The 66,139-nt window shown below is 42.4% G+C and overlaps 3 protein-coding genes across 5 annotated transcripts in view; 2 read left to right on the forward strand and 1 right to left on the reverse strand.

The window, feature by feature from the left end:
* Window positions 1-4,042, forward strand: part of ccn4a (cellular communication network factor 4a) — a 15,528-nt gene extending 11,486 nt beyond the window's left edge. Inside the window, exons 4-5 of the mRNA XM_023974697.2 lie at window positions 1,767-1,960; window positions 2,128-4,042. Coding sequence (XP_023830465.1) covers window positions 1,767-1,960; window positions 2,128-2,433 — 500 coding nt within the window. The 3' untranslated portion in view covers window positions 2,434-4,042. The remainder of the gene's footprint in view (window positions 1-1,766; window positions 1,961-2,127) is intronic.
* Window positions 4,043-5,702: 1,660 nt separating this feature from the next.
* On the reverse strand, window positions 5,703-25,787 carry ndrg1a (N-myc downstream regulated 1a). 2 transcript variants are annotated; one of them, XM_023974694.2, is made up of 16 exons: window positions 25,659-25,787; window positions 15,742-15,800; window positions 15,395-15,430; window positions 12,530-12,635; window positions 12,053-12,173; window positions 11,465-11,527; window positions 10,483-10,543; window positions 9,953-10,039; window positions 9,715-9,759; window positions 9,431-9,534; window positions 8,940-9,002; window positions 8,325-8,376; window positions 7,815-7,862; window positions 7,190-7,225; window positions 6,838-6,889; window positions 5,703-6,490 (listed from the first exon to the last, which is right to left on the reverse strand). In XM_023974694.2, the coding sequence occupies exons 2-16, from the start codon at window positions 15,796-15,798 to the stop codon at window positions 6,276-6,278; spliced, it is 1,146 nt and encodes a 381-aa protein (XP_023830462.1). In that variant the 5' UTR covers window positions 15,799-15,800; window positions 25,659-25,787; the 3' UTR covers window positions 5,703-6,275. The 2 variants fall into 2 exon arrangements, with proteins under 2 accessions (XP_023830462.1, XP_023830464.1); XM_023974696.2 differs by lacking the exons at window positions 15,395-15,430; window positions 15,742-15,800; window positions 25,659-25,787 and adding an exon at window positions 13,418-13,567.
* Window positions 25,788-52,605: 26,818 nt separating this feature from the next.
* LOC111955230 (protein tyrosine phosphatase type IVA 3) overlaps window positions 52,606-66,139 on the forward strand; it is a 60,408-nt gene continuing 46,874 nt past the window's right edge. Inside the window, exon 1 of one of the 2 annotated variants that reach the window (XM_070436077.1) lies at window positions 52,606-52,765. The gene's annotated coding sequence lies outside the window, so the exon portion shown is untranslated. The remainder of the gene's footprint in view (window positions 52,766-66,139) is intronic. The other variant, XM_023975387.3, reaches the window with a different exon arrangement.

The following is a 66,139-nucleotide window of genomic DNA, read 5'->3' on the forward strand; positions in this document are numbered from 1 at the left end:
AGAGGGAGAGATGAGAGAGAGAGAGAGAGAGAGAGAGAGAGAGAGAGAGAGAGAGAGAGAGAGAGACTTTGTTGATTTCAAAAAAAGCCTTCGACTCAATTTGGCATGAGGGTCCTGCTATACAAATGATGGAAAGTGGTGTTGGGGGTAAAACATACGACATTAATAAAATCCATGTACACAAACAACAAGTGTGCGGTTAAAATTGGCAAAAAACACACACATTTCTTCACACAGGTCGTGGGGTGAGACAGGATGCAGCTTAAGCCCCACCCTCTTCAACATATATATCAACGAATTGGCGCGGCACTAGAACAGTCTGCAGCACCCGGTCTCACCCTACTAGAATCCGAAGTCAAAATGTCTACTGGTTGCTGATGATCTTGGTGCTTCTGTCACCAACCAAGGAGGGCCTACAGCAGCACCTAGATCTTCTGCACAGATTCTGTCAGACCTGGCCCTGACAGTAAATCTCAGTAAGACCAAAATAATGGTGTTTCCAAAAAAGGTCCAGTCACCAGGACCACAAATTCCATCTAACACCGTTGCCTAGAGCACACAAAAAACTATACATACCTCGCGCCTAAACATCAGCACCACAGGTAACTTCCACAAAGCTGTGAACGATCTGAGAGACAAGGCAAGAAGGGGCATTCTATGCCATTCAAAAGGAACATAAATTTCAACATACCAATTAGGATCTGGCTAAAAATACTTGAATCAGTCATAGAGCCCATTGCCCTTTATGGTTGTGAGGTCTGGGTCCGCTCACCAACCAAGATTTCACAAAATGGGGCAAAACACCAAATTGAGACTCTGCATGCAGAATTCTGCAAAAATATCCTCCGTGTACAACGCAGAACACCAAATAATGCATGCAGAGCAGAATTAGGCCGATACCCACTAATTATCAAAATCCAGAAAAGAGCCGTTAAATTCTACAACCACCTAAAAGGAAGCGAACTTCAACACTATCCAATAACAAAGCCATCACCTACAGAGAGATGACCTGGAGAAAGTCCCCTAAGCAAGCGTGCCTAGGGCTCTGTTCACAAACACAAACACACCCCACAAAGCCCCAGGACAACAGCACAATTAGACCCAACCCAAATCATGAGAAAACAAAAAGATAATTACTTGACACATTGGAAAGAATTAACAAAAAAACAGAGCAAACTAGAATGCTATTTGGCCCTAAAAACAGAGGTACACAGTGGCAGAATACCTGACCACTGTAGACTGACCCAAACTTAAGGAAAGCTTTGACTATGTACAGACTCAGTGAGCATAGCCTTGCTATTGAGAAGAGCGCGCGCGTAGGCAAGACTGCGCTCTCCAAGAGAAGACAGGCTATGTGCACACTGCCCACAAAATGAGGTGGAAACCGAGCTGCACTTCTAAACCTCCTGCCCAATGTATGACCATATTAGGAATTAAACACATATTTCCCTCAGATCACACAGATTCCACAAAGAATTCGAAAACAAATCCAATTTTGATAAACTCCCATATCTACTGGTGTGAAATTCCACAATGTGCCATCACAGCAGCAAGATATTGTGACCTGTTGCCACAAGAAAAGGGCAACCAGTGAAAAACAAACACCATTGTTAAATACAACCCATATTTATGCTTACTTATTTTAACTTTGTTGCTTTAACCATTTGTACATTGTTACAAACACTGTATATATTTAATCTCTCTCTCTCTCACTTCCTCTCTGCCTGTCTCTCTCACTTCCTCTCTGCCTGTCTCTGTTGACATAGCTCTTCCTGTTGAGGCGAAGGGCCGGAGCAGGAACTGTGTGATCCAGACAACCTCCTGGAGTATCTGCTCTAAGACTTGTGGTCGAGGTCTGTCCCTGCGTGTCTCTAATGCCAACGACAGGTGTGAGATGGTAAAAGAGTCCCGCCTCTGCAACATACGGCCCTGTGAGGTGGACATCACCAAGCACATCAAGGTACATGTACAGAGTATGTGCATGCATACACACGTATACCCACATATATGGACACGGACACACATGCATACATACATGTACGCATTGCATAGAGGTCAAATGTTTGTTTGTTATGATATCTATATTGAAGAGTTCACATTGCAAAAAAGTCCTCTCTTATCTCTCAGCCAGGGAAGAATTGTATGAACATCTACAGAGAAGAGCAGCCAAAAAACTTTACCATCTCAGGCTGTGTCAGTAAGAAGTCTTACAGGCCTAAATACTGTGGGGTGTGCGTGGCCGCGGACCATCGCTGCTGCATTCCCTACAAGTCCAAGACCATCGATGTGGAGTTTATGTGTCCCAACGGGGCCGTGTTCACCTGGCAGGTCATGTGGATCAACGCCTGCTTCTGTAACCTCAGCTGCAAGAACCCCAACGACATCTTCGCCGAGCTGGAGAATTACTATGGCTACCCTGAGATCGTGAACTGAGACATTTCAATAATAAGTCATACTCTTATTATGGGCTCTATTCAATCAGATCTGCTTTGCCAACATCCGCATAGCGGTTGTTTTGATGGTGTTAGAGGTGGAACTTCTTTAGAGCTGTCAATCCACAAGTGGCTCCCGGCATTATACCTAAAGCGGACATTGCCATTGGCTGCACGGAGTCAGTGGAATGTGAGATGTAATCTACACCTCCATTATGATGATAGAAATGCATATTATTTAGTTTCATGATTTTAAATTTGAGCGTCATTATTTCCATATAGCCTACACTTTCTCCTTCTGAACTTCTAACAAGAGTGTGGCGGGTGTGGATTTGTGACAATGGTCGCATGTGTAGCTGCTCACTGATTTGCAGTTCGACCTCTGAAACATTCACTATGCAGGTGTCTGCTATCGCTGGTTAATGCCTGATCTAATTTAACCTAGGCCTAAGCCTCCATCTACCCCTATTTTCACCTACTTTTCCTTTTCTCAGTGTTTTTTGGTTTGTCAGACTTTCAGWAACTCTGTTATATGTGATTTTATACATAGAGGCCGGTATTCAATCTAAGGCACGTTTAGAACAGCGCTCCATACAACAGTCCGCCTTTTAAAGGCAATTTCCCCGGCATTCACAGAGATGGCATTCAGTCTCTAGATCGTCCATTGGATTGAAATCCAGACAAAGCATTTTTTCTTACAAGGGGATCCTTCTTTTGCTTTTTTTCCTATTGGAAAAATGTGTAAATCAATGTTTTTTGTTTTTTTAAGCTCGTCTTTATGGTCTGTATATGGTTGCTTTCGGAAATAGTTTATTGACTTGACAAGTAAACCAAGTGTGTGAAATATTTTAGTAATAATTTATTGAAGTACATTTTGAATACTAAATGATTGCACAAATTGTTTGTCATACAGGTATTTTTATATTCACAGGAACAAGTTTCATGAAATCTCGTTCATACTCATGTAAAGATTGATTTGATCGCGTGGCTCTGAATTGAATAATGAGTAAGAGATGAAGTGAGATGCTACTATAGAATGCATGTGCTATATACAGTGGGGAGAACAAGTATTTGATACACTGCCGATTTTGCAGGTTTTCCTACTTACAAAGCATGTAGAGGTCTGTAATTTCTATCATGGGTACACTTCAACTATGAGAGACGGAATCTAAAACAAAAATCCAGAAAATCACATTGTATGATTTTTAAGAAATTAATTTGCATTTTATTGCATGACATAAGTATTTGATACATCAGAAAAGCAGATCTTAATATTTGGTACAGAAACCTTTGTTTGCAATTACAGAGATCATACGTTTCCTGTAGTTCTTGACCAGGTTTGCACACACTGCAGCAGGGATTTTGGCCCACTCCTCCATACAGATCTTCTCCAGATCCTTCAGGTTTCGGGGCTGTCGCTGGGCAATACGGACTTTCAGCTCCCTCCAAAGATTTTTTATTGGGTTCAGGTCTGGAGACTGGCTAGGCCACTCCAGGACCTTGAGATGCTTCTTACGGCGCCACTCCTTAGTTGCCCTGGCTGTGTGTTTCAGGTCGTTGTCATGCTGGAAGACCCAGCCACGACCCATCTTCAATGCTCTTACTGAGGGAAGGAGGTTTGTTGGCCAAGATCTCGCGAATACAATGGCCCCATCCATCCTCCCTCAATACGGTGCAGTCATCCTGTACCCTTTGCAGAAAAGCATCCCCAAAGAATGATGTTTCCACCTCCATGCTTCACGGTTGGGATGGTGTTTCTTGGGGTTGTACTCATCCTTCTTCTTCCTCCAACACGGCGAGTGGAGTTTAGACCAAAAGCTCTATTTTTGTCTCATCAGACCACATGACCTGCTCCCATTCCTCCTCTGGATCATCCAGATGGTCATTGGCAAACTCAGACGGGCCTGGACATGCGCTGGCTTGAGCAGGGGGACCTTGCGTGCGCTGCAGGATTTTAATCCATGACGGTGTAGTGTGTTACTAATGGTTTTCTTTGAGACTGTGTCCCAGCTCTCTCCAGGTCATTGACCAGGTCCTGCTGTAGTTCTGGGCTGATACTCACCTTCCTCATGATCATTGATGCCCACGAGGTGAGATCTTGCATGGAGCCCCAGACGAGGGTGATTGACCGTCATCTTGAACTTCTTCCATTTTCTAATAATTGCGCCAACAGTTGTTGCCTTCTCACCAGCTGCTTGCCTATTGTCCTGTAGCCCATCCCAGCCTTGTGCAGGTCTACAATTTTATCCCTGATGTCCTTACACAGCTCTCTGGTCTTGGCCATTGTGGAGAGGTTGGGTCTGTTTGATTGAGTGTGTGGACAGGTGTCTTTTTATACAGGTAACGAGTTCAAACAGGTGCAGTTAATACAGGTAATGAGTGGAGAACAGGAGGGCTTCTTAAAGAAAAACAACAGGTCTGTGAGAGCCGAATTCTTACTGGTTGGTAGGTGATCAAAATACTTATGTCATGCAATAAAATGCAATTAATTACTTAAAAATCAATACAATGTGATTTTTCTGGATTTTTGTTTTAGATTCCGTTCTCTCACAGTTGAAGTGTACCTATGATAAAAATTACAGACCTCTACATGCTTTGTAAGTAGGAAAACCTGCAAAATCGGCAGTGTATCAAATACTTGTTCTCCCCACTGTATATGGTTAAAGATCCTGTGGAACTGTGGTATCATTTGATCTTACAATCATTAAAATTGATGACAACACCAGGACAAAAAGTTATAGGTTTTTAATAAATACATGCTATATTTAATGCTTCTCATCTACAGCATTAGGCAGTTATGCATCTTTATAAAGCGATGTAGTCCGGTGTTCTACGGCACCGGCAAGTGTTGCTGTAGTGCACGTAAGAGTGGGAGGGTTTTTGATAAGCTCTATGGCTAACTCGGATCTTTATATTACATCATGTGGATCGGCTTGACTTTCTCAAATCCATCACAACAAAGGAGCCTTAATAAGTTTCCATGGCACATTATCTTTGTTTGCCGTGATTTCATAGAAATAATCATTTACACAAGAAGAAATATCCAAAAGAACAATTGTGCCTGAAGCCATGATCTGTTAATAAAGCAACAGTATGCGTTTGTTTGATTAATGAAATGATAATCTCATGAAATGTTCTACAATACATCCAGAAGAATGTTAACTCCAGACGAAACAGACATCCTGAAAGAGGAATCATTACAGGAATGTGTTGTATGTACATGATACTTTTCAATTCCCTCCTTTCCAAAGTTTCAAAGATCAATAGCAATTTGAGAAGATAAAAAAGACGCCATATATATTTATTTTTTATCCACTTGCCTACCTATTCTTACGCCACTTCTATCCTGTATCCCACAGTACATTAATCATAACATTGAAAAGTTAACGATGAACAATTAGAAAGTCATTTATAGTCAGGTACACATTTGAGAAAGCTGTGTCATTTGTAATAAAGAACTATAGACAAAAAAGAAAAAAACTGTCATGATAGATTTAAACAAACTGCTGTACTAAGTACTGGTTCTGCAGCCACAGCTTTCTCCCACATTCTCCGTTGTGCTGTGTCACTCTGCTGCGTTGCCACTAACAACTAGATATTCCACCTGACTCGGCAGATGGGAAGGGATCTGTTTATTTCAAAATACGTTTTTCCCTCTAAGGAATTTCCTTCATAATGCAGTAGTATATACTTGCATAGCCTTACACACACAACCTCTTCGCATAACTCTTTGGCATAGAGACATTCTCTAGTTGAGTATGTGTGTTTGTAGGTGTGGTTAGTGGTAGCGCAGCAGGAACCAGGGGGCCAGAGGTTAAAGGTTGAGTGTCATGTAAGAGTCATCTAGCAGGACACTTCGGTGGACTTGAGCGCAGTGCTGCTGTTCGCTGTGCCTTCCATACTGTCCGTGTGGGAGCGGCCACGCTTCTCGTTGGTGTGTGACCGGCTCCTGTTTCCCTCGTTGGTGTGAGACCGGCTCCTGTTGCCATCCATGGAGTGGATGCTGGAGCCGGAGGCAGTGCGAGAGCGGACCAGTCTGGTCATGCTGGCGGCGGGCACTGAGGAAAGGAGGAGGAAGAGGAGACAAGGTTAAAGATCCATTCACACTGTGATCATGGTCAACTGAATTCTGATTGTGGGCACTATATTTCATATTTATATTTCATAATCATTATAGAACAGGTTAACTGGCATCCTGTTGTTATCTGAAGGTGCAGTTACTAATCTCACCCACCAGGTGGCAGGCAAACTCATTATTACAGGTTGACGTGAACACCCACGTTTCTTTTGCAAACAGTAATAGGGTATCCTATTACTTTCTACATAGTTAATTAAATACTTGTGTTAATATAATTACTGGTCAGCGTTGGTTACACAGAGAGTGTGTGTTGGAGGGTGTACTTACTGTAGCCCATTCCCTGAATGAAGTACTTGAAGGCCTCTGTCAGCTTTGCAGGCTGTTGGGTGAGCAAAGGAGAAAGTTAGCAACTTGTTTCCCTGGTATTATCAACATAATGACATAACAGACAGATTCATGTCCTATCCTACAAACTGTGATAATGAGAGGCATATGTATGACAGCTGTTGTAGCAGCAGGTGCTGAGCTGGGTATTAGCTCTCCAGACCCGACGTATGTGCCTCATTGCTACTGTCACTAATGCTCTTAAGTCAAGCTGCCGTTGTATTAACCCCCTATTGATTATCCCTTTACCACCCCACCTCACCTGCGTGAACATGTTAACAAGTTAGAAACGCACCTGGTCAACCATGGGCAGGCCTCCGCAATCCGCCATCTGGATAAAATAAAAAATAAAAAGGCCATGTGATTTTGGTCCGTTAACAGGTCATTCAAGAGGGCAGAGTTAAGGTATCAGGTCAGCCGCGGTACGACATTAGTCACCCCCCATTACACAAAACAACCTCCCATCTAACACTTCCTCAACGTGAAACAAGTGTTTTCCATCAGCCTCTGGACAGTTAACAGTTTAGCGTCTGTAAAACGTGCTCATTTCAGGACTTTACAGAACGCATTAGGTCACAGCCAGGGGCGTGCACGTCATAGGTAGGCCAGACAGGAAGGATTGTGACCTGAGTGATGTTTATCAGGGACCAAACAGAGGTAAACAAACTCAAACAGGGCTGGACTTGGTCCAATAAGACACTCAAATGTTCCATTGCAAAACGTTTTCCATTACGTGCCTAATGAACAGACCCTGGAGGCTGGGTATAGCAGCATAGCCTCAACCTGCGGTCTCAGGGGTCCAAGGCAAGGCTAGTAAATCAGTCACCAGGTAGTTGCTGAGCTCCTGGAAGCTCATCAGACTGCCTAGCCAATATTATGACCTATTATTAGCAGGAGGTAGATTGTAGGGGGCCACTCACCTTGAGCAGTGTGGTCTTTGTCGGGTCCAGCTTAGTATTGCACTCTACCTGTAAATGCAYAGTACAGAGTCTAATTGAGTGATTAAATATTTACCCTAGTAGAAAAATAAATAGGTAACTGGGGGAGTAATATTTTATTGCTAGAATAGCTTTTGTGGTGTTTGATTTCTTTCCCTTTTTTGTCCCATGTTTAAATCCTAAAAGTTTTAACCTTTGACAATATCTTGTTGGGTAGGTCAGGGCTCTCCAACCCTGTTCCAGGAGGGCTACCCTCCAGTAGGTTTTCACTCCAACCCCAGTTTTAACTAACCTGATTCAGGTTAGGTGCGCTAGATTAGGGTTGGAGCGGAAACCTACAGGACGGTAGCCCTCCTGGAACAGGGATGGAGAGCCCTGACTTAGATGAAAGGACAACACATGTTCTTAGGAACCTAGGGACTAAAGACCAGAGGTATTACTGTTAATGAATTGTTAATGGCCGTTAGGATTACAGTGTGTATTTAGACTTACCACAGCGTCAACAGCCGGAGAGCTGTCTCCTACCACCAACAGAGAAGGACACCTGAGAGCAAAAAAAATGTATTGCTATTTTGATACGCGAGGCTTATTTGATTTAATAGATGTTTGGTAATGCTTAGGTTGTGACGACTGTACTGATATGAGTGTGATGCATGTGACATCCCGGCAACTTTGAGAAAAAACACTTTATATYAGAGTTGTCCCTGTTGATGGTCTATGCATATTCATGAGGCTAGCATAGCATCTCACTCTCCATTGAATACAGGCGGTTGACGTCAACACCCATCATCGAATATTCAAGAAAGTATTCAAATAATGAGATGTATCCACCAATCCGAAGAGAGGAACAGGAAGGAGCTTGACAGCCCGCCGTTCCGCTCTTTGGTCACCGAATCCCATTGTTAGGGCAGAGACTAGCATCTTGTCATTATATCCATCTGTGGTTATAGTACTACAGAGTCAGGAGTTTTTCCCAGACAGAGTAACCACCAGATCAGGCTATAACTAGGGCCCAGAGTTTCCAGGTCAGGGAAAACTCATGGCTCTAGCAATATGCCATGTGGGATGATTGAGGTATGCCGAAAAGTCTGAAGGTTTGGAACTCACTTCAGGGTTCTGACGGAGACTTTCCCACCAGGAATGGGCCTCTCAATCTCCAGATCCCGCCGGCTGAGAGGGAAAAAGGTGGGATATCAGTGAGGCCCAAACTGAACATACTGACATTTTACAAATATAATATTACATATATATGTTTATTATCTATTATAGATATGTAATAACATATTGAAATATTATAAATACATATATAAGATACAGTATATTTCTATAATGAATATACAGGCGWCCTCTGGAGGACTTGTAAGACGTGATTATGTATATTAAATATATACATGTTTATGTGGAGTCAAGGGAGGTTCATGGTAATCTGTGTTATTCTCCGCAGTGAGGAGTCTAGTGTATTTACATGTTGTAAGACTTGATTAAAAGGGAAACTTGGGGATTTTGGCAATGAAGCCCTTTATCTACTTCCCCATCGTCAGATGAACTCATGGATACCTTTTTTATGATTATTCTCTGCAGGAGCCCAGTGTATTTACCTGTTGTAAGCTTTGACAAAGTGGTGCAGGTTGTACTGGTTCATGTCGTTCATGATGTGATGGCGGTAGGTGGCGATAAGGTCATGGTTGTTGGATATTTCCTCCTACAGAGAGAGAAATAAACACCTACTCAGACTCTGTGACCTAGTGACAGTACTGCAACATGTAAGCCTGCCACGAACTGTCCTATATCCATGTAGCCCATAATTGGAATAGATTCAATGGGATTATGCTGATGTGATTTGCAGTTTCAATCACTGTCTATTTTGGTGCCCACTGCTCACCTTCCCGAAGAGATGGCCGATGAGCATTTCAGGCAAAGCAGTGACCTGAAAAGAGATTGAAAAGAAGATTTGTATATATTTTTTCATGGGTCAAATAGCAATCATATACATAGCTACGTTAATACTGTATAAACAAGCTACGTGACAATGTTGACAATCTAAAAAGGGCTTTATAAATCATCAAAGTTGATGGATTGTTGTGGATTTGTGGTTGTGTGGAGATGGTCCTGTATAGTACCTTGTTTGCAGCCCAGTCCATCCATCCCTCAGCACAGTGGTTGATGTTAACCAGAACCAGGCCTTCCACCAATGCTGGGTAGTCCAGCTAAAAACAGAAACAAACATTTGGTCAATGACTTCGTAATGGTGAAACTATACAAACAGTGCTCATTGAAACCTCATAGGGGTCCATTTCATTCACTATACTCATTGAAACCTCAACGTTTCGTAACAGAGAGAAGTTAGTTATGGGTCAGTTAGGAGTTAAAACATTATTCGTATCCCTCCATCATCTGGGTTTTAGCATATTGAGACGGAATCCCTACAGGGCCGGGTGTTTTGGTACGGAGCCAGTCTACAACATTTCCAGACTCTCAGCAGCAGACTAAAGCAATAAACAGGACTGTACACCCAAAATCAGCACAGCATCACTGGGAATATTAATCTACTATAACTTCTAATCCCGGTTTGATTAAAACTCTTCATAATGAACCAAATTTAAGCGTAATTGAAAGGGGAAGGTAGGAGGGAGGAGGGCGTCAAACTCACAGCGAATCTCGCCAGGATGTAGGCTCCAGCTCCAACGGCTATTCCAATGATGCTTTTCAGGCTGTGGTTAACAAACAAACAGAATATCATCAGATTTTTTTGGGCCAATGGATGAGGGTCTAAGGCATCATGGTCTTTATTCATAAAGCATCTCAAAATAGGAGTTCTCTTCATTATGATCTAGAAGGCAAAACAGCACTTCTAATCTGAGACACTATGAATATAGATCCTGAACGGTAAGTAGCATGACATGCTGACCACACCGCTCGCATCGCGTGTGCGAGCGTTGCAAAATAAATTGACACATACATGTTATTCAATCATTGCACCCACACTGCTCACACGCGTCAGCGAGCGTCTGCGTAGCCAGGCACTAAAATAGAACTTGGTTCTACTTGTGACACTTGACGCACTGCAAGTCCCGCCTCTCCCATCTCCTCGTTGGTTTTTAGGAGCATATACCCACGTGGGTGATTGAAAGATGAACTGAGGTCCACACTCCAGTCCAGTTAGTGGTGGTAATGCACCTTAAAGTTGATTACCAACCGCCATATAAAGTCCAAAGAAGAAGAAGCCTGAAGGAGGAGAGATTACTAGAAACTAACTCGGTTTACCCTTTTATCTGTTGATTAATTGTCAGAGTAGAGGACCTTGTGCATTTCAGGTAAAATAACAACCCAATGATTATATCCCAGTACAAATTAGCTAGTAACAGTAAGCTAGCTAGCTAAATTTCCATAAATGTTTAATKCCTTTCAACCTGTCCCCAAACTAATATAGTTGGTTCAGAGTTCATTTTGATATTTCAAGCTACGTGTCCTGGTCGCGTCTGGTGTGGGTGGACAAAATCAACATGTGCACGAGCGGTCTGGTCAGCATGTGAGCCTTATGGACGGGGTTCAAATATATGAGGAGAAATATATTTCATCATGAAAATATTTCATCAACTTCTAAATCTTATAAAGTCCTTGTTTGGACTTACCCAAAATGCTTGAGGACCAGGGGGAGGGACTCAGACAGCTGATCCATGGAGGGGTACTCGTACCTGGAGACAAAACAACAACCGTCAGGATTAAAGTACTTCCATTATCAACACTTTACAATGCTTCTTATCACTGCCCTCCATATCTCTATTCCATCAACAGCCTCATACTGGTTTCTACTATCCTTTCTTTACTTTGATCATCTCTCCTATTCAGATCAATGGGGATCTGGACTCAAGATGCAGACGATCATAAAAACGAAGCAACAGAGCAATAAGGTAAAAAACTATATTCACCTAACAAGCAAATTATTTATCAAGAGATCAGTGTAAATGGGCCACAACAGATCTAGATGCTACAGTACAGAGGTCAAAGGGTGACAGACGAACAGGCTGGACTACATTTGGTGCAAAGGCGGCGAGGTCTAGGGTGGTCAAGTGGTCTAAGCCGCTGCCTCCAGAACTCATACCGCTGCAGCATGGGTTTGAATACGGCCCAGTGCCGTTTCAACACACTCTCCTCCATCTTTCCTCTTTACATCGGTCCTATCCAATCAACAACAAATAAGATAAGGCGACTGGGCTCACCCAGTAGAGAAAGTGTTGGCCCCCTCGTGCTGCCCAGGGGCATCGACGTGGCACACAGCAAAGTGCTGCATGATCTCCTGCATGTCCTCGTGCTGGAACATGGAGTCAAAGCACGTCTTGTCTGAAACATGGAGATCCGGTACAGGATGTTAGTGATGAGGCTGGATCTCACATGATTTGTGGATGTCAAATGTCTATCACGGTGACCATTGTGTGCTTCTTCCCAACTTTCAAATATATTACTATTTTTTTTAAATGTTCATCTTTATTTAGCCAGGTAAGTCATTGAGAATCAATTATCTTTTACAAATGAAGTAAATTCACTTTTCATGACGTTGACTCTCCGTTAGTCAACAAATAGACGTTCTCATTCTTAAACGTAACAACACCAAAGTGCATGGGGACATTAGTCTTACATTGAGGGGTAATATCAAATCCATTAACTAGGATGGGATGAATGAAACATATGGGGCTTACGGTTCAGTCCAATGTCATGGAAGGTGAGGATGACGGGCCGGTCTCCTTTGGGCATCCCCTTCATGGTGCAGTGGATCCTTCCATGGGGAGTCTCCACATCGTGCTCCTAAAGAAGGAATAAACCACGGTTAGCAAATAGGGGTACCACAGCACTCTGTTCAATTTCATAAGAAAATATCCAAACATAACAACAACAAAAAGTTTTGCCCTTCAAAATCACTTGTTTTTAACTTGGGCTGCATGTATTTTCTCCAACACAACACATTGTAATCAGAATACATCCAAACAGACTTAAAGTTCGCTCTGAATAAGGGGCAGCAGGTAGCCTAGTGGTAAGAGCGTTGGACCAGTAACCRAAAGGTGTCTGGATCAAATCCCTGAGCTGACAAGGTTAAAATCTGTTGGTCTTCCCCCTGAACAAGGCACTGTTCTCCGTTTGGCCATCATTGTAAATAAGAATTTGTTCTTAACTGACTTGCCTAGTTAAATAATAAAAACATGATAAATTACCAAAATGTAAAAGCTTCATGAGAAAGTTCCATTGAAAACAAATGTATCCAACTTTCAGTGAAACAGACAATTGGCTCATGCAAAAGCAGTTAGCTGTTCTGCATTCAGTATCTTCAGTACGTTCTGTTTCTCAAGGAGTCATCGACCAGAGCATCTGGCAATAATGTTTTAACAATATGATTCATTTCCACATGATTTCTGACTGATGCGTATTACTTCCAAAGAACCATCAGTCCACCATGTTTTTCACAATCAGAGATTGTTTATTTTAATCCCACAATAGTACAGAAGAAAAGATAAAGGTAAACAAGCCCAAGACAGCCTATCAAAGCACACCATCAACTACTCCATAACTGACAGAGATCCAACAGTACTTACAGAGGTTTCAATCTCAGCAACAACACTCTCCATGTCCGAATCCCCCTCAAGAACCATGTTTCCTAGTKGCTTTTGGTCACCCGTACTGAGTAGTAAACGGAGGTAGTGCTCTGAGCTATAGATCCAATTGAAGGTAAGCTTCTGTAAAGGTCTTTATGAGGGGACTTGTCTGAGGGTTGTGTTTTATACCCCTGGTACTTACTACTCTGCATAAGCCCTGGCCTCCCATGGTGCTTTGCAAGGTGGTCAAAACAAGATAATTCTTGCTGAAGAGATCCCTAAATTGGATCAGCACAATGTCCGAAAGTGGGACAGCATGGGATATTTAATGAGGACTAGTGCAAAGTGAAGAGTAAGCAAGCCATCAGATCAGTGGGAATACAGTATAAAAGAGCAATGAATAACTTTTAACCCAGTTGCCAAAATATCCTATTTTGATGACATATCAGGCAGTCAAGAAAGAGAAAAAKAAAGACTTTTTTTGTAATAGCACTGGCATAATCACATCTGAAGCCTTTATGGTGTTTTAAGTCATTCTGTTAGGTATGTCTGTGTGGCAATGTTTCAATAGATTGAAAACTAACTCAGTATCGTTATGAGATACCGTACAAATACATTGTTTCATGTCTCAATGTTATCAGTGTGCGGAGATTATCTTTAGTCCACTATTCCAAAGATAAAATAGACTATTGGCTCCTAGGTGCAATTTTGTTTGCGGCATGTTCAATTTCATAGGCCTAGCCCACTAGACCTACTGATACTGCAAGTATGAGTGGTTACCAATAAAATAATATTGCCACTGGAATAGGGGAGGAMTCCTGACGTCATAAACCCCATACACTGACCAAAACAACTCTTACAAGGAAGGTAGTTAGGTCCAGGTTAAGACCCTGAGGAGTTGTGTCTCAAATGGCAAACTATCCCCTACATAGTGCACACATTTTTACCAAATGAATTTGGGCTCTGGTCAAAAGTAGTACACTGCATAGGGAATATGTTGCCATTTGGGACGCAATAAGAGTCAACGATGTAGTCAAATCCAGTTCAACCAAGGCTTCCCTCCAGGTTCACATAACCTATTTACATGACCTGAGGTAAACATCTGACGGCAGTGTCGTCTAGGTAGCCACGGCTTATTTGGTGGCAGTTTGATATAGACACATGCTGAGCTAATCTCATTGAGCTAGCTAGAGGAGGGGGAGAGGAGAAAAGAGGAGGAGGGATACATGTGTAACTTGTGTGCCTGAGCTTAAGGGGGGGGGGGGCAGCCTGGGAACGGGACAGGTGGCTGAGGTGTCCCTCCTCTACCTGCGTCAGTAGGGCTCTAAGACACAAAGCGATATTAAATGCTTGCCCTGGAAACCTGAGTTGACTAATCCCAGCAGGCGTGAGGGTCGGTTTGCACGAGATGGTTAGCTGCAGGCAAAATCCCTCTGCCACCTCTGAAAATTCTCAGGTCGGCATACAGTATAATCAGTTTCAGGATATTGGCATGTGGTAGGATGTTTATAAGGTACTTTGACAAGTTAAGAATGAAAGCATATATTGTTAGGTAGTGGGTTCCCAGTGGTGCAGTCCACGGTCCTGAATGTATGTAGTTGGTATGTAGTTGGTATGCAGTAGGTATGCTGCTGGCTGTATGTCAAGTCAACATACACATTCATACTACAGTGTGCTCAAAATTAAATGATACTTTTCCTCCTTTAGATTACACAAAGGGCTACAGATGAAACACTAGTGCAGTAGTCATGTAACGTCATCTGTCAGTATCAAAGAGACCTAAATGTATGCAAAACTTCCACCAGAAACACCTAAGTACTGCAAGATGATTCATCAATCATTTTCCTTTCACATTACTAAAATATCCCAACCTAATCCATGTGGACATTAATCTGACTACTCTACACTGAAACCTGTGGATTATGTCAACATGTGTAGATTTGGATGGGTATCTACGTGTGTACCATAGGGACATACCTTTATCACAAGTTGCGCAACAGCTGCTCTCAACCCCTAGAAATGACAACGGTTATAGAGAGTGAAGTTTTGCCAATAAGACATGATGAAATAGAGAATATAAGTAATTGTCCTATGGGCTGCATTGTGTTTTAAATATAAAGAAAGGTATCCATAAAGGACCAGTATCAAGATATAGTAAAAACATTTCAGACTGTTCCTGACAGCTAAACAGTCAGCATTTATCTATGGAGTTCAGTTGTCATATAACAAAGTTTAAACAACATTTTGCTCAGACAAATAAACCATTGTCTATAGTACATGCAAATCAAATGTATGATCATAGTAATGATCATGTGTTTACTTACTGGCAATTCCCTGTCAACAAGCAGGGCTGCTTTTGGCGCAACTTGGATGTCATCCATCTCTTTCAGTTGAAGAAGCCGAGAGAGACAGAGAGAGAGAGAGACTGTTATTTAGCTATACATCGACTGCTTCAACCAGTGGTGGAGCGTTCCTCCGTGTTTGAGAGGAAGTTTCATATTACAAAACACACATACCTTTCTGATCCCTGTACATTTGTTTTGAAATCATGTTATTACGTTAATAACTTAACACTGAGAAAACAAGACTGGTGCACTCTCGTTCAACAGTGCATTTGAGTATTTTCTGATACACTTGGAAAGTACACTGCATTTACAAATACAGTCCAATATTCAACTACTTGTCTTTTCAAATAAACAATATCTAAATACTTACTTACTTCGAAATAATTGAAAAGTTATTAAAAAAATATTTTTTTAAATGTATAGTATTTGAACCCAGGTCTGGATCGTATAGGTACCATGCTTTCCTTCCCAACCTTTGTATGATCCTTCTACGGATCTAAACGTCTCCAAAACAATTTGAAGAAGGGTTCTCCTCAAGTGTTTGACAGGTGGTTTCCAGGAGTTGTTTACCAGGAGTTGTTTTCCAACCTTCCACTGCACAGTTAGCCATGACCACCTGATTTTTACACAAAGGAATGACAGATGACTAAAACACAACATCCATGTTGCCCTCTTGTAGGGATTGATGTATGACACTGTTTTAAGACTACAACACTAGCAGTACACCAGGCCCTAGCTACAGCTACAGTTTTCAAAGCATTTTAAACCAGAATGAACTCAAATGAGAGTCGCTCCGGCTATTTCGACAGAGGGAGGGAGTGGGCGAAAAATTCAATCAAGCTGCTGTCTAGAGATCATGCTGCTGTGGATCATGATGCTAATTTGGTCGGATTGTGTGGGCTCTACTGTGCATGCAAATCAAATCAGATGGTAAACAGACAGGGTCTTTGTGTCCGGCAAGGCCAAGGCAGGACAACCAGTCGAGGCAGGGCGGGCAGGCAGGCGAGGCTGGTAAAGGAGTCAGGCTCTTCCTCCGTGGTGGGCTTACTGGGCTTGGCCAACACACAAGAAGCTACTGACACTGCACAGCTTCCATAGCTCCCTTCACACACAAACACAGTACTCTCTCTCGCTTCCTGCCTCACACCATATTGCTGTGTCTCACTCTCTCCGCTGCACAGCGATAACAAGATCCTTTGGATCTGATCTCTGTACAGGTTTGAGATGTGCCTCTCCAGTGTAATTTATTAAAGGAAGCAATTAATTTAACACAGAGTTTTGGGGGTCTGGGCAGGCTTCCATCAGAAGAGCATCTGGACTCTACGGCTACATCCCAAATGGCACACTATTCAGCCTAGAGCACTACATAGGGAGCAGAGTGCAATGTGGGAGGCAGACCGTAACAGAGGCCTCACAATAGTACAGAGAGGAAGAGGAGTATCAATCAAACAGGTTCATTTTTCGGATGTGTTTTTTTTTAAGACATGACGCCTTCCACTACAAATCCTTCGTTGGGGAAACTGTTTGCCATTTCCCACTGAAATTCCAACATTCTATTCAATCCAACCATGTGAGAGAAGTTACACAACCCAACATAATCTGGAAATGTTGATAAAAACTGTTTTGTATTTATAGCAGCGCAGTTAATCCTACTGGTGTTAAAGAGGCTAGTGATCTTGAAACCCATGTCTGTATTTTCAAACCTTCTGTTTTGGTTTCAAATTATGGCCAAGTAAACCAAACACCATTAAACCCAAACCAGTTTCCAGACCTGTAGATAGGCTTGGTGCTGAATAGGCAGTTTGAGACAACTAGGCCAAATGTTGTTTACAAGCTAGGATGCCCTTTTGACTCTCCTAAGCTAATCTTTTACCTGGCGGTATAAAAAAAAACTACCTCTCAGGACATCAGTAATACCTCACGAGTACAGAGCATGTTCACTCTCGCACTCATTCTCTGCCCCCTCCCTCTCTGTGTCTGAGGAAATTCTCCCTCTCTTCCTTGCTATATACAGTGGCTTGCGAAAGTATTCACCCCCTGGGCATTTTTCCTATTTTGTTGCCTTACAACCTGGAATTAAAATTGATTTTTGGGGGGTTTGTATCATTTGACTTACACAACATGCCTACCACATTGAAGATACAAAATATTTTCTCTTGTGAAACAAACAAGAAATAACACAAAAAAAGCAAACTTGAACATGCAGAATTATTCACCCCCCCAAAGTCAATACTTTGTAAAGCCACCTTTTGCAGCAATTACAAGCTGCAAGTCTCTTGGGGTATATCTACATAAGCTTGGCACATCTAGCCACTGGGATTTTTGCCCATTCTTCAAGGCAAAACTGCTACAACTCCTTCAAGTTGGATGGGTTCCGCTGGTGGACAGCAATCTTTAAGTCATACCACAGATTCTGAATTGGATTGAGTTACTGGGCTTTGACTAGGCCATTCCAAGACATTTAAAATGTTTCCCCTTAAACCACTCGAGTGTTGCTTTATCAGTATGCTTCGGGTCATTGTCCTGCTGGAAGGTGAACCCCCATCCCAGTCTCAAATCTCTGGAAGACTGAAACAGGCTTCCTCTCAAGAATTTACCTGTATTTAGCGCCATCGATCATTTCTTCAATTCTGACCAGTTTCCCAGTCCCTGCCGATGAAAAACATGGTGTTCTCGCCAAAAACATGGGATGGTGTTCTCGAGGTGATGCAAGGTGTTGGGTTTGCACCAGACATGGTGTTTTCCTTGATGGCCAAAAAGCTCAATTTTAGTCTCATCTGACCAGAGTACCTTCTTCCATATGTTTGGGGAGTCTCCCACAAGCCTTTTGGCAAACACCAAACGTGTTTGCTTATTTTTTTATTTAAGCAATGGCTTTTTTTCTGGCCACTCTTCCGTAAAGCCCAGCTCTGTGGAGTGTACGGCTTAAAGTGGTACTATGGACAGATACTCCAATCTCTGCTGTGGAGCTTTGCAGCTCCTTCAGGGTTATCTTTGTTCCCTTTCTGATTAGTGCCTTCCTTGCCTGGTCTGTGGGTTTTGGTGGAAGGCCCTCTCTTGGCAGGTTTGTTGTGGTGCCATACTCTTTACATTTTTTGATAATGGATTTAATGGAGCTCCGTGGGATGTTAAAAGTTTATAACCCAACCCTGATCTGTACTTCGCCACAACTCTGTCCCTGACCCGTTGGTCTTCATAGTGCCGCTTGCTTGGTGGTGCCCCTTGCTTTGTGGTGTTGCAGACTCTGGGGGCCTTTCAGAACAGGTGTATATATACACTGAGATCATGTGACAGATCATGTGACACAAATAAAGTCCACCTGTGTACAATCTAACTAATTATGTGACTTCTGAATGTAATTGGTTGCACCAGATCTTATTTAGGAGCTTCATAGCAAAGGGGGTGAATACGCACCACTTTTCAATTTTTTTCTCTTCTTAATTTCACCAATTTGGACTTTTTTGTGTACGTCCAATACATGAAATGCAAATAAAAATCTATTTAAAGTTCAGGTTTTAATGCAACAAAATAGGAAAAATGTCAATGGGGGTGAATACTTTTGCAAGGCATTGTATCTACAGTACCAGTCAGACGTTTAGACACACATACTCATTCAAGGATTTTTCTTTATTTTTACTATTTTCTACATTGTAGAATAATAGTGAAGACATCAAAACCAGGAAATAACACGTTGACTCATGTAGTAAGAAAAAAGCGTTAAACAAACCAAAATATATTTTATATTTGAGATTCTTCAAAGCAGCCACCTTTTGCATTGATGACAGCTTTGCACACTCTTGGCATTCTCTCAACCAGATTCATGAGGTAGTCACCTGGAATGCATTTCAATTAACAGGTGTGCCTTGTTAAAAGTTAATTTGTGGAATTTCTTTCCTTCTTAATCTGTTTCAGCCAATCAGTTGTGTTGTGACAATGTAGGGGGTATACAGAAGGTAGCCCTATTTGGGAAAAGACCAAGTCCATATTATGGCAAGAACAGCTTAAATAAGGGTGCATTAGCAAAAACCATCCAGCGCTATGATGAAACTGGCTCTCATTAGGACCGCCACAGGAAAGTAAGTTACCTTTGCTGCAGATGATGTTCATTAGAGTTAACAGCCTCAGAAATTGCAGCCCTAATAAATGCTTCAGAGTTCAAGTAACAGACACATCTCAACATCAACTGTCCAGGGGAGACTGCTTGAAAACCAGGCCTTCGTGGTCGATTTGCTGCAAAGAAGCCACTACTAAAGGACACCAATAAGAAGAAGAAACTTGCAAAGGGCCAAGAAACACGAGCAATGGACATTAGACCTGTGGAAATCTGTCCTTTGGTCTGATGAGTTCAAATTTGAGATGTTTGGTTCCAACTGCAGTGTCTTTGTGAGACACAGAGTAGGTGAACTGATGATCTCCGCATGTGTGGTTCCCACCGTGAAGCATGGAGGAGGTGTGATGGTTTGGGGGTGCTTTGCTGGTGACACTGTCAGTGATTTATTTATGATTCAAGGCACACTTAACCAGCATTCTGCAGCGATACGCCATCCCATCTGGTTTGTGTTTAGTGGGACTATCATTTGTTTTTCAACAGGACAATGACCCAACACACCTCCAGGCTTTGTAGGGGCTGTTTGACGAAGAAGGAGAGTGATGTAGTGCCGCGTCAGGTGACCTGGCCTCCACAATCACCCAACCTCAACCAATTGAGATGGTTTGGGATGAGTTGGACCGCAGAGTGAAGGAAAAGCAACCAACAAGTGCTCAGCATATGTGGGAACTCCTTCAAGACGGTTGGAAAAGCATTCCAGGTGAATCTGGTTGAGAGAATGCCAAGACTGTGCAAAGCTGTCATCAAGGCAAAGGGTGGCTACTTTGAAGAATAAAAAATATATTTTGATTTGTTTAACACTTTATTGCTTACTTCATGATTCCATGTGTTATTTCATAGATTTGATGTCTTCACTATTATTCTGCAATGTAGAAAAATAGTAAAAAATAAAGAAAAACCCTTGAATGAGTAGGTGTCTCCAAACCTTTGACTGGTACTGCATATACTGTAGTTCTCTCTTCCTTCCTTGCTCTCACTGTGTCTGTCTTCCCTCCCTCATCCCTCTGTTCCTCCCTCTCTCTGAGGAGATTAAAATCTTACTACCTCCTAAGCACATCCACAACATCTATTTTTTTACAGTGTGGTGCTCTACCATGTATCAGATCCTGATCTCTCCTTTCACACTCCTGTTTTTCAAGAACTTGTGCGTAGATGAGGACAACAGACAATTCCCCAAAATAATCTTAGCGTGCAGAAGTGAGACTGCCTTATGGATTCATCCAACACAGGAAATGTTGGAACCATAAACCATAAATATTTGTCTGCGTGACAAATATTGGCACAATACTCTAACACTTTCTGAGTGAGTAGGCCTAAATGGAGAGAGAGAGAGAGAGAGAGAGAGAGAGAGAGAGACACAGCGAGAGAGAGAGAGAGAGAGACAGTTTAAATCCACATGATTTAAATCATGTTACAAAACACCTACTCTCCACTACTTGGTTAACAAAACACTACTGATTGGAATTGGGAAGCAAAGTCTCTCTTTTAGGTAGCTAAAATTAAGGCCACTGCCACCTTCCTTTTTTCTTCAATACAAAAACCAAACCAGCTGCATCTGTAGAAACAATGATTGCTTCACTAAATTTTCAGTACTCATTTAATCTGTCAAATCCCCCGCCTCATTCTGAAATATTAGGAGCAGGGCAGACTCCTACTAGCTAAACTAAGCTCCTTACAGACATATAAATCTTTCCCTATCCCAGTCTGCTGTCCCCACTTACTTCAAGATGTCCACCATTGTTCGTGTACACAAGACAGCTAAGGTAACTGAACTCAAAGACTATCGCCCTGTAGCACTCACTTCTACCTTACCTGATACCCTAGACCCACTTCATTTTGCTTACCGCCCCAATAGATCCACAGACGATGCAATCGCCATTGTACTGCACACTGCCCTATACAATCTGGACAAGTGGAATACCTATGTTAGAATGCTGTTCATTGACTATAGCTCAGCCTTCAACACTATAGTGCCCTCCAAGTTCAAATCAAATGTTTTATTGGTCACAACTGGGTGTGCAACTGGGTCCTGGACTTCTTGACGAGCTGCCTTCAGGTGGTGAAGGTGGGCAACAAAACATCCACTTCGCTGATCCTCAACACAGGGGCCCCACAAGGGTGCGTTCACAGCCCCCTCCTGTACTCCCTGTTCACCCACGACTGCGTGACCACGCACGCCTCCAACTCAATCATCAAGTTTGCAGATGACACAAAAGTAGTAGGTCTGATTACCAACAATCATGAGACAGCCTACAGGGAGGAGGTGAGGGCCCTGGGAGAGTGGTGCCAGGAAAATAACCTCTCAATCAACGTCAACAAAACAAAGGAGCTGATCGTGGGCTTCAGGAAACAGCAGAGGGAGAATGCCCCTATCCACATTGACGGGACCACAGTGGAGAAGGTGGAAAGATTTCAAGTTCCTCGGCATACACATCACTGACAATCTGAAATGGTCCACCCACACAGACAGTGTGGTGAAGAAGGTGCAACAGCCCCTTTTCAACCTCAGGTGGCTGAAGAAATTTGGCTTGGCCCCTAAAACCCTCAAACTTTAACAGATGCACAATTGAGAACATCCTGTCAGGCTGTATCACCGTCCTGGTAAGGCAACTGCACCACCCGCAACCACAGGGCTCTCCAGAGGGTGGTACGGTCAGTTCAATACATCACCGGGGGCAAACTACCTGCCCTCCAGGACACCTACAGCACCCGATGTCACAAGAAGGCCAAAACGATCATTAAGGACATCAACCACCCAAGCCACGGCCTGTTCACCCCGCTATCATCCAGAAGGCGAGGTCAAAGCTGGGGCCGAGAGACTGAAAAACAGCTTCTATCTCAAGGCCATCAGACTGTTAAATAGCCATCACTAGCCGGCTTCCACCCAGTTACGCAACCCTGCACCTTAGAGGCTGCTGCCCTACATACATAGACTTGGAATCACTGGCCACTTTAATAATGGAACACTAGTCACTTTAATAATGTTTACATACTGTATTCTATTTTACTGTATTTTAGTCAATGCCACTCCGACATTGCTCAATCTAATACTATCCATTTCTTAATTCCATTATTTTACTTTTAGATTTGTGTATATTGTTGTGAATTGTTAGATACTACTGCACTGTTGGAGCTAGGAACACAAGCATTTCGCTACACCCGTAATAACATCTGCTAAATATGTGTTTGTGACCAATAAAATTGCATTTGATGTACTATGCATTTGGACGGTAAGATGGAAAAGACTCAATATCGCCATCTGCCGGCCTTTGGCCTAGATAGTTACTGTGTATGTACCGATGCTCGTTTCAAAGTAACATCACATGATCAATGACATCAGAAGCAAGATCCTACGGATTACGCTGTGGTTCCGGTGCTTTCTTYGATTCCAAGTTGCTTTCAAACAACGAGTACTTACAATGTACACTAAACAAAAATAAAATAAACATGCAACAATTTCAAATATTTTCCGGAGTTACAGTTCATTTAAGGAAATCAGTAAATTGAAATAAATTCATTAGGCTCTAATCTATGAATTTCATATTACTGGGAATACATAYAKGCATCTGGTGGACACAGATACCTTAAAAAAAGTACTGGTGTGGATCAGAAAACCAGTCAGTATCTGGTTAGACCACTATTTGCCTCAGGCAGCAGGACACATCTCCTTCGCATAGAGTGGATCAGGCTGTTTATTGTGGCCTGTGGAATGTTATGCCACTCCTCTTCAACGGCTGTGTGAAGTGGCTGGATATCGTCTGGAACTGGAACATACACCTAGATCCAGAGCATCCCAAACATGTTCAATGGGAACCATGTSTGGTGAGTATGCAGGCCATGGAAGAACTGGGACATTTTCAGCTTACAGGAATTGTGTACAGATCCTTGTGACATGGGGCCTTGCATTATTTTATTTGTAGAAATGTTTAGTCATTTAGGAGATGCTCTTATCCAGAGCGATTTACACATATTTATTGGTACTGGTCCCTGTGGGAATCACACCCACAACCCGGGCATTGAAAGTGCCATGCTCTACCAACTGAGCCACACGGGACCACACTGAAACATGAKGTGGTGGCGGCAGATGACACGACAATGGTCCTCAGGATCTCCTCACGGTATCCCAGTGCTTTCAAATTGCCATTGATATAGTGTATGGCTTTGTGTGGGTGAGCGGTTTGCTGATGTCAACGTTGTGAACAGAGGGGTTATGGTGGGGTTATGGTATAGGCAGGCATAAGCTAAGGACAACGAACACAATTGCATTTGTCTGCAATCTGGCCGTTACAGTTGAAACAACTATTCAGACGTAWAGAGCATATTCTCCAGTGTGCCAGTGGCCATCGAAGATGAGCATTTGCCCACTGACGCCAAACTGTTGTCAGGTCAAGACCCTGGTGAGGTGGATGAGTACACAGATGAGCTTCCCCGAGACAGTTTCTGAAGTTTGTGCAGAAATTCTTCAGTTGTGCAAACCCACAGTTTCATCAGCTGTCTGGGTGGCTGATCTCAGATGATCCTGCAGGTGAAGAAGCCAGATATGGAGGTCCTGGGCTGGCGTGGTTACACGTGGTCTGCAGTTGTGAGGCCAGTTTGACGCACTGTCAAATTCTCTAACAAGGCGTTGGAGAGGGGTTTGGTAGATAAATTAACATTACATTATCTGGCAACAATTCTGGTGGACATTCCTGCAGTCAGCATGCCAATTGCACTTCCCTCAAAGCTTCATACATTTGTGGCATTGTGTTGTGTGACAAAACTGCACATTTTAGAATGGCCTTTTATTGTCCCCAGCACAAGGTGCACCTGTGTAATGATCATGCAAGTGTGGAATATCAGCTTCTTGATATGCCACACCTGTCAGGTGGATGGATTATTTTGGCAAAGAAGAAATGTTCACTAACAGGGATGTAAACAAATTTGAGCACAACATCTGAGTGGAATAAGCTTTTTGTGCATTTGGAACATTTCTGGGATCTTTTATTTCAGCTCATGTAACATGACACCAACACTTTCCATGTTGTGTTTATATTTTTGTTCAGTTTTGATTTTTTCAAATAACTTCTCCTGCATGGTAGCTCAGCAGGTAGAGTCGGGTTTCAAAGATCATAACGCTGGCGAATGCAAATAAATATGACATTTATTTTGACACCACACTTTCTGCACATGTGTTTTATTTAGTATAAGCTTCTAGACTAAATAATGCAATAGGTTCACAGTGACAGCAAAAAAGAAGCATGACAGAAGGCGCGAACCTGTAACAGTAACTGACAATAGGCTACTAAAACCGAGAGTAACCACTGCGCCACGGAGATTTGATCATCTTTATGGAAAATAATTTTGTATGAACAAACGCTGCTTTTCATTACTTGCCAGCATATATCACTAATCTGCATTGTGTTAAAAGCTCCAAGTAGCCTAATGAATAGCTTTTCGGCACAATTTGGTGAAAATCCCAAACGCTTCTGAAGTCTCGGGTTCCCATCACTACCCACTAACACACGAACGCAGGGGTTGCAGCGATGAGGCATGATTGCAATTGGATATCATGTAATTGGGGGGAAAAATCATTGGGTAAAATGATCAAATACAGAAAGTATTTGTTCAAAAATGTAAACAAAACAAAAAGCTTCCTGTTTGGCATAATGGCGCTCGTGGTGCGTGTATATGCTGGTTTGAAGCAATAGCTACACTGGGTTGGTACTAACATCTGGAGAGTTTAAAGGACCTGTATTTAGGTCAATTGAATTGCGCTGTAATGTCCAGAGATCGATTCAAAAACACTCACCTGTTAAGTTTGATTGTCCACTGTTGATCACCCACACAATGTAGTTAAACACTTTAAATGGTTGCAAATCGCCTCAGTAATATTTATTCACTAAGGATGGGTTATATTTACTAGTTACTTGCATCTGAGGGAAGGTGTATCAGGGCGTTTATAAAGCAGTAGGARACAGCCCAGCCCACTTCCCCTTCTCCACTTGCTATTGGGCAATATCACTGCATTTGGTAATACTGCTATACTGTTCCCAGCGGTTGAATGAGAAAGGGGATGACACTGAGGCTGCTGATTGACGTGTGTCAGTAGTACAGTTGTAGTGAAGCAGCCTACATCCATTGATGCCCACTTCTCACCTCTAACTACATGTATTTATCCGGACAGTTTTGCATTTTTAGTGCAATTATTACATTCACTAATTTTGTGACGTGTTTGGCATCCAAGAGGGTTACTTTTGATGTGAGTTTATTTCAGGAACGCTTGTTAGTTTGTCAACAGTCCATGCTTCATGGTTAGGTGGTCATTACTGGGATATTAGTAGGTTACACTTTCACTGGACAGTGGCTGGATGTGTACTGGAATCTTGGCAACCCTGTCGTATTTMTACAAAGCCGTGCCAAAACTAAGTAATCTATGTTGTATCTTAAAGAGAAAGGGAGTCGGGGAGGTATTCTTCACTCCCTCTGACTGCTTGTCAACCTGCCAAGGGCAATTTTTAAGCACAAACTTTAAGCAACAGTTAACATCAGGCATGAGAAGAGGAGGAGGAAAAGGAGGAGGAGGAAGAGAAGGAATGCAGGCACGCAACCTTGGGTTTTAATTTTCCAGAGTAGCTCTGGTCCAGGTTTTTTTGTGCATGTTCCTTCACTAAGGATCACACACTTACGCCCTTGACCAGAGCTACCCAGAGAGAAGTCTGTATAAAGGGAAGCCCTTCACGTTCCCTCAGTATTTCTGGATATGGTATTAGGGATCCTCTACAAATAGTGCTTTCTGTCTCTGTGTTGCTCAATCAATACTAACCTATGTCATTGACTTCAGTTTTCTTGTGATCTATTGAATGGCACCCTATTTCCTACATACTGCATTACTTTCAGTGTTGAGGAACCTACTCTGAAAAGAGAGTTTACCAAGCTACCAATTATTTCCCACTGCAAGAAGTTAAGCTACACTAAAACTACGCTTAAGAAAAATGTAGTTTACTGAATTAAAGTTACTTTAAAAAGTAGTTCACTTCATCCAAACTACTTCATGAAAAAGTATCCTATCTAAATCTGAAATGTCATAGAATATAAAAKTGCAAGAACAGATCACGCTTGTCAACAGAATTTTGTCACTTATCTGTTTTAAACACAAAAACAATGTTTTAAGTGAGAATTAGGCAGGTCTGATGCCAAAAAAGAAAGGATATTCTTGCCTACTTCACCCATATATTATTTTAGTAAAAAAAAGCAGTGTGCAGTTCCAGTAGTTATCTACACCGCTACATGGCAAAGTAATTAACTACTGAAAACAATACCAAGATTGTAATTTATTTTTAACTACCACCAAGCTACTGCAAAATGTAGTTTATTTTATTAATTGAACTACATGTAGTTCACTTTTCCCCAACACTGATTACTTTTGACCAAGGCCCAAAGGCATCCTATTCCCTACATGGTGCACAACATTTGACCAGGGCCACATGGTACCCTATTCATTATGTGGTGCACTACTTTTGACCAGAGCCCTATGAGGTCTCGTCTCGAAAACCCAACCCTAGGGTCAGGTTTTCGAAACTATATCAAATCAAATGTATTTATATWGCCCTTCTTACATCAGCTGATATATCAAAGTGCTGTACAGAACCCCAGCCTAAAGCCCCAAACAGCAAGCAATGCAGGTGTAGAAGCACGGTGGCTAGGAAAAACTCCCTAGAAAGGCCAAAACCTAGGAAGAAACCTAGAGAGGAACCAGGCTATGAGGGGTGGCCAATCCTCTTCTGGCTGTGCCGGGTGGAGATTATAACAGAACATGGCCAAGATGTTCAAATGTTCATAAATGACCAGCAATTTGTCAAAATAATAATAATCACAGTAGTTGTCAAGGGTGCAACAAGTCAGCACCCCAGGAGTAAATGTCAGTTGGCTTTTCATAGCCAATCATTGAGAGTATCTCTACCGCTCCTGCTGTCTCTAGAGAGTTGAAAACAGCAGGTCTGGGACAGGTAGCACGTCCGGTGAACAGGTCAGGGTTCCATAGCCGCAAGCAGAACAGTTGAAACTGGAGCAGCAGCACGGCCAGGTGGACTGGGGACAGCAAGGAGTCATCATGCCAGGTAGTCCTGAGGCATGGTCCTAGGGCTCAGGTCCTCCGAGAGAGAGAGAGAGAAAGAGACAAGAAGAAAGAAAGAAAGAAAGAAAAGAAAGAAAGAAAGAAAGAAAGAAAGAAAGAAAGAAAGGTTAGCAGTAAAACCTTGAAATCAGCCCTTGCCTTAACAGGAAGCCAGTGTAGGGAGGCTAGCACTGGAGTAATATGATAAAAAATGTGGGTTCTAGCAGCTGTATTTAGCACTAACTGAAGTTTATTTAGTGCTTTATCCAGGTAGTTGGAAAGTGGAGCATTGCAGTAGTCTAACCTAGAAGTAACAAAAGCATGGATACATTTTTCTGCATCATTTTTGGACAGAAAGTTTCTGATTTTTGCGATGTTACGTAGATGGAAAAAAGCTGTCCTTGAAACATTCTTGATATGTTCGTCAAAAGAGAGATCAGGGTCCAAAAAACACTCAAACAAAATAACAAAGCGAAAACGAAAGCGAACAGTTCTGTCAGGTAACAGACAATAAACAGAAAACAACATCCCACAAAACCCAAAAGGATAATGACAACTTATATATGATCCCCAATCAGGGACAACGATAGACAGCTGCCCCTGATTGGGAATCAACCACACCAACATAGAAATAAGGAAACTAGAATGCCCACCCTAGTCACACCTTGACCTAACCAAAATAGAGAATTAACACCTCTCTACGGCCAGGGCATGACACAAATAACAATAGATCCATTACACAACTGTAGTTTCCCATTCAGGAACATTAAATTCATACTACACAGAAAACATTATTGCAATCTAGCAAATCATGTTTCACTATATTAAAGAAAAGGTTCCACCATTTTGAATGTTATATTGCTTTTGTGCATCTCTGAGTGATATTCTATCTATTCCCTGGGTCATTTCATGTGATCATGAAATGATGGGGGGGGGGGGTCTTCTCTCGAATGAGCCATTGATCATATTTTAGCGATATTCCTACCTTGAAATTTGTAATTTAACTGAGTGTCTAGCACATTTTTCCTATTTGTCTGCCTCTTTAGTCCAGGGTGCATTGCATGTTGCAGTTGCCAGAGACATTATAGAAAGGAGATAGGAATCCAATGAATGAAGGAACTTATAACGCCCCACACAGCAGACTGTTGACCAATCGCATATACGTTGTCATGCTACGTCATGCAGTTGCTAAGCTAATCGTCATGCAATCCTTTCTCAAAGTCAGTGTATATSTCGAGAAATGTGCCTATTTTCCTCGTAAGTATGTAATGTCACGATTCCACAGCTATACTATACTACAGATAGCAAGTTAATTATCTCACATCTCTAAAAAGATTTGTAATGTTGTACTTCTTGTTGACAAAATTAGTGCTAGTGTTTGGTTTTTGAACTAGTGCCCAATAGACTCCCATTCACTCCTTGAAAGAGAGCGCTCCTTCTCCCAAAATCGCCCAGAATGCACCGCAAGACATAGCATGGGCAAAGTTTCTCCTCAAAAGTATATCTGCTGTTGCAAATGTTAGACTCTACTCTGTGAGGCACATCGATCTGCAGGTTGAACATGGTGAAATTGTAGACTCCTAAATTGATAGYGCAGTTGACTCCAAACTTTTGAACGGTAGTGTACATATGAGATACAGTTGAGGTCAGAAGTTTACATACACTTAGGTTGGAGTCATTAAAACTCATTTTTCAGCCACTCCACAAATTTCTTGTTAAGAAACTATAGTTTTGGCAAGTCGGTTAGGACATCTACTTTGTGCATGACACAAGTAATTTTTCCAACAATTGTTTACAGACAAATTATTTCACTGTATCACAATTCCAGTGGGTCAGAAGTTTACATACACTAAGTTCACTGTGCCTTTCAACAGCTTGGAAAATGCCAGAAAATTATGTAATGGCTTTAGATGCTTCTGTTAGGCTAATTGACATAATTTGAGTCAATTGGAGGTGTACCTGTGGATGTATTTCAAGGCCTACCTTCAAATTCAGCGCCTCTTTGCTTGACATCATGGGAAAATCAAAAGAAATCAGCCAAGACCTCAGAAAAAAAATTGTAGACCGCCACAAGTCTGGTTCATCCTTGGGAGCAATTTCCAAATGCCTGAAGGTACCACGTTCATCTGTACAAACAATAGTACGGAAGTATAAACACCATGGGACCACGCAGCCGTCATACCGCTCAGGAAGGACCGCTCATTCTGTCTCCTAGAGATGAACGTACATTGGTGCGAAAAGTTCAAATCAATCCCAGAACAACACCAAAGGACCTTGTGAAGATGCTGGAGGAAACAGGTACAAAAGTATCTATATCCACAGTAAAACGAGTCCTATATCGACATAACCTGAAAGTATACTCAGCAAGGAAGAAGCCACTGCTCAAAAAGCGCCATAAAAAAGCCAGGCTACGGTTTGCAACTGCACATGGGGACAAAGATCGTACTTTTTGGAGAAATATCCTCTGTTCTGATGAAACAAAAATGGAACTGTTTGGCCATAATGACCATTGTTATGTTTGGATGAAAAAGGATTAGGCTTGCAAGCCGAAGAACACCATCCCAACCGTGAAGCACGGGGGTGGCAGCATCATGTTGTGGGGGTGCTTTGCTACAGGAGGGACTGGTGCACTTAGAAAATAGATGGCATCATGAGGGAGGAAGATTATGTGGATATATTGAAGCAACATCTCAAGACATCAGTCAGGAAGTTAAAGCTTGGTCGCAAATGGGTCTTCCAAATGGACAATGACCCCAAGCATATTTCCAAAGTTATGGCAAAATGGCTTAAGGACAACAAAGTCAAGGTATTGGAGTGGCCATCACAAAGCCCTGACCTCAATCCTATTATWRATGTGTGGGCAGACCTGAAAAAGCRTGTGTGAGCAAGGAGGCCTACAAAACTGACTCAGTTACCTCAGCTCTGTCAGGAGGAATAGGCCAAAATTCACCCAACTTATTGTGGGAAGGTTGTGGAAGAATACCCGAAACRTTTGACCCAAGTTCAACAATTTAAAGGCAATGCTTCCAAATACTAATTGAGTGCATGTAAACTTCTGACCCACTAGGAATGTGATGAAAAAAATAAAAGCTGAAATAAATCATTCTCTATACTATTATTCTGACATTTCACATTCTTAAAATAAAGTGGTGATCCTAACTGACCTAAAACAGGGAATTTTTATTATGATTAAATGTCAGGAATTGTAAAAAAAAAAAATATTAAAAAAAGAGTTTAAATGTATTTGGCTAAGGTGTATGTAAACTTCCGGCTTCAACTGTAAGTAAAGCAAGATATGTAAACATTATTAAAGTGGCATTACTGAAGTGACTAGTGTTCCATTTATTGAAGTGGCCAATGATTTCAAGTCTGTATGTAGGCAGCAGCCTCTCTGTGCTAGTGGTGGCTGTATAACAGTCTGATGGCCTTGAGATAGAAGCTGTTTTTCAGTCTCTCTGTCCCCGCTTTGATCTACCTGTACTGACCTTGTTACTTGTAACTTCAGTCTTGAATGATGATAATTCTCAGTAGATTTGATGTTTGATATAGTGCAGGACGTGAGTAGTTAATAGGAGTTGTAGGACTGTGTATTTGGGTCAAAGAGTGTCTCTACACTTGATAAGAATAGTGGACTTCTACCTGGCTGATTACGGTGTTTGTGAGAGAAGTCAGAAAGGCCTCTCCCAGCAACCATGTGTGTGTGTTCATGCATATGCAGATGAAAGAAGACCAGGGTTCCTCAAACACTATCTGTTGTCTGACATTTAAGTGCGCTATGTATGTGAAGAAGAGTCTGGGGCATTGGGACTCAGGTTATGAGGGGTGAAGGACTTACTGATTGGAAATGTATTTGTTTCATAATCATCATCAATATTTTTCCACATTCTATTTTCCCCCTCGCAAACGTTTCTAATTTACATTTGTCAAGAGCGACTTACAGGAGMAATTAGGGTTAAGTGCCTTGCTCAAGGGCAAATCATCAGATTTTTCACCTAGTCAGCTTTGGGATTCGAATCAGCTGCCTTTCAGTTACTAGTAAAATGCTCTTAACCGCTAGGCTACCTGCCGCGCTACCATTTGAGGGTCATAGAGTTTAGGGTCCTGTTTGATTTGTGAGCACGCTGGGTTCATGCATTGCTCTACTGCCCTGATCTTCACTATAAATACAATTCAAGTCCTGTTTGTCCCACCTCACTTGACCTCTCTTTGTGGTGTGATCAAATCTATTGGATATGTAAGAGTGAACCTTTCTCCCCTCACCCCAAGTTCCTGGAAGATAGGGAAACAAGTTAGAGTAGAGAGAACATGGGAAATTAAGCTAGCCCACTAGCTCATGGCTAGTACTCTTCAGACCGGCTAGTAGAAAACATGTCCAACTAGCTACCCGGCTAGTAAAATGTTGTCTTTTCATATATCGCATGGCACAGATTTTGGACACGGGCTAGTAAAAATTGCAGTCTACTAGCCAGTGGCCAAAATCCTTACATCTCTGCATGTAAGTCTTTAGTCTGTAGCACTGTTCAGAGGAAGGATGGATATTCAGTAATAATATGCCATTTAGCAGACACTTTTTTACAATGCCACTTACAGTATAGTGTGTGCATAAGTCTGTGGTGTTGTCATCACGATATCCATTTTGACTGGATCGAATCAGCATTCAGAGGTAGAATGATGCAACTGGTGTGTAACAATGATGACGGCTTGTGACTCAGATACATGTCACATGTCAGTTAGGCAAGTATGGATTGCATCGTAATTGCTGGCCAGGCCAATGATCTAGTGAGGCTCTTTCCATTGATGGTACTTAGCATTCCCACATTAAAAAATACTATAGTGTATGACAATAGTATAAATACGGTAGTAAAAAGAGTAGTATTTACTATATTAAATACTGTAGTGTTTTGCGGACACTACAGTAATTGCAGTTGAGATGAAAAATTAGATCAACTATGTTCGCGTCCTACTTGGTAACCTATTCAAATCGAATCAAAATTGGTGACTATTTAACAGTCTCATGTCCTGGACTTAAAAGCTGTGATTCAGTCTCTCGGTCCCAGCTATGATGCATCTGTACTGTCTCCGCCTTCCAGATGGTAGCGGAGTGAACAGGCTGTGGCTCGGGTGGCTGAGGTCCTTGATAATCTTCTTGGCCTTCCTGTGACACCGGGTGCTGTAGATGTCCTGGAGGGCAGACAGTGTGGACCCGGTGATGTGTTGGGTTGACCACACCACCCTCTGGAGAGCCCTGCGGTTTTAGACTGTGCAGTTGCCRTACCAGGCGGTGATACAGCCCAACAGGATGCTCTCAATGGTGCATCTGTAGAAGTTTGTGAGGGTCTTAGGGGCCAAGCCAAATTTCTTCAGCCTCCTGAGGTTGAATAGGCACTGTTGCACCATCTTCAACACACCGTCTGTGTGGATGTACCATTTCAGGTTGTCAGTGATTTGCAAGCCAAGGAACTTGAATCTTTTCACCCTTTCCACTGCGGCCCTTTCGATGTGGCTGGGGGCATGCTCACTCTGCTGTCTCCTGAAATCCATGATCAGCTCCTTCGTTTTGTAGCGCACTACTATGTAGGGTACAGTGGTGCACTATGTAGAGAATAGGGTGCCATTTGGGATGCATACAGATGTAGGCCACATCTAACTAGTGTTGTAAATGTTGTACCAGGCAAACCATTTCTGTATGGACCTGGCTTTGTCCACGGGGGAATTGTCATGCTGAAACAGGAATGGGCCTTCCCCAAACTGTTGTCACAAAGTTGGAAGCACAGAATCATCTAAAATGTAATTGTATGCTGTAGCGTTAAGATTTCCCTTCACTGAAACTAAGGGGCCTAGCCCAAACCATGAAAAACAGACCATTATTTCTCCTCCACCAAACTGTACAGATGGCACTATGCATTYGGGCAGGTATCGTTCTCCTGGCATCCCGCCAAACCCATATTCATCCGTCAGACTGCTCCAGTGGCGGCGAGCTTTACACCACTCCAGCTGATGCTTGGCATTGCGCATGGTGATCTTAGGTTTATGTGCAGCTGCTCGGCCATGGAAACCCATTTCATGAAGCTCCTGACGAACAGTTCTTGTGCTGACGTTGCTTCCAGAGGCAGTTTGGAACTGCGTGTAGTGAGTGTTTCAACTGAGGACAGATGATTTTTATGGGCTATGTGCTTCAGAACTCGGCAGTGCCGCTCTGTGAGATTCTGTAGCCTACCACTTCGCGGCTGAGCCATGTTCCTAGACGTTTCCACTTCACAATAACAATACTTACAGTTGACCAGGGCAGCTCTAGCAGGGCAGAAATTTGATGAACTGACTTGTTGGAAAGGTGGCATCTTATGACGGTGCCATGTTGAAAGTCACTGAGCTCTTCAGTAAGGCCATTCTACTGCCAATGCTTATCTATGGAGATTGCATGGCTGTGTGCTGTTTTATACCCCTGTCATCAACGGGTGTGGCTGAAATAGCCAAATCCACTCATTTGAAGGGGTGTCCACATATTTTTTGCATATATAGTGTACTTCTGCCAGGTAAACCTACTTTGCAGTTAACATTTAATTGAGAAGGTTTTGGTGAAAGCATTTCTGTCAACCCACAAGATGATTATGACATCAACTGGCTACAGATGTATTAGACAAATGCAAGCACCACACAGACAGACAGGGGCAATATTGCTGGAAATTAATTGGCAGATATTGTGTTAGGTTTGTTTTTTATAGCCAATAGTGGCTAACCAGGGGTGGGATAATGTAAAAGTTGCGTTAATTAGATAGTAGCTGTGAGTTTGAGGTGTCTGATTCTACTCATAGGTGGGTTACTGGTAGCTCGCCATAGCTCGAGATCAACCTGTTGGAGACCCCTGATCTATTGGTTTTCACTACAGCCCTTAAATCCTTGAAAATAACTTCCCCCTCAAAATAGGTAAACAATTAAGTTTTTGTTATCTTTTATATGCTCCATGTTATTCATTAAATATGCATACAAACTGCCCTAACTTGCTTGTGACCGAGGTTAATGATTATAGTTTGAGGTTTAGTCGGTGGACACTTGAGTATTTGACCTGGATATCAGAAGAGACCTGTTAATGATTTCATTAGCCTATCCTAACCTTACAGTCATGAGATGCTTTGAAGTGTTTTTCTACTCCCCTTTGTGTGCAGGTGCGCGCATACACACACACACACACACACACACACAAGGGTACATTTATCGTTGTGTTGTAAACTAAAGGTTGTTGTATTTTCTATCATCATTCATTAAGCATTATGAGTAGGGTTATTAAAAGTCATGAATGTAAATGTAAATGTGGTGAATATTGATAGAAGCCATCTAGCAATGGCTTTTTATCTCAAAATGTGACTTTTTAATAGACGTACAGACACAACATGTTATCTAGTTAATGTTGTTGAAAGCAATTTGTGTCAAAGCCTAAACAAAAAGACAATTCAAATAAGCAGAATTGCAATTCTGCTCTCTTCATCTTTCAGCACTGGATATTAGTCTCTATGCAGTATTGGGTATTGACAAGTGTGAGCATCACATACTCCTACATTTGGTTCATTAAAACCAAATGTAGGCCTTTTATAAGTTTCCTTTTTTTGGCGAGTGCAAATGGCAGTGGGATAAGCTAGAATTTATCTTTGAACAGTGACGGGATATCCGTTTATCTCTGGACGGCAACTGTGTCGTCTTATCAAAGTGATGTGAATCACAAGGCGTTGTCCTGACATGAAAGATGTGCGCAGTGTGACTGCCGCGTGTTTACTGTAGTACTATTGGGTGGGGAGCAAAGTGTGTGTTTGGTGTTTATTATCCTCCTGCTTCTGCAAGCATGTGGCACCACTCGAGGCAATCGGAATAGTACTTGCACTAAGGGGTTGGTTACCATGTGTAATGTGTTGAATCTAATTTAATTTCTATATTCATAACAAGTGGATGTAATGCAACCATTGAGAACATGCCTTTAGCAGCTAATTTATCAATGTATCATACTCTGCAGACATCTTTCATAGGAACAGAAAGTTGACAACTATCACCGCTATAGTGCAATTAATGTATTGTTTAGTGTTGTGTCGTGGCTTTGCTGGCATGCATCCCACTTTGATACGGTAGACTAGACTAGATACGGTAGACTGGTTTGCTAACCACCTCTCTCAAAGAGTGCAGTGTATAAAGTCAGAACATCTGCTGTCTCAGCCACTGCCTGTCACCAAGGGAGTACCCCTCTTCTCAATTTACATCAACAACAAAGCTCAAGCAGTAGGAAGCTCTCTCATCCATTTATATGCAGATTATACAGTCTTATACTCAGCTGGCCCCTCCCCGGATTTTGTGTTAAACGCTCTACAATAAAGCTTTCTTGGTGTCCCACAAGCTTTCTCTACCCTTAACCTTGTTCTGAACACCTCCAAAACAAAGGTCATGTGAATTGTTAAGAATAATGCCCCTCTCCCCAATGGTGTGATTACTAACTCTGAGGGTTTAGAGCTTGAGGTAGTACCTCATACAAGTACTTGGGAGTATGGCTAGACGGTACACTGTCCTTCTCTCAGCACATATCAAAGCTGCAGGCTAAGATTAAATCTAGACTTGGTTTCCTCTATCGTAATCGCTCCTCTTTCAGCCCAGCAGCCAAACTAACCCTGATTCAGAAGACCATCCYAACCATGCTAGATTACAGAGACAAAATTTGTAGATTGGCAGGTAAGGGTGCTCTTGAGCGGCTAGATGTTCTTTACCATTCGGCCATCAGATTTGCCACCAATGCTCCTTACAGAACACACTACTGCACTCACTACTACTCTGTAAACTGGTCATCTCTGTAAACCCGTCACAAGACCCACTTGTTGATGCTTATTTATAAAGCCCTCACTCCCCCCTATCTTAGATATCTACTACAGCCCTCATCCTCCAAATACAACACCCGTTCTGGCAGTCACATTCTGTTAAAGGTCCACACACATTCCTGGGTTGCTGCTCTTTTCAGTTCGCTGCAGCTAGTGACTGGAACGAGCTACAAAAACACTCAAACTGGACCGTTTTATCTCCATCTCTTCATTCAAAGACTCAGTCATGGACACTCTTACTGACAGTTGTGGCTGCTTCGCGTGATGTATTGTTGTCTCTATCTTCTTGCCCTTTGTGCTGTTGTCTGTGCCCAATAATGTTTGTACCATGTTTTGTGCTGCTACCATGTTGTGCTGCTGCCATGTTGTGTTGCTACCATGTTGTGTTTTCATGTGTTGCTGCCATGCTATGTTGTTGTCTTAGGTCTCTCTTTATGTAGTGTTGTGGTGTCTCTCTTGTCGTGATGTGTGTTTTGTCCTATATTTGTATTTTATGTTTTATTTTTAATCCCAGCCCCCGTCCCTGCAGGAGGCCTTTTGCCTTTTGGTAGGCCGTCATTGTAAATAAGAATTTGTTCTTAACTGACTTGCCTAGTTAAATAAAAGTTAAATAAATWAAATAAACTAAACTGCACAGTATATATTGCAGGGAAACAGATTAATGGCTGAGCCAGTTTACATATCCAATCATCATAGCTTCCATTTACTGTGATTGTTCAATTCCAGGGAATCTGTTGGAATAACCATGTCTATTTTCTAATCCAATTAATCTGGAATGGATGTTTGTTTTGCTAAAATGCACTTCTGATACGACATGTTTACCTTATAAACATCGTATTGGTATGATCATCCTGTTTGCATGGGAAGTAAATATTTGGAACAAAAAGCTGAGAGAGAGAGAGAGAGAGAGAGAGAGAGAGAGAGACCCCATCTGGCAGGAAACACTTAAACAAATCTCATGAATACGCTACAATGTCCCGTATCACATTAGCAAGACCACATAGTGCAAGATACAGGAAATAGGGTGCCATTTGGGACGTAGCCCACAACAAGGTTGTCTCTGTTGTGTGTAATCTCTGTTGATCACTCGGAGGGAGGGAGGGGGGGGAGGGAGGGAGGGAGGGAGGTCACAATCTAGGTCAGCCATCAGTAATCCATAGAATAGAAGTATGCTGTGGACACAGAGTGCTGACTGACAGCACCATCATCCTCTCTTTCTTCCTCTCCGGACTGCAGACCCGTGACTAGCTCCCTCCACAGTCACACATTCACACGAGGCAGCTAAGACTATCAATAGTCAAATGTCATACCTACAGATCTCTGTTCATAATACTGATATGTAGGTAGTCTCTTATACCAGGCTGGAATGCAACGCTAATATGTGATGTAACAATATAAACTTCAACAAAGATGGTGATAGGTGTCATAACATCTCATTCAGTGTTCCATCATTTGTGTTAGTCGGTTCAATTCCCCCCCAAATGTACGCACACACGACTAAGTCGCTTTAGATTAAAGCATCTGTTAAATGGCATCTATAGTTTGAAAGTCATTGGCTGAATTTTGTTCTGATTCTGAAATTAAAAACAGCTGACATTCTTATCGAACAAGATATCCTACATGTAGTGTAAGGCAGGATCACCTTGTGCTGCTCTTTCATGAGATGTATCAATCAACCAATCAAACTTTATTTATACAGCACATTTCTTACAGAAAATGCAATTCAAAGTGCTTAACAAATATTAAAAGGTAAGAAGGACAAAAACACAATAGGTGTATTAAAGGCTTTATGGATATAAAACCAACTGAGGCCCTCCTGTGGACTATGAGGTGAACAGCCAATGTGCCAGTTAGCACAGATGCTGTTGTACTATACACATGTCTGACTCTGATAGACCTTTGTCCCAAATGGCACCCTRTTYCCTATATAGTGCACTACTGTTGATCAGGGCCCATAGGGCTCTAGTCAAAAGTAGTGCACAATGTAGGGAATAGGGTGCCATTTGGCATGCCGCCAAAGTCTCAAATAAAGTTATTAAGATCCACAACATCCTGGATTGTAACTTTACAGCAGGATGTAGACTTTATGATACATCTCACCTGTGGCCTGTGGGTTTGTGGGTGAGTAAACCTACTGTCTTCTGAACAGTGGGTGTGTCAGAACAACAAACAGTGTAGGCCTACATGCCATATTGGCACTCACTAGTGGAGATGGGGACATATATTTAGAGTGGTTTCCGTCATACCTTTCAGTTCTTGAACTTTGCATCTTTTTGCATTGACCCGGCAGAGTTCAGTGCTATTCAGGAAGGAGTTGCAGGTCAAGTCGGCCACCTTGCTGAGTTGAATGGGCCACAGAAGTARCCTAACAGACTGCAAGCACAAAGGCACACACACACACTCACACAATGCCCTTCTGCACCTCTACAAATGAGTCTGCCCTATAGTCCATGTTTCAGTCAGGTGCAGTGCGGCAAGGTGCCGACCACATAGCATACACCCTGCACAGACAACTCTAGATAGAATCGCAAACACGGATTTCACTCACTCCATATTTGCTAACCTTGATGGTGGTCAGGTGCTCAGTCAACTTTGAATTACATAACCCTTCAACAGTGTTGATAACTGGAGCCAACAGAGAATACTGATAAAGTAGAATGGTCAGAATTGAGGTTGCCCAAATATTCCAGCAAGTTGCTGTCTATGGTTCCAAATTCATACAGTGTATACCTACATAGTTTATTGAAAATAATGCAATTAATATTATTCACTGCAGCATAGCTAGTAGTGCTCATTTACAATGTGTTTTTTTAATGGTATATTTACCAAAGGAGTTGCTTTGTGACTGAACTGCCGTTTGAAATATATAGCCTTCTCTGCCAGGGCTTTGCTAAAGGTTGTGGAGAAGTGTTCAAGTAGGTGTACTACTCTCATCTAGTGGTTAWTCATATTACATGCAGTTACAGTGTAGGCCATAAACCAGGCATATTGCAYATGTCAAGACCGAATATGCCTACTGAAAGGGTATTATAAACAATAAAAAAAATGGGGAATTGATTTTGGCAAACCAACTAGAACTACATTGTATTAGGCATTTGGTTGAATCAAGCTTTAAAGCTGTAATCCTTGATGGTAAAACTTTCAGGTACATTTGCGGTATTACAACAACAAAGAAGTTACTGCAAAACAACAAACACTTGTCTATTTCCATCGGGCATCATTGCACACGCCATAAAACAGCAGAACTATACTCCAATTGTTTTTTAYCATGCTGGGTGACGCTCCTCACCTCTGCTTCATCAACAAAACAGATTCCATCTATGGGTTGATAGAATTGTGTAAGTATTTATTAAAAAACTAAGATTTTTAGTTTGTAATGTAACGGTCATACCCACATTCRATTACTTTCTAAATGTGATCCGTTACAGTTACCTGCAAAAAAAATTAMATCAGTAACATAACTTTTGGATGACCCAAACTCAGTAACGTAATCTGATTGATTACCTTCAGTTACTTTTGGATTACTTTTCCCTTAAAGAGGCATTAGAAGAAAAAGGATCCATCAAATGCATTTGGTATGTCATCATAGTGGTCTCTGATTTATGATTGGACTCACTCAGGTGGAACAAACTTAAACTTGCGACTTTTTCCGATGCTGAATTGAATGTCGTTGAGAAAACAGAAAGATGTCAATTTTTTTTTTTCCACAAACATTCATCTAGTTTTTCACAAGTAATGGAGGGGGGGATCCCTAATAATGACAAATAATAAATTTGAGTTAAATTAGACAACCGCATGCGTCATGGCGCATCGATATGTCTATTGCTACTGTTGACAATAGACGAGGAAACCAGGTTCCTTACTTTTTTGTGTGTGTAATATTTGCAACATTTTAATTTAATATCATTTTCTCACTATCCACGTTATGGCGACACAAATACCAGGGGCTTTATGCGTAAAAGTGCATATTTTGCATAACACACTCTAAAAATTAGGGGTTCAACAAGGGTTCTAAGATCCTCAAAGTTCATCGAAGAACCTTAATGTTTTTCGAAAGAACCCCATAGCAGGTGGGGTTCATCGATGAATCTAGAATAAAAAGAAACGCACACCTATTTAGGCGAGGTGCTGGCTAGCGGAGTAGAAAACATAAAAATAAAGGAGAGCCGAACACTCTAGGAACTCAGATGCAAAAATGTAATTACCAACGTTTCGACAGCCAAGCTGTCTTCATCAGGGTATAATCACAAACACTGCGGGATGACTCGTTTATATAGTGTCAAAAGACACACGGGTGTCTGTAATCATGGCCAAGAGTGGCCTWATATCATTGGTTAATTCTCAATATTGAAATGGCATACAAAGAGCAGCATACAAAAAACAAATGGATAGCATACAATCATAGATTCATTTTAGACTACACAAGCTTACAAACAATTACAATGGCAAAGTCACAATAATCACAAGAATGGCTTCAGATCAAAGTCTACGTTGAGACCGAAGGGAGCAAGGGTCTTTAAATTAAAGATCCAGGCAGCCTCTCGTTTTAACAATAAATGATCAAGGTCACCCCCTCTCATAGGGAGGGAGACATGTTCGATGCCAATATAACGCAGAGACGAAATCGACTGGCCTGCCTCCAAAAAGTGGGCCGCAACTGGGTAAGTCAAGTTTTTGCACCTAATGGTGCTACGATGCTCTGAGATACGTACTTTAATTCGCGGTTTGTTTTACCCACATAATTTTTACCACAAGGACAAGTTATAAGATAAATAACTGCCTTAGTGGAGCACGTAATAACACCTTTGATTGGGATCGACTTCCCTGTTTGTGGGTGTTTGAAGGATCTGCATTTATAAGTGCCATTGCATTGAGCACAGCCATTACACTTATAATTTCCATCCAGTAGGGGCGCAAATAGACGTTGTTCAGGAATATCTTGGGGTGGTAAATCAGAGTGTACCAATTGGTCTCTGAGATTTCTGCCCCGCGAAAATACGACCAAGGGGAGGTCCGAAAACACATTACCGAGACTATCATCGGATTTTAGAATGTGCCAATGTTTGTGAACTATTCCCTTAATTTGTTCAGAGCGCTTTGAATAGCGGGTAGTTAGAATGCAAGAATGCGTCTTTTTGCGAGACTGCGCTTGAAAAAGGTCATGTCTCGTTTTGTTTTGAATTTTCTCAATGGCAATATTAATCTGATCATATTTGTACCCCCTCTCCTTGAACTTTCTTTCCGTCTCAGCCATATTTCTGTCGAAATCGGATTGTTTTTTGCAAATTCTTTTGATTCGACAGAATTTGCTGTAGGGCAAACTATTTTTCAAGGGAAGTGGCACTGTCAGCCCTCAACAAACTGTTACGATCAGTGGGTTTCCTGTAAAGATCAGTGTATAGAACATTATTTTCACACAAGATCAGAAGATCATGAAAACTGATTTGACGTGTATCAGATTGCATAGTAAATCTCAAATGTTCAGAACAGGAGTTAAGAAAAGCATGGAACGCCTGGAGCTGTTTTGCATCACCCCTCCATAGAACAAAAATATCATCAATATACCGTTTCCAAATAATGATGTTATGCAAGAAAACAATTTTGAGAGGATTGAAAATAGACTGTTTCTCCATGTAACCCAAATACAAATTAGCATAGTTAGGAGCCATGGGGGATCCCATAGCAGTACCCTTCGTCTGAATAAAGAAATCATTTAGAAACATGAAATAGTTGTGTGTGAGTACTATTTCAGCCAATGTTATAATGCATGCACTGGAAGGTAGTTTATTAGGGTCACGTTGAGGAAGAAAATGTTCCATAGCTTCAATACTGCCCTCGTGTGGAATATTTGTGTATAACGACTCAACATCAAAAGTAACTAACAAAGTATTCTCAGGGAGAGGCTCAAGAGATTCTATGATAGAGATCATACTGATGGTGTCCTTTACAACGGAGGGGAGCTGTTGTGCGAGTGGTCTAATAAAAAAAGTCAACAAAAGTAGATAGAGGGGCTGTTACTGCATCAATGCCCGCTACAATAGGGCACCCTGGAAGTTTTGTAACATTCTTATGTAATTTCGGCAAAGTATAGAAAGTGGCAATTTTAGGGTGTTGAATAGCTGAACCGTTACTTTTATAATTCATCCTAATAAAGTTTGTTTTAAATAAAATAATGTCGGGAAAGAACAATAGTTGAATTTATAGTTAGTTATTTTTTTAATCAACAACCCATTTAGGCTGGGTGGATGTCTTGCTTTGATCACACCCTCCTTCCTTCCTTCCTCCTGGTCTGCCTCTCCCACCCATCCATGTGTTTATATGGACAGAAAAGAGCAGCTCCGAGCTGTCCAATCAGGCTCAGTGTCTAGTGTCTCCATCATTCCACGTCCACAGTTCATCTGAGAAGGTCCTGATATCAGTGCTCTGTGTGTGACTTGGTGTGAGAAGAACTCTACAACGAACAAGATGCAGAACGTAACAGAGAACACCATGGGAACTCTCCTACCTCACAAGTGTCCATCCACGTATATTGCCTGAAGAGTGTTCAGCGAAGGTGTTAGTGGCRGTTCTAGCTTGTATGTCTYCCTTCAGCACCTTCATGTTTTATTTACACATTTGGAACAACACAAATAAATAATCATAACATTTAAAACTATATAACTATAAATATATATATACAAAATAAGACTCATAAATATCAAAAATAAGTATCAAAGACAAAAGAAACAAATTGTAGTATATAAATACAAATAAAAAAGAGATTCGAAATATTACACTACCCTATTGCTAACAAAAAACATAATAGAATAACACGTTTAACATTTTATATATATAATATGTTTTCAATAAAGTGTATTTGGAAAAAAAAATGTTGCCATATCTATTGATTTTAATTGATATATAAGAAATGGTTAAAAGGCATAGGCTACTTGATGCGTGCAGTATATCAGGGGTGTCAAACCCATTCCATGGAGGCCTAGTGTCTGCAGGTTTTTGATTTTTCCTTTCAATGAAGCCCTAGACAACCAGGTGTTGGAAGTACCTTACTAATTAGTGACCTTAATTCATCAATCAAGTACAAGGGTGAAGCGAAACCCCCAGGGTCTCTGTGGAATGAGTTTGAAACCTGTGCAGTATATGTTCCAAATAAATGTCACTTGAAACAGCTTAAGAAAATGCGGCTACTTTGTTGTTATTCTGGCTGCACTTTTTGACTGTAAGTTAGCCGTAGTTGGTTAGCTAGCAAGTAAGGAATAAGAACGTCGGCAGCAAGTATGGCAATGGTACATTTAGAACAAACGACTGTCGCATCCATAGATACAGAAACTGAACGACTGCGTCACGTCTCTAGCAACCGAACCCATAGAACGAACAACCAGCCGGCTTGGTTAGCAACCCTAGATTTGTGTCGGGACATATCTTGTGGAAGGATGAAATAGTGTGAATAAATTCATCAAAATAACGTTTTTAACGAAAATATGTCAATAATTATTGAATATGTTGGTAACCTGTGGTATAAAAGTGATAATGCCCACGAAGCCGATGGTTGAGGGTATATTGGCATGGTTTGACAAATATTGGCCAAAATATCCTCCAAACACTGGCTTCGAGGGCATAATGAAGCAATAAGGCAAATACATAATACGGCTAAGCGCTGTATAACGCAGGACGCAAACGTGGAGTGCCTGGATACAGCCCTTAGCCGTGGGATATTGGCCATACTGTATACCACAAACCTCTTAGGTGCCTTATTGCTAGTATAAACTGGTTATTAACGCAATTAGAGCAGTAAAAATACATGTTTGTCATACGCATGGTATAGGTCTGATGTACCACGGCTGTCAGCCAATCAGCATTCAGTGCTTGAAACACCCAGTTTATAATAATTTAAATAGGTCTATGCAACTTCAAATACAAGTTAATAATGTGTAACAACATTCATTAATGAACATAGTTAATTAGATTTTGTATAGAAAGTGTGTATAGACTAAATATTGTCTATTTAGCCATGGACATCTCTTGAAATTGGGCGGCGCAGCGTAGCATAGTGGTTAGAGCGTTGGAATAGTACCAATCGAATCCCGAGCTGACAAGGTTCATAATCTGTCGTTCTGCCCCTGAACAACCCATTGTTCCTAGGCCTTCATTTAAAATAAGAATTTGTTCTGAACTTACTTGCCTAGTTCGCCTAAGCCGTCCCTCTAGAAAATGTGTGGGTTAAATTAGTGTTCCGCATTGCCACTGCAGGGCGCCTTTTAACCAGTTATCACATCAATTAAAATAATTAGATTACATAATTTCTTTCCAAGTAGACTTTATTGAAAACATATACAAAAGTTAAAAGTCCACAATGACAATAAATGAAAAAAAGTTTGTTACAACTCAAAAATGTAAATCAAATATGAGGTCGAACTGATGTCTGTGCCCAGCAGGCGCCAGTTATCACATCAATTAAAATAATTCGATTACATAATTATATTACCAAGGATTCCTTATTGAAAACATATACAAAGTTAAAAGTCCACAATGACAAAAAAAAAATAAAAAGTTTGTTACAATCCAAAATAGTGAGCATCAAAAGCTTAATCAGTGTTCCGCATTGCCACTGTCTAATAACGGATGTAAAAAAAGAACGATAGCAAAAATTAGTTATGAAAAAATTATTTCATATTTACATTTAGGGGGCCACAATTGTTGACACAGGGGCACCCCCCGAACCGCTAGTGCGATTGCATTTCGTAATTTTTAACCTAGTTTTAAACTTTTAACCTAGTTTTAACCAAGTTTGTTACAATCCAAAATAGTGAGCATCACAAGCGTATGTGGGCAAAGGTACTTCAAATAACAGTTAAGTGGTGGGTCGGCAAAACGAGGAGCAACGCTGGGTCTGGAGTGGATCAGATAGGAGGGCTCGGCACACATGCACATCTTCTTGATATGCCTTACATCACCATCACCAATGAGTCCGTGGACTGTGGTTGCCACTGTCGTGTAGCTGGGCGCGCTGGACACAACCGCAAATGCAGTGGGTCTTGGGCTCAGACGAGAAGGACTGTCTCTGTTCAAGATGGATTCGATGGAGAAAGGGACTACTGAACTTCACCTCCTTCTCTTCTGGATATGAAGCCTAGTGTGGGGTTGTGTTGTTGAGGTGGCAAAGCGCTCTGATATCTGTTCTGCCTCCATTCGCACTTTGGTGGACAACTCCGGGAACAAGTCCAGTATGCCCTTGAAGTGGCGTCTTGCCATCTTCGCTGTAATTGGACTCTCGTCGACTTTCCAAGAAATTCTTCTTTGAGTGTGGCAAATATGGACTAACTGGAACCTGAAATAGATAAACAAGATAAACAATATGTCTATTAATGTTCAGGGTGGTTGAATCAAGCATACAATAAGTACTGTCTGATAAGGTTGAGATTACTTGTTGTGGACATACCTTGACAAAACAATCGTTGGATGATAAGCAGACCCTGATGTTGTTCTCGATGCCTTTTCTGTCTCCTGAGAGGAAAGCTCCAACTTGTCCATCAACTGCAAATGATAACACTCCATATTAGCACTCGTCATTAATTAAGCACCAGTAATTCCTTTTCAGATCAACATTGAAATGACACCCTGGGTGATAAAATATATTGGTTTTACCTGACTAAATGTGAGCATTCTCTGTCTAGGCAGAGGTCTCTCTTCTTGCCATAACGTTGGTTCTTCCTTCGCTGAAAACGTTGGAACGGAGCCTGTGGAGGTAGGAGAGTTCCCATGATGTCTCTGTCGTGTTCTGCATATTTTTCGTTGTAGAGTTCTTCTCACACCAAGTCACACACAGAGCACTGATATCACTACCTTCTCAGATGAACTTTAACCTGGAATGATGCCGTTCCAGACCTCTGGATATATGTCCGCTAGAACAATAGGACAAACGGAAGGTGCGCATTCTACATTAACTAGGCCTATAGGACCTTTTCATACTGAGAGAAGGTGTTAAACGGCGGGGCGGGGCGCTGAGGGGACATGTAGAGTTTGTCCTTCTCTTTAGGATTTTTTATTTTTGGATTACCATGGTTCGACTATAATTTTCGTTATTATGAAATAATCCGTTATATGACAAACGTGCGGCCTGTTACTCAAAATGCTGATATTGTCCAGTACTAGGTCATGCGTTGTGTATGCTTTATTTGTTCCCCATTATAAGTCGGTAGAGTCCCACGTTGCCCTGGCATGATTTAAGACTTTTAACCCCTTGTGAACATTGTGTGGTTACAGACTTCTGGTTTGTACCATTGGATTCGTCTAGTGTGTCTGGGTCAACCATTATCTATCTGATTAACTGAGCAGAGCGGTGATGGTGAGACACTGAGTCTTTTTTTGTTGTGACAAAAACGTATGTAGAGTCAGAATTAAAAGCTATTAAAAGTTATCTATGTAAAGTTGACACTCTCACGAACATTCATGCAGCATGCTTTGATCAATTAGGCTCACAAACTACAGAAGAGTAACGGCGGGTGAGGTGAAATGAGTGAGGAGTCAAATGCAGAGAGCGAAATGAACGGGAAAAACGCTTTAAGTCCTTCAAAAACGTAACAGGTCCAAACATGGTGAATGCCCAAAACACTGGCGCTAAACAAAACCCAAACCTCGTTAAAAACACTGGACAGCGAAAAACCCAAAACAAGACACGATACGATACATCACCAAACGTAACAACCAATAAGCCCGCAACAAACACTACGGCAAAACGAACCTAAATAGCACCCATCCCAAAACGCCAACAAGGAACAGGTGAAAACAATTAGACCGAAATAAACGAAAAGGAAAAAGGATCGGGTGGCAGCTAGTAGACCGGTGACGACGACCGCCGAGCGCCACCCGAACAGGAAGGGGAGCCACCTTCGTGGTATTCGTGACAAGAAGAGTAATTTGTAGGTAAGGGGTTCTTCAATAGAAGATCATAGAAAATCCTAGAACATAGTGTCTATAAATTGAATAAAGCTCAAAAAGTTGCTGTCACAAACCCTTAACTCCCACAAACAAAACTCCACACAGTTGTCACTGACTATAGTCATCTCCGTCTGAGCAAACCATTTCTTTACTTACAGCATTCGGGAAAAAATCATTTGTATCAGATTTTTGCTTTGGCTGACCTTTTTTTTTTAAATGTATTGACATTTGTCAATGAAAATCATGAATGCAATTATTTTGTTTGTGCAGTTTAGCTAACTGGTGGTGAAGGCGTATAGTATTTCCTTTGATAACAAATTCTTTGAAAGTGGCCCATGTAGCATACCTTAATAAATCTTCACTAAGACTTTCATCTTCTTGACATAACTGTACTCTACCAGCCCTGGCTATGGTCTACTGTGTATTGATTCTGTAACATTACTGTGTGATTTTATTGCACTTTTAAAATACATAATCAAGCAATTTATTGGTCATTCACAGTCAGAAAACAATCTAAATAAATCAAATCTAAAAAACCATTCTTTAGAGTAATTGTGACACTCCAAAATCCACAGTCACAGCACTCACCACCATGTCCCCCACCAACATTTTAGTTTTCTAACCTTGAAGACAGAGGGGGTTGATGTGATGGGGAGAGAGAGACTACTATTAGCCAGACATTGAACACTTAGCCTTTAATCATAGGACATATTAAATGTATGCATGGGTGTTTAATATATAGTTGACATATTTTACATATACAATAGTAATAGGTCTAAGTAATGATATTATGTTTAAATATACAGTATATTTAGCTACATATGTTAGTAACATGATGTAAATGTAAACCCAGGATAACCCCCTCCTTTGCTGAACAGCTCTGATTCACAAACTGTCTCACTATATAGACTCCACTGTCCTGTAGTTCTCCGTGTTAAGTGACTGTGACTGTTAACATGGGGAGAGGAATGTACGACCACTGTGCCAAGTTGGGCTCCATAAAACACCCTGTTTTATTAATCCAACTGAGATGCAGGGGAGTAGGTGTGTCCAAAACTTTTGACTGGTAATGTGTATATATACAGTACCAGTCAAAAGTTTGGACACACCTACTCATTCAAGGTTTTATTAAATGTTTTATTTCTACATTGTAGAATAATAGTGAATACATCAAAACTATGAAATAACACATGGAATCATGTATTAACCAAAAAGTGTTAAACAAATCAAAATCGATTTTATATTTGAGATTCTCAACCAGCTTCATGWGGTAGTCACCTGGAATGCGTTTCAAATAACAGGTGTGTTTTGTTAAAAGTTAATTTGTGGAATTTATTTCCTTATTAGTGCGTTTGAGCCAATCAGTTGTGTTGTGACAAGGTAGGGGTGGTATACAGAAGATAGCCATATTTGGTGAAAGACCAATTCCATATTATTGCAAGAACAGCTAAAATAAACAAAGAGAAACGACAGTCGCTACTTTAAGACATGAAGTTCAGTCAATGCGGAAAATGTCAAGAACCTTGAAAGTTTATTTTAGTGCAGTCGCAAAAACTATCAAGCTCTATGATGAAACTGGCTCTCATGAGGAGGAGAACAGATGATCTCTGCATGTATGGTTCCCACCATGAAGCATGGAGGAGGAGGTGTGATGGTGTGGGGGTGCTTTGCTGCCATTAGGCTGACACTTAACCACAAGTGGATCTTCCAGCAAGACAATAATCCCAAGCACACATCAAAATCTACAAATAAATAGTTAATTGACCATAAAATCAACATTTTGCGATGGCCATCAGTCTCCGGATTTAAACCCTATCGAAAACAGGGGTGAGAAAAAAATAATGAATTGTTAAACAAAATATCTTTCTCTGAGTAATTGTATTACTATAAAAGTATGTATTTCCCAAATTTTTGGAGCGTACAATATAGCTCAGTATTGGTATTATTTATAGACAAAAGGCCCATACACCTGGCCCACCATTGGACTACTATCCCTCCATTGGACTACATTTATTTTGTAATAATCAAATGTTTAGACCCCTAAAACTCAACTCTGGACCTTGAAGCCAGTACCACTGCATATATTTGTTCCCCCTCTAGTCAGGGACTGATTTATTTAAACCTCTGACACCAGGTGGCTCCTGAGTGGTGCAGCGGTCTAAGGCACTTCATCTCAGCCCAAGAAGAGTCAATACAGTCCCTGGCTGTATCACATCCAGCTGTGATTGGGAGTCCCATAGGGCAAAACACAAATGGCCCAGCAATGTCTGCTTAGGCTGTCATTGTAAATACAAATTTGTTCTTAACTGACTTGACTGGGTTAAATAAAGGTTACATTTAAGAAATAAAAACATATATTATCAGGTAGAACAGAAAACCAGCAGGCTCCTGACCTCGTGGGGGAGGAGTTGAGTACACCTGGTTTAGACCCCTGTCCCTAAAGACAAACAAACGGTGAAAAAAAATGTAAATAATCTGTGGATGGGTCGGGGTAAGGTCAAAGCTGTGATTTCCAAACGTTCCAATGTGAAAAACTATTTACTGCATGTGAATGGTACAGGTAGCCTCATCAGTAACCTTTTTTCCCTGGACAATGGAACTGATAGGCCTGAATGGGGGAGAATATTGGACTATAGGTAGGGCCTTTAGGCTCCAGTTTTTGTGTAAAATAGTAGTTTATTTTCCGTATAGGCTTACAAAACCAAAATTACATATTAAATTAACTTCAAATGTATATTTGTTTTCAAACTATTTAGACTACTAGCTATATGTAGAAGGAAGGTTTTAAAAAACAGCGTCGTTAATCTCATGTAAGGCTTATCTATTACAGTCTAATACAGTTATTTGAGTAAAACGAAAGAAAATAAACAGCCTATTTGAACCAAAAATATTTAAAGCTTACTCGATGATTAAAAACAACATGGATGCACTGACTGTTTTATCAAATGACATGTGAATTATAAGACGTGCTTACAAAGATGTCCTGAACTTTAGGGATAGATTTTGCATTGAGAATTTCGACCATTATTGTTTTAAAATAACCATATAATGAATCAATGAAACACAAAAAAAACATTGTTTTAATTAAAAACCACGAGGATCCAGTTAAGTCTGAGGGACATTTCCTCAGGGCCCGCCCCGCTGTTTCCCACCTTCTCCTGGTATGAAAATAGAAGGCCTAGTTAACCTGGAATGCACACCTGTAGGTGTAGTTGTACCCTGTGCCTACATATGCTTATGATGATCACCGTTTTACATGGTAAAAAACGTTTTTCACGTCTCATTATGCACCTTTAAGTCGTTTTTGTCTCATTATAGTGTATAACAACTTAATAAGCTACTTTTACCCATTCATATGCTCCCATCCCTGATTAAATTGGTAACATTTTTATATACATTGTTATTCTATAACCTTGACAATGTCAATGTATGCGTTTATAAATGTCTGTTGACACAGTTTGAACCTCTCATTTAAAGAAAACATCTAAGAAAAACGTGGACATTTGTAGCCAGCTGGTGTTTTTTCTTACAGGTTGATGTTATATTTCGTAGACATAGAAATCAGATTCGTTCTTTGTTCAAATCTAATTCGCAATAAAAGTAGGATGGTCCTAATGTGATTATATTATCATTTGGGTATCTATACAAAAACGAAGTTCAATGTAAGACCTAAGGTTCAATGGCTACAATATCAAGGATTTAAGGGCAGATTTAAAAACTTTTGATTCATCACTCATGTCTTGTTGTAGTCATTATGTTTTGTACTCTTTAAGAATTTATTTATAAAATGTTTTTTTTCTTTCATTCTACTAAATAACTGGACATTTTTATCAAATGGATGATTTAAGTTGTTTGGTCTGCTATTTTCCACAAACAACGTTTTTTTTAAATTTAAAGTACGTTATATACAAAGGACCCTAACCTCATTGAAATGATGTTCACCTCACTCATCTCTTCCATTGTCCCAGCTAATGCGTTCTGTATAACAAAGGCTTCTGTGTCATTTGCATCCACTAAATATGTATTAGACATTCACAGGACTATAACATTCGGAATGCTGTGAAGTGCTTCCTTGCCACTCACAGTTTTAGCCTATAATTGAAAAGCAGATAAACAGGGGACTGTTTTATAAATGCTTTTTTCCTTGCCTGTGTATCGTTTAGGCAATCCTGCTTTGTATAGCTTTCTCCATCCTAACATTCCATTGAATGTGATTCAACAATTCTTCACTAGATGGAAATGTTGGACAGGAAATGAACTACTGTTCAGCGAAAAGTAACCTCAATTCTAGGACTACACTGTGATATTTTGCAGGCTGATTGATAGGCCAGGCCTGCCATGCAGTTTCAATAACGCGTGCTACTTTAGGTTAACCTGCAGTGATGTCTAGTTTATAAATAATGAACGTAATTTTTTTAATTCATTTTTTCACGATATGAAGATTGTGTTTTGGATAGCTCTAGGTAATAGTAAATGGGCTAGGCCTACATGGGCTTGAACCGGCTTGAACTCATCACATTAGTATGCTATAATAGGCCTGCAGAGAAATATCCATTGTCATCTCCAAGTCCTGTGCATTTTACATTTATTTAACTAAGCAAGTCAGTTAAGAACTAATTCTTATTTACAATGAAGGCCTACCCCAGCCAAAAGCTAACTACGCTGGGCCAATTGTGCGCCACCCTATGGGACTCCTAATCACGGCCGGTTGCGATAAGCCTGGAATTGAACCATGGTCTGTAGTGACGCCTCTAGCACTGAGATGCAGTGCCTTAGACCGATGCGCCACTCGGGAGCCCATCTGGTCCACAGCATAGGGTTTGTGTAGCCCAGTCCAGCCGGCGATTCGAATTCCCGCCATAAACACTTCATTCTTTTCCCATTTGTCCCGAAATCATGCATTCAGAATCTTGACTGACGCACGTAGCTAGTGGGATGAACGTCAGTGCATATGAACCCAATACTCCGCCTTAGACCTACGGTATTATCAACCAGATTTTATCAGCAGGAAAACGACTGGTGAGTAACACTAATCACAAACCTACACCAGTAGGCTAATAACTTGTTTAGACACTACTCTATCTGTTGACAAATAGTCTATTGCAGCAGACTGGTGCACATAGCTCGAAATATAACTTATGACAATTTCCAACAGCCATGCGCTGAGATCGCCATGCAATGCATGCGTTCTGCTTGCGCTAGTGCTGGGTGTCTTCCTGCTTCTTGGTCAGGGTAGCTTGGCAACATTAGCTATAGCCTAGTAAGTTAGTGGCAAGCAAGTTTGAAATGATAACGATTGATTAGATGGCGACTGAACTTGAGATTGTATAGAGTTCTCAATCACGACTAATCGAATGCGGCCGATGCAGATAGACTAAACATGATTCCACATGTCTCTTGTTCTGTTATCTCTTTTTGTCGAAGTAGCAACAATGCGATACAATGTAACGTTTGAGTGGAGGATCGTGTAATGTCTTGCTACTTTGTAACCACCATGTAGACAACATTCTGTCACAATCTATAATGGGCTATGGACATTTGTAGCATTGTTGCAATCATTGAAGBCAGAAGTAGGGCAGTTCTTGCAGGTTATTTTATTCTTCAACCATGAAACTAACGTCGATAGTAAGTAAGGTCATTCCATATGATTTCAATCACTTTCTGACTGCATCCCTTTTGATTTGAACGAAACTTTCCGTAGGCCAACATGTTTTCCCCATAGTAGAAGTGGTCACAAATATACTTTTTGGACCTGAATGCCAAAACATTCCGGAGATACGTGCTCAAAGTTGACCCATTATCAATACCCCATCCATGTCTTCATCACTGAAAAATATAAATTGTATTGTATATGTATATGTATTGAGACAATTGAGACATGGATTGTGTGTGCGCGCCATTCAAAGTGTGAATGGGCAAGACAAAATATTTGAGTTTGTGTCAAGACCTGCGACGATGCTGGGTTTTTCATGCTGAACAGTTTTCCGTGTGTATCAAGAATGGTCCACCACCCAAAGGACATCCAGCCAACTTGACACAACTGTGGGAATCATTGGATTGAACATGGGCCAGCATCCCTGTGGAATGCTTTCGACCCCTTGGACTATGCCCKGACGAATTGAGGCTATTTTGAGGGTAAAGGGGAGGTGGGGGGTGTATGTTGTAGCTTGGACCCTGTTTTACATAAACTGAGGTGCTTGTTGTGCCTGCCATCAGTTGAGACATGACATACTCTTAAATACAGGGTGGGTGTCATGTTTTGGTTAATAAATGTACTAACATTTTAAATGGTACCTCAAAMATGTTTTTAGGTCCACACATCAGAGAATGTTGGCTTGAATGGGGATATCCATTGTTATAAATTCAACTGTCAATCTTCCATAGGAAACTGATTGAGATAATAGAAATATAGACAATAGAATAAACATTCCCATTCAAATTGACATTTGAAAATGGGTGGACCAGCGGCCATCTTTCTGGTAGTAATTGGAAGTTAAAGTTTCAATTCAATTTAAATGTCAATGGTTTACCAACTAAATTTCAAGGGTCTGAGAGGATAGGCCTATGAATTCGATTTATATGATTTAACTGACAACCACCTTGTATTCAGCAGTATACTGTGTCTCAACCGATGATGGATGGGCAGAACACAAACATTTAAGATGATGTCAAATAGGGTATAAGCTACAATATTTGTGAAAATGAGAGGTGACCATAACACRTCTAATGGTTTCCCCTGTAATGATCCAATATGCCTTATCATCTTGAGTGTAGGTTATTGTCACGTCCTGACCAGAGTTCTTATGTGTTGTGCTTGTTTTAGTGTTGGTCAGGACGTGAGCTGGGTGGGCATTCTATGTTGTGTGTCTAATTTGTCTGTTTCTGTGTTCAGCCTAATATGGTTCTCAATCAGAGGCAGCTGTCAATCGTTGTCCCTGATTGAGAATCATATATAGGTGGCTTGTTTTGTGTTGGGATTTTGTGGGTGGTTGTTTTCTGTGTCAGTGTTTGTGCCACACGGGACTGTGACGGTTAGTTTGTTTTGTTATTTTGTAATTGTATATTGTTTTCATGTTATTAAATCATGGAAACTTACCACGCTGTACATTGGTCCTCCGATCCTTCTCGCCTCTCCTCGTCCGAGGAGGAGGACGAAATAGACTGCCGTTACATTATACGCTTGGGAGACTACAATTGACCATTTTTGACCTTGGGTGTTGAGAGGTCGTACCACTGCGTAAGAGGAGAGTATGTGGTGCAATTCGTCCTCCAATACAATTCTGGTGAGTCAAGAGTTGGGCTGTTTTCTATGTGCTCTTAAATGGTTTACACTTTTTATATTGAAATGTGATCTCTACATATACACATTGCTGCATTTCTTTGGGATTCCAGTGAGAATTGCTTGACCACAACCTCTTTACACATCCACCACGAGAGGGACCTCACAAGGAAGCTTTACCAAGTGCTTTGGTCCTACCTGTAGAGCCACTGAGAATTCAGCAGCTCCTTGCCCCCTGCATTGCCCCCCTCCCCACCCCTCTCTTTCAAAAGGGTCCACATGACCTCTGCTCCCATGCCAGAGAAAGGAGCGGTGGTTTCTCCACTCAGTCTAAATGACGTTCGAGATGCCTCCAGACGTCTAGTTGTGGTTGTTTTGAGGTCTGGTCTTGGCCAGATGCCTGCTGCTCCTCTTAGGACGGGGTCTATTCAGTAGGCACATAATGGTATAATAAATCATGTGAAACAGGGAGATACTACCTGAAACTTACAATGAGAAGCACTGTTTTTTTTCTCTTGTGCCCTAATGGAGGGTTCCCAAACTCTGTCCTCGAACTTGATGATGAGTTGGTTTATTTGAATCAGCTGTGTAGTGCTAGGGCAAAAAACAAACTGTGCGGAGGCCCCAGGACCGAGTTTGGGAAACCCTACCCTAATGAACACAACCCTTTTATTTTAGCCTAATTTAGCCTGTTTCTGATTTCTACTCTACATTCAGCTCTGTACCTTTCCAATGAGAAACACTTGTTTTCTTTCTCTTAGTACCTAATGAACACAACCCTGTATTTAGTGAAGTTGCTGCTCTACATCTGGTCTTTCAGAAAATAAACAGCGACTTCCACAAATCAGTGTGTCGTTCCACATCAAAAGCACAGGAGGATTTTGACTGTCAGATTGGTTGGAATTCATTTGTTAGTCAGAAACAAAATAAGATTAGTGTCCCTGAAACATTAATTTGTAGAAATATAATTTGATCGGAGAGATTACCTAATTGATTGCCCCCAAATTAGTTATTTTAATTTATAGGATTCATATAGTATTAATTAAATATAGTACCTAACATCTATTCGGACCAAATCTTCCTATCATTAAGTACGACATGGGGAATTCAATAAACTGATCAAAAGCCACCCACAGACCTCCATGCCAATCCAACCCAAACAACCAGTATATAGTATCAGTTCTCCTCTATGCCTGACAAGTAGTATGGAGCTGTGGCTTGGAGTATTGCTTCTTCATACTATACATGTATTCCCTGTGAATCTGGTCGTTCACCCCCCCCCCCCCCCCCCCACCGTTCAGAGAAATTAGCCATTGAGTCACTTGCATTATTTACCATAGTAAATGAGTTTGAATTACCAGATTTTGCCCACTAGATGCTGCTGTACCTGCCACACCCTTTTATCGATGTTGTCTTTAGTGTTTATTATATAGATCACAACATTTTCTTTGCAACTTTGGGTAGAAAACCAATAGCTTTTGCTCATGATGACAATAAATTGTGTGGTCAACCTCACAATTTAAGCCAGTCCTCCATGAAAGCAATTCAYTTTGTCCTTCTCTTAGGCTAAATCTGTGTCCAGGAAACGGCCCCTGTGTGTGTGGTTTATTCCCTTCAAAAAAGGTCTGGATTAGTTGGACCATTCGTAGTGAACAACTAAACCATTGGGCTACAGCAGTTCTAATGACTTCAATGTTATGGTCTTCAATGGTAAAAGTCCCAAACATACCAATGTATAGTGTTTTGTAATGGTATGAGTCAATGTACGCGTGGAAATCTAATCAGCATAATAGAAAAATACCCATCTAATTCCATCTGTTTAATTCATTGTAAATGTCAGTAATGTTTTCTAATAATTTGCCTGCCTGCGTCTCTGTCTCTGAGTCTCTCACCAGTTTACCCGTTGCAGKATATCTTTTCCCATTGAATGTAATGTATTGACTTAGGCATCATGAGTCATGACGTTCATCTTTTGCGAACTGCATTTCTTTCATGGAGGACTGGCTTGACCTGTGTGGTTGACCACAACATTTATTTTCACGATGAGCAAAAGCTATTTGTTTTCTACCCAAAGTTGCAAAGAAAATGTTGTAATCCATTAAATAAACACAAGAAACCAGCAAAACTGATGAAAGGGCATCTAGTGGGCAAAACATGGTACTTTCTCCAACCCTAATCTAGCGCCACTGATTCTAATAAAAACAGTTTGTCCCCAGCGGTGTTAATGGTACTCTCCGTGCGTATAACCAGGCATAACAGGACACTAGGGAGGACCTCCTTTAGGGCTGTGTGGTGTTGGGTGTGTATAAAGCAGGCTGGTATGGTGGTGACGACGATGCATGGATGAGAAGCAATGTCTAACTTGTAAGGCCTGGGTGTCGGAGTGGAAGTCAAGCGCAGGCAACAGCAGGTGCAATAACCAAATGTTCTTTAATGAACATGTAGAAAACTAGGCCACCCAACTAACACACTGGGTGACCACTTAAACAACCCCAGACACGGGGAAAACGAAAGCAGTACAGCAAACACGATGCACGAAACAAACACCACCACTTACAAACAAACAATCCCGCACAAAGAAACGTGTATGCCGGCTGATTAAATAAGCCCAACTAATTAACCCTCATACAAAACAGGTGCGCCCAATAAACACATAGGGAGGGGGAGAAAAGGATCAGTGGCAGCTAATAGGCCGGTGACGACGACCGCCGAACGCCACCCGAACGGGAAGGAGAGCCTGCCTCGGTCGAAGTCGTGACAGTACCCCTCTGACGCGCGGCTCCCGCAGCGCGCCGACACCGGCCTCGAGGTCGACCCGGAGGACGAGGTGCAGGGCGATCCGGATGGAGGCGATGGAAATCCCTCAGCATAGACGGATCCAAAATGTCCCCCACCGGTACCCAGCACTCTCCTCCGGACCGTACCCATCCCAGTCCACGAGGTACTGCAGGCCCCACCCGGCGTCTCGAGTCCAGAATGGCCCGTATCGTGTACGCCGGGGACCCTCGATGTCCAGAGGGGGAGGAGGGACCTCCGGTACCTCACCGTCCTGTAGGACCAGCTACCACCGGCCTGAGGAGAGACACATGAAACGAGGGGTTAATACGATAATAGGAAGGGAGTTGTAATCGATAACACACCTCGTTTATTCTCCTCAGGACTTTGAAGGGCCCTACACACTGCGGACCCAGCTTCCGGCAGGGCAAGCGGAGGGCAGGTTCGGGTCGAGAGCCAGACCCTGTCCCCGGTACAAACACGGGGGCCTCACTGCGTGGCGGTCACACTCCTCTTCTGCCGTCCCACTAGCTTGTTGAAGTGATTCCTGGACGGCTCTCCATGTCTTCCTTGGAGCGCTGCACCATTCCTCACCGCAGGAGCCTCGTCTGGCTCGGATGCCATGGTGCCAGGACCGGCTGGTACCCATACACACTGAAAGGGGGACATGTAGTAGAGGAGTGGCGTAGTGAGTTTGGGCCATTTCGGCCAGGGAATGTATCTGCCCACTCCCCTGGCGCGTCCTGACAATACGACCGCAGAAACCTACCACCTCCTGGTTCACTTCTCCACCTGCCCATTACTCTCAGGTGATAACGGAGGTAAGGCTGACCGAGACCCCCAACCGTCCATAAACGCCCTCCATACTCGGGACGTGAATTGGGCCGATCAGAAACAATGTCCTCCGGCACCGTCCAGTGCGGAAGACGTGGGTGAATAATGCCTCCGCAGTCTGTAGGGCTGTAGGATACCGGGCAACGGGAGGAGACGACAGGACTTCGAGAACCGATCCACAATCACCAGTACCGTAGTGTTCCCCTGAGACGGGGAAGACTCGGTCAGAAAATCTACGGACAGGTGCGACCAAGGCCGTTGTGGAACGGGGAGGGTTGTAACTTCCCTCTAGGAAGGTGCCTAGGAGCCTTACTCGGGCGCATACCGAACAGGAGGAAACATAAACCCTAACGTCTCTTGCCAAGGTAGGCCACCAATACTTCCCGAAGGCTCCCCACTGTCCTCTTCACCAGGGTGACCCGAGGAGGTGAACATGAGCCACCGAATCAATTTGTCCCGGACACCAAGCGGCACGTACTTCGCCCCACCGACACTGAGGAGGAGCGGGTCCGCCCGTAACGCCGCTCGATGTCCCGAGTCCACTTCCCACACCACTGGTGCTATCAGCCTAGAGGCGGAAGGATGGAGTGGTTCGGTGGGCCGATCGCCGAGTCGTAAAACGGGACAGTGCATCCGCCTTACGTTCTGGGAGCCGTCTACGTTAAGGTAAACTGGAATCGGTAAAGAACTGGCCCACCTTGCTTACGTGGATTCAGTCTCCTGGCTGCCCGAATATATCTCAGATTCTGGTGGTCGGTCCAGATGAGAAAAGGGTGCTTAGCCCCTCAAGCCAGTGCTCCCAACCTTCAGGCACTGACCACTGCTAACAACTCCGGTCCCCCACATCATAGTACGCTCCGCTGGGCTGAGCTCTTAGAAGAAAGCACAGGGTGGAGTTTTGGTGGCGTACCAGAGCGCTGTGATAGCACGGCACCTACCCCAGCCTCGGACGCGTCCACCTCCACTATGAATGCTAGAGAGGGATCCGGATGTGCCAACACGGGCGATCCGTGAACAGCGCCTTCAACCTGTTGAAAGCTCCGTCCGCTTTTGCTGACCACTGCAAACGCACCGGACCCCCCTTTAGCAGAGGTAATAGGAGCTGCCACTGGCCAAAACCCCGGATAAACCTCCGGTAGTAGTTGGCAAAACCCAAAAACCGCTGCACTTCTTTTCCCGTGGTCGGAGTCGGCCAATTACGCACGGCCTTAATGCGGTCACTCCCTACCACCACGCCCGAGGTGGAAATGCGATAACCCAGAAAGAGACGGCTCGTTTGGAGAACACACACTTCTCAGCCTTGACATATAGGTCATGCTCCAATAGTCTACCAAGCACCTTGCGTACCAGAGACACATGGCGGCGTAAGTGGCTGAGTAGATCAGAATGTCACGATATAACAACCACTCCCTGCCCGTGCAGGTCCTGAGAATATCGTCTACAAAGGATGGAAAACGGCTGGAGCATTCTTTAACCCATACGGCATGACGCAGTACTATAATGGCCGATGTGGTACTAAATGCGGTTTTCCACTCGTCCCTTTCCGAATACGCACCAGACTATACGCGCTCCTGAGATCCAATTTTGTGAAGAACTGCGCTCCGTGAAATGATTCCATTGCCGTAGCAATGAGAGGTAGTGGGTAACTAAACCACCTGTGATGGCATTTAGACCTCTTAATCAATACACGGACGCAAACCTCCCTCCTTTTTCTTCACAAAAAAGAAACTCGAGGAGGCGGTGAGATGGAGGACCGAATGTCCCCTGTCCCAGAGATCAGTGACATATGTCTCATAGCCACCGTCTCTCTTGGGACAATGGGTACACGTGACTCTTGGGAAGCGCAGCGTCTACCTGGAGATCTATCGCACAATCCTCTTCCGGTCGATAAGGTGGTAATTTAGTCGCTTTCTTTTACACTAAAGCGATTGCCAAATCGCATACTCGGGGGAATGCGCACCGTGGAACCCTGGTCTGGACTTTCCACGACGTGGCACCGATGGACTCCCAAACACCTTCGAGAACACTCCTTGACCACCCTGGAGAACCCCCTGTTTCCACGAAATTTTAGGATTGTGCCGGCCCAGCCAGGGAATCCCTAGTACCCGGAAACGCAGGCGAATCAATAATTATAAGCTAAATCGCTCCTTATGATTCCCCTGCGTCACCATGTCCAGGGGAACCGTGGTCTCCCTGACCACCCCTGACCCTAATGGCCGGCTATCTAGGGAGTGCACGGAAAGGGAGAATCTATCGGCACAAGCGGAACCCTTAACCTAAGAGCGAGTCGCGATCCAAAAGTTCCCAGCTGCGCCTGAATCAGCTGGCCTATTGTGGAAGAGGGGAAAAATTTAAGAAAAAAAATCAAGACAAACATGTGACTAACAGGGGGTTCTGGTGAGTTTGGTGCTGACTCACCTGGGGTGATCGAGAAGTGTTCCGCCTGCCATTCGACTCCAGACGGACCCCCCAGCACCGATCGGCCGTTGTGTCCTCTCCGACAAGCTGGTGCAGGGAGAGCCTCTCTCCGGTACCCTCTGCCCAGCCCTCCCACCTCATCGAATAGGAGCGGAGGGCCTGGGTGGTGGAACGTACAGGACCTCTCAGAACGCCGCGGGCAGCCAGCAGATTGTCCAGACGGATAGACATGTCAATCAGCTCATCCCGGGAAAGAGCGGTGTCCCGCATGCAGCTCCCTGGGACGTCCTCCCGGAGACTACTACACGGTAGTGATCAATAAGGGCCCTGTCGTTCCACCAGATCCTGCAGCCAGGGTCCGGAACTCCCAGCGCGTAATCCTGGGCGCTCCTCTTCTCCTGCTAGGTGGAACAGTCGTCTCTCGCGCCGCTCGGCCCTCTGGAGGATGGTCAAAACGGCCCGAAAACGGCGGTGAACTCGTGGTAGTGCTCCTTCGCTGAGTCTGGGCATTCCAGACTGCGTTTGCCCACTCCGAGCACGACCGTGAGGCAGGAGACGAAACACTCACCTCTCTCCGTCCCGAGGGAGTGGGTCTACGGTGGCAAGGTACAGTCCAGTTGGAGTAGGAACCCTGCACCTCCCCCGCCGCCGATCCATCATAATCCCTCGGGAGTGTCAGATGGAGAGCGTCTGGAGCCGAGGATGGAGAGTCCTGGGTTGGAGGACCGAAGGTGGAGAAGAGGAAACCACTCCTCTCCCATCGATCCATACGTTCCATTATGACTCCATCGCTGATCCAATACGGTGGATAACCGTGGTGTGAGGAACACTTGTCCTCCATCGATGGGAGAGGGTTGGCCGTGCTCTGCTGACTCCATATTATAAGGTGCGGGATTTCTGTAAGGCTGGGTGTCGGATGGAAGTCAAGCGCAGGCAACAGCAGGTGCAATAACCAAATGTTTTAATGAACATGTAGAAAACTAGGCACCCAACTAACGACACTGGGTGACCACTTAAACAACCCCAGACACGGGGAATACGAAAGCAGTACAGCAAACACGATGCACGAAAAAAACACCACCACTTACAAAACAAACAATCCGCACAAAGAAACGTGTATGCCGGCTGATTAAAATAAGCCCAACTAATTAACCCTCATACAAAACAGGTGCGCGCCAATAAACACATAGGGAGGGGGAGAAAGGATCAGTGCAGCTAATAGGCCGGTGACGACGAGCCGCCGAACGCCACCGAACGGGAAGGAGAGCCTGCCTCGGTCGAAGTCCGTTGACATAATCTAGGCTCTCGTTAGGTGAAGCCAGTTTTGGGCCCCATTTTATAAAATGTTCTTAATTTTTATAGTACATTTCAGTGTATTTATTTTGTAAAATATGAGAACATTTTGTTTATATAATGTTACATGGAGAGGATGGGTGGCTGGGTTAACCCCTTGTGCACCACCATTGGGTTGYCTGCATGTTTGTGAGACTGTTTTACACTACGGAGTCCATGTCTCTCCTTCCTCCCAAAGTGCTCACTTATTCACTTCCCTTCACTGATTTGAAATGACTGATATAAGAAAAATGGTAGAAACTCCCACCAGCCCATGCCTCCACCAATCCAATGCTTTTAGGTTTGTGGGAATTAGTGAACGAGTGCACACTTCAGGAGAAAGGACATATTATTGGGACAACACTATGCTTGCTGGAAAGGATGTGGAAGTTAAAAAGATTGGATGTAGATGACAAGAAGCTGCCATAGTGAAATGTTCCACGGTGGGGTCAGACTTCCCTGCTGTCATCTCACCAGGATTCATTCAAATTGGCCAGATTGCTGTTATCCAATGTATCAGATTCAGACCTTGGTTCAAAATCAAATACTATTTGAAATCTTTCAAATATGTTGAGCGTTTGCTCTAGTCTGGCTGGAGTGGAAGATGAGCAGGGTTTTGGGACTATTCTATTGGTCCATTAAGCTAGGCAAGCTCAACCAAGTCACATTGAGTAACATGAAAAACAAAGCAGGCTTTTCTAGATAGGTAGGTGGTAACAGGATGTGGTGGTGGAATGGACTTAGTTTTGTAAGTTTTTTGACAACGCTATGGTTTCAGCATGTACACAACACATGCTCCAGGACATTTTGGCTGTTCATGTTTTCTCTGGTTTCACCACAGTCTAATGTCTGACGTCATGCTGTGCAAAGGGTCATTTCCATGTAAAAGCCCCATGAGCACTAACGTGAAGTTCAAATGAAAGCTGACTTTTTAAAATATATTAATTACATATAATTATTTAAACCATTTTCCATCCTAAAAAGGAATAAGCATAGGTTTTGATTTCGGGTTTAACAGATGGAAAAGGGGTCTTATAAAACATCTAGCAGAAAAAGTCTTAAGGTATTAGAAATTCATCAAAACACTAAAATGTTGACGCAAAGACCCCCGCCAGTGCCAACTAATTACAATATTTAGATTTCGTTTTGCAGAAACTATTTGATTCTGTAAGTTTAAGTTCATGAGGAGGGAGGATAATGAAAGTTCACAGAAGTAACAAGTAAAGTTAAACCTACCAATTACTTTGTTTTTACTGTTGATAATTTGGTTTAGGATTTATTAAGTAATTAACCTTTTACTTCAGTGGGCTAAATCAGGGTCACGCAGAGTGTTTCTTGGTAGTCTTAAACAAATCTACTTTGAAACAAAAGTATACACCTCACACACATGGTTATGAGCTTAAAAAAATAAGACACCTGTACCATGTCAGATATAGAGTTTAAATACATTTTGAGTTTGCATCCCAATATTACACGTTATATACATCACAGAAGATCAAAATATAACAAAACCATTTGACATATAAACACCAGATTTTGGCGTGTTTTTAAATATAGAATTATGTAACATTCCACCCATGCAACTAGGAATTCATAGTAGTCACACACCACAGTTGGGCCACCTGCTACTGTACTCCCTTCCACTGGCAGCTCAATGTTTTCTTTCTCTTTCTGTCGCATGGTGGTCAAAGCAAGAGTGTGAAAACAGTCTGGACAACCCCCTCCCCTCTCTTTCCTTGTTGTCTCCCCTCTCTCCCCCTGCATCTCTCTCTCTCTCCTCCTTCTCCCCTGTTCTCTCTCTCTCTCTCTCTCTCTCCCCTGTTCTTCTCTACTCTCGCTCTCTCTCCCCCTGTCTCTCTCTCTCTCTCGCTCTCTCCCCCTTTCCCTTCTTCCTCTCCTCCCCTCTCTCTCTCTCTCCCTCTCCCCTGCTCTCTCTCTCTCCCCCTCTCCCCTTCTCTCTCTCCTCCGCCTCTCACCCCCTGTCTCTCTCTCTCTCCCCTGTCTCTTCGCTCGCTCTCTCCCCTGTCTCTTCTCTCCTCTCGTCTCTCCCCGTCTCTCCTCTCTCTCCCCTCCTGTCTCTTCTCTCTCTCCCCTGTCTCTTCTCTCTCTCCTCCTCTCCCCCTGTTCTCCCCCGCTCTCTCCCCTGTCTCTTCCTCTCTCTGCTTCTCTCTCCCCTCTCCCCCTCTCTCTCCTCTCTCTCTCCTCTCCTCATCTTCTCTCTTCCCCCTCTCCCCCTGTCTCCCTCTCTCCCCCTCTACTCTCTCTCTGTCTCTTCTCCTCTCTCCCCTCTGTCTCTCCCCCTGCTCTCTCCCTCTCTTCCTCTCTTCCTCCATCTCCCCTGTTGGTCTCTCCGCCCGCTCTCTCTTCCTCGCCTGTTCTTCCTCTCTCTAATTCAAGCTGCTTTATTGGCATGAAAAACATTGTTGCTTTGGCAATATTGACAATGTATACAATATACATTGTAATAAAATTATAAACAACAAATAATAATATAAAATGACAGTAAATAATAATACAAAATTAAATACAAAAACAATAACAATAAAATGGTAACWGTCAATAGTAGAATGTAATGTAATAAATATGGAAAATGAAACTATAACTAACTTATAACTAAATAACGGTCATCTTCACCATTACAACTACTATCATCATTACCACTACTACCACCATCACTAAACTGCTATCATTACCATTACCACCCATACCACTACTATTTGGAATGATAAACAATAATAATAGTAATAACAATAATAGTAATAATAAGTAAGTTACTGCTTACTATGCAGATGTTATTATTCAGTGTAGCCATGTTCTCCTCTTTGGGTAGCCATGTCTTTTTATGTCTGCCGGTTTCTATTGCCAATCGGTGGTCACTTAGCCTGTACTTGGTAAGGATCTGTCTCTGCTTCGTATCTCTGACAGAGTAGAGATAATCAGCCAATTCATATTCTCTGTTTAGGGTCAGATAGCAATTTAGTCGGCTTTGGGATTTTGTTTCGTTTTTCCAATGTTGTAAATATGAGTCCTTTGATTGGTTCATGATTTTGTTTATTGGAATTCTTTCTTTTGAAGCAGTGCTGGTGTCAGCTTGMTTGGTTAGGTCCAACACCAGCTTACTGAGAGGGCACGTTTCTGGGCTCAGCTCTTGGGTTTGAAGTGCTTTAAATTGCAGACTTGAATTTGGACTTGAATTTAGATGTAGCCAAACTTTTCATGATCTTTTCTGTATTTTCATTACGACTGGAAAGCGGCCCAATTCTGCCTACATGCATTAGTTGGTCTCTCTCAATTCAATTTGCTTTATTGGCATGACGTAACAATGTACATATTGCCAAAGCTTATTTTGGATATTTACAATAAAAAAAATCTCGCTCTCTCCCCCCCATGAGCCCTCATAGGGAATAGTGTTACATTTGTAATGCAGACAGACATGGTGTTTTCTATGCAGATTGGGGCTCCGGCTGTGACTCTCTGAGACCGGAAGCTCCGTGACATTAGCCTAGCTTTGTGTGTCTCATTTGAAATCATCCAGCTGCAGGGAATGGGAATATCCCCTTGAACACACAGCCAGAATGTGAGCCGCTTCCTTTGGTTTCTGAATCAAAGCTGTGGTGTAGCCCAAAGCCGGAGCAAGTGAGTGGAGTAGGACAATTTTGGTGTGTGACGAGGCTATCCCTCTGCGATGGTGTGTGACAAGGCTATCCCTCTGCGATGGTGTGTGACAAGGCTATCCCTCTGCGATGGTGTGTGAC

This window comes from Salvelinus sp. IW2-2015, linkage group LG30 (genome assembly GCF_002910315.2).
Source record: "Salvelinus sp. IW2-2015 linkage group LG30, ASM291031v2, whole genome shotgun sequence".
Taxonomy (NCBI): domain Eukaryota; kingdom Metazoa; phylum Chordata; class Actinopteri; order Salmoniformes; family Salmonidae; genus Salvelinus; species Salvelinus sp. IW2-2015.

Excerpts from the sequence above, each read along its gene's own strand:
- ndrg1a (XM_023974694.2), bottom strand. The coding sequence starts at position 15,798 with ATGGATGACATCCAAGTTGCGCCAAAAGCAGCCCTGCTTGTTGACAGG. Across the intron at positions 12,174-12,529 it reads CCATGACATTGGACTGAACC|ACAAGACGTGCTTTGACTCC; the intron begins GTAAGCCCCATA and ends TCCATGTTTCAG. Across the intron at positions 10,040-10,482 it reads ACATCCTGGCGAGATTCGCT|CTGGACTACCCAGCATTGGT; the intron begins GTGAGTTTGACG and ends TTCTGTTTTTAG.